The 72089-nt window shown below is 36.2% G+C and overlaps 1 protein-coding gene across 5 annotated transcripts; it reads right to left on the minus strand.

Moving 5' to 3' along the window:
- Nucleotides 1-8807: 8807 nt before the first annotated feature.
- On the minus strand, nt 8808-30340 carry MBIP (MAP3K12 binding inhibitory protein 1). Of its 5 annotated transcripts, none has more exons than XM_008052848.2 (9): nt 30114-30340; nt 26249-26368; nt 24207-24431; nt 24031-24127; nt 21474-21539; nt 21075-21227; nt 17048-17145; nt 10353-10391; nt 8808-9422 (listed from the first exon to the last, which is right to left on the minus strand). In XM_008052848.2, exons 1-9 carry the CDS (start codon nt 30240-30242, stop codon nt 9318-9320), a joined length of 1032 nt encoding a protein of 343 aa, XP_008051039.1. In that variant the 5' UTR covers nt 30243-30340; the 3' UTR covers nt 8808-9317. The 5 variants fall into 5 exon arrangements, with proteins under 5 accessions (XP_008051039.1, XP_008051038.1, XP_021565562.1 ...); XM_008052847.2 differs by having other exon boundaries at nt 8808-9425; XM_021709887.1 differs by lacking the exon at nt 21474-21539 and having other exon boundaries at nt 8808-9425.
- Nucleotides 30341-72089: the final 41749 nt, after the last annotated feature.

Below are 72089 nucleotides of genomic sequence, written 5' to 3' on the forward strand. Positions count from 1 at the left end.
AAAACAACTGGGAAATTCAATCAAAATGTTTTGAATATTTTAAATTTTGTCTTCCATTAGAATTCCCTATTTTGTCAGCTCTGGGTAAATATATTTTTGGGGAGGTATACTTCTTTTCTATGGTTCACAGTAAATGGTTAACCTTAAATGGAAATCGATTATATTAACTTATGTGCCTATGTATTAGATGTGGAACAATAGTAAGAGTAGAGAGATAGAAGTGCCTATGTTTCCCCAACTCCAAAACAGTGGGAAAACGTATGCTGGAAAAAAAAAAAGTATTTAACCACAAATTAAACCTTGCTTTCATGCTGAATCTGGTTACATGGAGACGACTTTCCAGAAAAGGGAAACAGATAATAAACATGATATTTAAGTAAATTATGTGGTTTGTTGGAAGAAACTGAATGTTATGAGGAGAGGAAAAAGAAAAAAAAAAAAACCTAGCAGGTGAGAGGAGTCTGGAATATGGGTGAAGGGGAGGCAGGATATGTCTGGGTCATGGTGGAATCCATGGTAGGGGTGCCAGATTTAGAAAAACAGCCAAAACAAAATAACAGGACACCCAGTTAAATGTGAGTTTCAGACAAACAACACACACTTTATTATTTTATTTTTTTTATTCACGTGTCCCATGCTATCTTTGGGACATACACTAAGACACTACTCATTGCTTATCTGAAATTCACGTTTAACTTGTAACCCTATCTCTTTGAAAGTGAGATTTGAGCCAAGAGGGGACATGAGCAGTAATCCAGGAGAGTGTCTGGCGAAAAGGCCAGTGTGGCAGGGGGTTCGGGAGTAAAGGGGCACTTGACAGAAGAGGAAGGGGGGGTCGTGGGGAGCGGGCAGATCGTGTGGGCCCTGTAGGCCTTTGGAAGGACTTTGTTTTTTCTCTTGAGTGAACTGAGAATCCATTGTAGGGTTTTCAGCAAAGAAGTGACGTGAACTGACTTCTGATTGTGAAGGATCACTCTGGCTGTTATGTTGAATATAGAAAGCCAAATGACAAGGGTAGAACAGGGGACCACAGGGGGCTTTTGCTGTGATCCAAGGGATTAGTATGATGGCAGCTCAAACAGGGGTGGTAGTAGTAAAGCAAGGAGAGAGGGTTAGGTTTTGAATATATCTTGAAGGTAGAGACAACAGCATTTTCTGACAGGTTGAATGTGGGGTATGAAAGATAGGCTTTAAAGATGGCCCCAAGGTTTTTGGACTCAGGTGCCTGAAAAGAAGGGAGATGCCATACCCTGAGATGGGCAAGCTGTGACCAGAGCAGTTCAAAGGAAAAGATCAGGAGTTTAATTTTGGAAGTGTGGAGCTGATATGACTCAAGACATCCAAGGGGAGATTTCCAGCGGGCCCCTGGACATGGGAGTCTGGTATGAGCAGGAGATAAAATTTTTGTGTTCTCTATAACATACAATTAAATATGTTGTTCCTCCCTTCTAGTTTTAAAATGTCCTTTTCTTTGAACCTGTTGCTTTGCTTAGTTTTCTATCACTCATCCATCACTTTTGAAAGATGGGGTAAAGTTTGACCCACTTTACAATATTCCTTTTTCCCCCCTGAAATCCAGGAAAGTGGGAAGTGTCATTTTTCCTACACAAGGCAGGCCTCTTCTAGTGAAATTTTTCTCAAATTTTTCTTGAAGGGGCCACTTTCAGGTAATCTTATTCATTTTGACTTTGACTTTTTGCTCTTTCCAAATCTTTTTGGAATCCTTTAAATAGGACTTAAAGTCACACAAGTGTCCAGAACAAAGCTTGCTGGATTCTGAATTTATGTGGAATATATAGCAATTGTTAATAGGAGAAGGGATAGAACATTCGGAAAAGGAACTAAGATACCAAAATTTCAGGACCTTAAAACCTGAGACTAGACTGGAGAAGGTAAAATTTTAAAGAAAATACCATATTTGAATTCATTTGGAGGTGAGATTCGGATTAATTTTAGTTTTAAAATAGCCTTGTACACAAAATTTTGTTAAATTGCTCCAAGATCATCGGATTCAGAATAAAGTAATTCAGGTTTTTTTGTTTTTGTTTTTTTGAATTGGAGTCTCACTCTGTTGCCCAGGTTGGAGTGCAGTGGCACGCTCACAGCCACCCCAGCATCCACCTGCTGGGCTCCGGTGATCTTTACGCCTCAACCTTCCAAGTAGCTGGAACTATAGGCATGTGCTACCATGCCCAGCTAATTTTTGATTTATTGTAGAGGCAGGTTTTGCCAAGTTGCCCAGCCTGGTCTCAAACCCACGTGCTCAGGCAATCCACTCGCCTTGGCCTCCTAAAGTGTTAGGAATACAGGGTGAGCCACCGAACCCAGCCGTAATTCAGTTTTAATCCTGATTCTTTAACTACTTAGCCACAAAGCCTGGGCAAATCTTTTAACTTTGATATGACCCAGTTCTTGCATTTAAAAAAATGAAAAATCAATGCTGCCGTAGACTTCTTCCAGAGTAAGAATGAGATGTAATTCAGATTATTGTGTGAGAAAGCACTTTGAAAACATAAAGCACACTATACATTCAAGGAATTATTTCCCTATTGTTAGCAGCATCATTTAATCCAAGAAGAAGTTCTACTCTAATAATTGGCATAAGACATACAATTTGACTCATTGGCAAAATATAAAGCAGTCAGGAACATACTTTGATTTCTTGAGGGAGAAGAGTGTTCTTTCAGTGATGGTATTTACTTGGGGAAAGGAACAAGAGTTTAACTACCCAATGATGCCTAATTTCTATTATTTACCATTTGAAGTTTCAGATTTGTAATTATTTTGCTGAGAACAAGAACATATCAGGAAGCTTTGTGGTTTGTGGATAATAGGCACCCCCAACATTTACCTTTATTGAAGATAACTACCATGTTCAGATAGAAATATTACAAACAAATTAGTTGATCAATTTATTTAACACAGGGGTTTTTAACTTCCCAGTCATGTTGATGTTTATCTACTTCTAAGTTTTATGCAAAGTTTACCCTGTAACTGGCTGGTTGGTTTGTACAGTTTTGTTTATCCAGTAATAGAGAAAATTTGACCTGGGGGGTGCTCATTTTTAGTTGAGCTAAATTAGTCTAAGCCTATCAGAGAAATTTAATTCCTCTCCCTGGTGATTGGTTTGGGAAGGAGCATGTGATATACTTATGGCCAATGAGATGTAAGAGGATGTCTGATACAGAAAGAGACAGCTGATTCTTACACTGTCCTACACTGTTTTATCTGATTGTGACACCTGGAAGTGTGGTTGCCATCTTGCCTCCATGAAGTGGTCTAGAGGTGACAGAGCAGAAACACAAGAACCTAGGTTTTCAGTGACAATATTATAGAGTTTGTGGATTAACCAACTCGGACTTTTCTTTACATGTAAAAATAAACCCTCTCACAGTTAACGCTAGTCAAATGGGAGTTTTCTGTAATTTGGGTACAAAACCTGCCTAACACATACATGCTGAGCATCCCTAATCCAAAAATCTGAAATCTGAAATGCTCCAAAATCCAAAACTTTGTGAGTGCCAACATGATGCCCTAAGAAGAAAATCCTACAACTGACCTCATGTCATGGGTCTCAACCAAAATGCAGTCAAAATGTTCTTTCATGCACAAAATTATCAAAAATATTGTGCAAAAAAGAAATCCCAAACTAAAATTTTGTCTACTAGACCTGGATGCTATCTCTAGGATCATAAAACCTTGTGTAAAAAATATTGTATAAAAAGGGTATACAAAACATAAATGAATTTCATGCTTAGACTTGGATCCTATCACTAAGCTATCTCATTATATATATACAAAAATTCCAAAATTTGGAAAAAAAATCTATAATTGGAAACTTCTGATTCCAAGCATTTAGGATAAGGGATACTCAACCTATATACAAACTCTAATAAGAGTTAACGTTTGTGGTGATTTTCATTCATGCATTCTTGTGATCATGTTAGTTATGGTTCTTGGGCATTTCCAGATCCCCTTAGTTTTCTTTGAAAAGCAGCAACTAGGGCTGTTATCAGTGCTATGAGAGAGGACATATACCCGACAAAGCTTAGGAGGGAGAAATTCCATCAGTGTATACACAGCCCCAGCATAGTGCTTATTGTTTCACATATTTTGAACGAGTAAATGAATTTTCCATCATTCCTTTTTTTTTAATCACAACAGTACACTGGGCTGATAGCCTCAGTCAAAAGACTAAGGTTAATAGAATGCTCTTTTGATTCCGTTTTCTAGATTTTGCCTAATAAAGGTAAATAAAGGTCTGGGGCCATGACCTTACAAGCATCAGTCATATTTTTTTCCCTCTTGATTTGTTAATTGGCATGAGAGTTCATCTACCCCTTGTTTTTCTATAGAGACAGAAAAATGAGATCAGGATTCTGAGAGCAAGAAAAAAAAAGCAGTGAATAGCTGCTATTAAATAGGCTCACATGCAAAGGCTAGAGTTCTTTAGCAATGTAGTGAATTTCAAAGCATAATTCCCAGCCTATTAAGGTCTAAACGTTTAAATTCACCGAGATGATACAGGAAAGAAACAGAATTGTCACAGTTAATCTATGAACATACATTTCATGCATGGCATGGCTATACTTTTCAACCTACCATTTGATATATGTGGTTTTACCTATACTATATAAATAACTTGTTAATTTACACCCCTCTTTTAAAAGTACATTCTGGTTGAGCTCTGGAGTAGTTTGTTTTACAAGGCTGGAAACTATATGCTTGGAAAGCTGCTTACTCCAGAGGTTACTGTACACAGGTCAGGATACCATGCAAGAAATACAAAGAATAAAACAACTATGCTGCCTTATTTGGGAAATGAACAAATAAACTCTGGCTTATTAATCCATGTGAAATATTAAATAGCAGTTAAAATAGGTGCAGGAGATCTATATAAACCATTGTGGTTAAAACTCAGAAACAATGTTCAGTGAAAAGTATCAAGTTTCAAATATAGTTAATAGAACATTAAAAATAAAACAATAGTAAAAATGAATGAGAATGATGCACATGAGTTTCAAGATTGTGATTCTCTCAGGGGAAGAAGGGTGGGGAGGGGAGAGAGAAAAAGAGACAAAGGTAAGATTTTATCTACATCTATACTTAGCCTAGTACTTTAAACATAAAAACTTGAAGCAAATATGGCAAATATTAGCATCTATTAAATCTAAGTGGTGAGACATGGTTGTCTGATATATTATTTTCTATATTTTTGTATGTTTGAAATAGTTTATATTTTTTTTAATGGGCTCCTAATTTCACAATTCTAGAATGGCAAAAAAAAGAAAATCTATTATTAACTTGGCCTCCTCTGTTTGACAGCCTGGAATTACATAATTATTAAAACTTTTAAGATAACTTGGAAAATATTTTATTTCTTAGTGATTTATAATGGTATAAAGACCATTCTAGAAAGGCCATTTAAAGACAAGAAAGTAGTACTTATAGTAAATTGAATTTCTCAGATAGAGCTGTGCTTAACCAAAGTTGCAAGATATAAGATAAGTAAGAACATTTGAAGCATTCTGTCACAAGGATGAGTTGTTTTTGAAAGTGTCTGTTCTGTACTAAAAATTTAAAAAAGATTTGTTTCTTAAAAAGAGTTTTAAGTTCACAGCAAAATTGAGAAAGTGCAGAGATTTCCCATATACTCCCTGCCCCCATGCATGCCCCCATTGTCAATATCCCCCACCAGAATGGTACATGTTACAACTGACGAACTTATACTGACATGTCATTATCACCCAAAGTCCACAGTTTACATAAGGATTCACTCTTGGTGTTACACATTCTATGGGTCTGAGCACATGTATAATGACACGTATCATCTATCAGTATGATATCATAGAGTATTTTCACTGCCCTGAAAATTCTCTGTGCTCTGCCCATTCATCCCTACTCCTCCCCCTTACCCCCACCCAGTAATCTGGTAACAGTTGATCTTTATCTTTTCCAACATGTCATATTTTTACCTTTTCTGGAACGTCATATCATTAGAATCATACAGTATTCCAGAATGTTAAATCATTAGAATCATACAGTAGCGTAGCCTTTTCAGATTGGCTTCTTTCACTTAGCAATATGCATTTCGGTTTCCTTCATCTCTCTTCATGGTTTGACAGCTTTTTTTCAGGGCCAAATAAATGTCCCTACTTTTTTCACAGGGATAGCAGTTTGCCAGCTACTTAAACATTTACTTTTCTAAAAGGCAGAAGCATGTTAACATTTCACATACAGATTTTCTCATACTTTTTAATTCATTCCTCTTGACCAAGGTTTCCTAGAGAAAGTGTGTGTTGGGGAAGTGATAGCCCATATATTTAAATGTCTTGGAACCATTAAAAATAAATATTTCAAGGTGATTTTTATGTTGCCTATATACAGGATAGAGTTTTGTAAACTGTGGTACTATTTTTTTGGAGTTTCACTCTGTCCTCAAGGCTGTAGTGCGGTAGCACACTTACGGCCATCCCAGTGGTGACCTTGTGGGCTCCGGTGATCTTTCTACCTCAGCTTCCAAGTAGCTGGAACTACAGGTATGCGCTACCACGCCTGGCTAATTTTTGATTTTTGTTGCAGAGACGAGGTCTCGCCAAGTTGCCCAGGCTGGTCTCGAACTCGCAGGTTCAGGCAATCCACTCACCTCGGCCTCCCAAAGTGCTGGGATTACAGGCTGTGCCTGGTTATACTATTTTTTAAATTTAATGTTAGGCATATGGATTTTACAATGATCTTCAGATTTTAAAATTACGCTTTAACTCTCAATATGCCAGAAAAAATAGTCATTGGCATTTAATGAATATTTTAAAAATACATTTTAAGTCATTTTATAAACAATTCACAGAGTATAAAGGGATAGTTTTAAAAAGCAGCTTTATTAGAAATTTTAGTAAGAACTTATAGTAAGCACAAGTTTTATTTGTTTTCTTGGATTTGAAGATATATAGATACTTGAAATGGGCAACAAAGAGGATAAGAGCTGAAGAAAAATCCTGAAGGAACTGTCATTAGGGAGTGGTGGTTAAGGGCTCAAATGTACCCCCCCAGAGATTCCTGGCATCACATTTCAGTCAAAGATGCACTCAAGAAAGACAATGACTGAAAGCCCACTAAAGCTCTGGGGTAGTTATCACCAGAAGAACCTTAGTTTTGAACAAGTACCTATAGCAACTCATATCAACATGGTGTTGAGCCCTGACCTCTTCTGCAGGCTTCAGATTCAAGTAGAAAAGGATGCTGCCACCAGATAATAATTCCTTAAGTGGAAAGGACTCCTTTCTCATGTTCCTCAAAGAGCAGGCCTGAAGGACAATGGGAAAAGGAAATCCTTCTAATGGGCAGGACTGCCAGACATAACTTAGGAACTTATTCCATTACCAAAGAAGGCAGGAAACAGACTCATGGCATTTATTGGTCTGAAGTGACCAGTAGATGATCCTGTTTTCTAGGTTTCTTCCACACCGCCAAGTCAACCTCCTTTTTTAACTGATGATTTTTACTGTCATTTTCCCTACTGAATTGCTGATGTGCTGATAGTAAAACGTGTCACTAAGTCTGGAGGATGTCATTCTGGCAGAATGGTGAACACATGGACCAGAGGAGCACAAGGAACAGGCATCTGTAGTTGTACCTATAATGCTGGATCAAGTTAGGCAAGAATATCTTGAAGGATAAATTTGCTCTGCAAATGAAATATAGTGGCGAGACACTAGTGGAATCGACATAGTCCATAATTTCTTGAAAATGATCCAAAGCCCCCACTTTTTACCAGGTGACTACAATTTCAAGGCTGCCACAAATGGCTGAACAAGGTTATGTAAACACTGCATATTCCTATGAAGAAGTCCTGCTACATCACGCTGCAGGCCATAGCTGATTGAGGTGCCTGATCACCCTGAGGCAGATTTAATCTCTGAAGAATTTGAACTAAGATACACAAAGACTGAGGTAATCAGCAGTTGCTGAAGTTGTGAGGCTGCAGAGTTGGGTTCAGTTTGTACCACAGCAACTCAAAGGCATGATCAAGCTGAGGCTGAAGAGATAGGACTAACATGTCATCCTGTGTGAGGAAGCAGAAATGAAGAGGCCTTCAGAGAAACCAGTCTACAGAGAGAGAATAAAGCAGACGCACCGATGATTATGTCTAAGAGAAGAAAACAAAGGAGAGAGCAACACAGGGAGAGAGAGACACAGAGTGGAGAGCAGAAAGCAAGGAAAGTAGGCAGGGAACAGAGACAAACCTAGAGAGAGAGAGAGAGAAACAGAGTTGGGGAAGTCAGAGACACACAAAAGAGAGTAACCGGTGACTCTCTAGATCCTACAATGTATGACTATACTTCCTGCGATTAAATTCCATATTTCTGATTCTAACAACTCCTCTTTTACAAGCTATTTTAGGTAGATTTCTGATTTTTGCAACCATTCTTGACTTAAACAGCTGTTCCATGAAAGGTTTTAGACATAACTATAGCTGCATCTTCAAATGTTTAATTTCCAACTGTGGCAATATATATACTACTTCAGAAAGCTGGGTCATTGTAAAGATAAGGCTCTCAAGGAAGAGGCACTATAATTTCTTTTTAACATCTTAACTACTGTTTGAAGACAGACTTGGTTTATAGTAACAAAAGCTAATATTTACTGAGCAAGTCCCTTGGTAGACAGTTCCAAACATGCATGATCTCACCAATGCTTCACGACAATAAAAAAAAGTAGTTTCTATTATTATCAGTCCTATTTCACAGATTAGAAAATTAAGGCACAAAGAGAGATTAAGTAAGCTGTCCAAGGTCACACAGCCAATAAAGGGATAAAGTTAGATTTATTGTTTATTTACATTAATACTGACAGCTAAAAATAAAAAAGTTTATACATGCAATGCATTTAAAATTCATTTCAGTCAATAGATTTTTGCTGAATGCTATTATATGCAAAGTACTGATTTAAACTAATAAACTGGTCAACACTGATGCTATAAATATAAAGTCCTTTTAAATATTATTATCAAAATAAGTCTTCCTTTCTGTGGTCCAGAAAGGATAAAAGTTGTACTTTTAAATTAAGCTTTTCAATTTCCAAAATACCTCCTTTAAAACAGAAGGGAATACATTCCAACAACGCTATTTTGAATGCATTCATTATTTCAAAACTCACTGGAATATTTGAAGATTACTTGTTGCAAGCTGGACCCATGAAAATAAACTTGACTTTACAGAGAAGTCTATACTGATAAATACATATCTGTTTAATTAATTATGGTGTAAGTTACACACATGTATATAAAAAAGTAAAATGACAAGCACGAGAGGAGTTTTTCATGGAAGGTGGTGAGTTGCCATGGATTCTGCTTCTCTTGATTTTCTGAGGAGGGCTTGTTTGAGGGCACTAATTTTCTCATCAAGTTCAGCCAGTGAATAGTTCTGCTGTAAACAATAAGGACACAAATTGCTGAATAAGATTCTGAAGTATCTTAATGCAGATAAAGTGCTAAATGAACTATAAATATTTAAAATACTCAAAAGCATGATACATTTTTCTCATGAAAATAATTCTGAAACTAAACTATACATGTTGACTATATCATAAATTTAAAGGCCTAAAATAACAAATCTTGAATATTTTTTTCTTTTTTTTCTCTTTTCTAATGACTAGGCTCTTCTGAACCTTTTCTACTTTGAAAGAATACAAAATTGAAAAAACCTGATTATTCTCCTGATCAATAGTAGAAAAATTAAACTTTAGGATTAGCTTAACTGCCCAAAATACCTAGAAATTATCTTTTGAGGAGTAACTTTAATCAACTACTTTTCCTGGGGAAAAATAATGGCTACTCTCAAAAAAATCTACTCAAAATTTTACATTAAGGAAAAAAAGTGTTACTCTTAAATATTAAGTGTGCAAAAAATTTTTTTAAAGTTTTTCCCAACTTTAAATTTATACATCCATCATTAAAGGCTAGCAAAACCTTACTTTCTAAAATTCAACTAATTAGTAAAGTAGGACAGGAGTGGGCTGACGTCAACATCTGCCAAAAATTTTTTGATTTTCGTGCTGCTAATTAGTAGTGTCCACAAAAGGGGGAGTGGGAGGAGACAGAAGTCACTTGACACATTCCTCTAAAAGCAGGACAGGGACTTTTGTTTTATTTAAACCATCTGAGTCATTCCATGTCCATAAGAAATTTCTCTAATTCAAGTCTATTCGTTTATACGCTCTTTTCTTCAGTCCTAAATCTTACCAGGGCATGTCCTAAAAACCACCACAGGTAGAAACTTTTATTAATAACAAAAGTATAAAACTAATTAAACTATTTCAGAAGCCAAAATGAAGATGCAATAAACTTAACTTACTTGAGGTGGTTGAACCTTTCTTCTTTTTCCAGAAAAGTGCTAGATGAAAAGTTTTTTGAAAGGTAAGTAATCAATATGTAGAAAATCTAAGCATTACTTTTTCTTTACAGAATACTGTATAAACTAGGTAGAGTCTTTGAGAACTCTGACAAAAACAAAGTCCACCAACTCACCAAGCATTATTTGTAACTGTTATCTACCTTCTTATATTCTGGAAGTCACCCTTGGAAGATGATGATAATAAAAATATATGGTGGCAAAATGGCAGCAACATGCTTGTTCCCAGCAATTCGTAGTTTCTCATTAATTACCAGCTTCAAATGAGCTGGAGTGACTGTGGAGAGAGGTGCTCTGGGGATTTTCTACTTAGTTTCCTTTTCTAAAAAACTTTTTATCCCAGGATATTGAACAAGTAAAACAACAGTAGACAAAGGAAGGTGAAAGTCAGTATACTGTACCAGGCCAAGGGATGGAAACATACACACATACCCTGGACTGACTATAATGGACACTGTGATTGTGTATGCAAGCAGCTACCAAACCACTGCTTCTCTGTGTGATACCTGAGAGAATAGTCTTTTTGGTGACTGAAATGGGCATGGGTCCGATTCCAGCCAATGAATAGGAGAGGTCTGCTAGAGATTACGGGGCAAGCTTTGGAAGAAGCTTTCTCACTTCTTTTGAGAGGAAGCTCTAAAAAAAAAATTCTTCTGGATACTGATCTATCTGGACAAGACACCTCAGAGTGCTGTAGTCATCTTGCCATCTGCCTGGGAAATAAGCTACCACCCAGTAGAGTTAAGAGGGGAAAGAAACCAATACTTTTGACAATTATGATGTAGCCACTAAATCAATTAGCTCTAAAGACTATGGTATCATTAGACTTCTTATTTTATAATTTTCCATACTGTTTAAGCCGTTTTGAGTTCAAATTTCTTACTGTTGAAACTGACAATGTTTTCACTGACCCACTACTAGGCCTTTTAAACCTAGACCTAATTAGTTCTTTTTGACTTTGTCCTTAGTTTCACACACAAGCTTTTGAATGGCAAATTAGTAAATTAGTATACTTGACAAAGAAACTGAATGTAAGTAGCAACTTTTCTCATGAGTATTTTTGACCAGTGAGATTTAGAAGAGAAGGTTAAAACGCAGATCCTTTGTATCAAGTTGATTCAAAAAACATCTAGATATGCCTCTTATCAATAGTCATAATAAATGGGAAACCATTAAGTGTTGGAACAAGCAAATATGGAATAATAGAGCTCAGATAATTGTGCTCCTTCCTTTGCCAAACTGAGCTGGCTACCTGTGGTGGGGCCTATGGGCAGGTAAGGGCTTACTGTTTAATTGGGCCATTGCTCAGTCTCCTAACTTGCCAAGGGGTGGCTTTTTACACACCTGATGAAAATATACTTCCCCTTGTTTCCCTACAGTGTAACCTGTAGGATATTATAATTTCTATGTCATTAAGCAGTCAGATTATTACTACATGAAACCAAGTGAAAAATATAAGAATGGGGAGAATAAAGACATCAGTGGTTCAAAGACTTAAAAACACAGTAAAATGTGGTCTCTGGGGCTTATTTTAGGTCTAAGCAGAATATTGTGACAAATAGAACACTTAGAAACACCACAACTACTTGTGGGCACATTAGACTAGCTTTAAAATTTGTTTTAGGTATAAGGAAATCCCAGTACAGTCCCCAACTTGTGATGGTTATACTTAAGGAAACTCAAAAGTAAAGAGGCCTCTTTGATGAATGACTACCTTCTCTCCTTTTAATAAGTTGTAAAAGGCAATTGATTCTATACATGCAGTGTCTTAAATGTTTCTTCCCTTCTAGACCCAATGCCCTGATCAGCCCTTCATTTCTCTCTAGCTTGGACAATGACACTTTCCTTAAACTAGTTCCCTTGACTCCAATTTCTCTCCAACTCAACTTCATAATGCCACCAGACAGGAACCTAAATTACAGGTTGCTTTCTCAAAAACCTAAATGTACTCCAATGACACTGGAAGTGAAAATTCATTAGTGTGACCTTCAAGGCTCTCTAAAAAATTAGATTGCTTACAATCTAATTTTCCAGCTGAATTAGTTGTTCATCATGCTTTAGCCTCCCACTACCCTTCACTCACATATGGCCTGTGCACATGATGCTGACTTAGCTTTCAGTTTTCCCTTCCCCCAATACTTGCCTTTAGAACCAGAAGTACCATTACAGGCTAGAAATTATGCCTTGTCAGTGCTTTGGAACAATGTTAACACACCTTCAAAGCCCAATAATTAACTATCAGCCAAGTGCTATTCATTCATTCACACATCTACTCAATGTGTACTACATTCTGTGTGCTCAAAGATGAACAAGACAAAGTTCCTGCCCTTGAGAAGTTCAAAATATAACGTGAAAAACAGATATGTAAACAAATAATTATAAGTGATAAGTGCTATGAAATGAACAAAGTGCTGTAGAACTATACTTGTAAAGTATGTTATACTTACTATTTTCAAGTATCATAATTTAAAATCCCTAATCTTTGGAAATATTCAAGAAGATCATATCTTTTAAATAGTCTGTTAAGCTATGCCCTTAAAATTCTGAAGATGTTACATTAAAAAATCTTTCCATGTTTAATGTGAAATGGTAAAGATTTTTTTAGAACTATTACATTAAAAGGTACACCAAATATTAACCTTTGTCATAATTCCTGTATTACATACATCCTAACGTATTCTGAAGGTTTTATGTCTGTTTCACAAAAGAAAAAACTTTACATGATCTGATTTTGTTTTACACAGCAAATACAATTTACATATTTTTTCCAGTAATTCGTCCCTTTTCATATGCTATGCTTCCATGTTACCCATGGTAATCAACCATGATAATCAATCTCTATCCAATTGTAAGAAACTCCTCATGCTTAGAATTCATCTACATGTGAATCTGGATAAACACATTTCAATTAGAATTTTTTTTAGGAGTTCAGAAGTTCCAACGAAAGTTCAACCCTTAAGAATAATGAGGCCAAGCATGGAGGTTCACGTCTATAATTCCAACACTTTGGGAGGCTAAGGTGGAAGGATTTCTGGAGCCCAGGAGTTCAAGACCAGCCTAGGAAACATAGTGTGACTTTGTCACTAGCTGGGCAAGGTAGTGTGTACCTGTAGTCTCACCAACTTGGGAGGATGAGGTGGGAGGATCGGTTGAGCCTAAGAGTTTGATGCTGCAGTGAGCCATGATTGTGCCACTGCACTACAGCCTGGGCAATAGAGTGAGACTCTGATTCAATAAATAAAAATTAAATAAATAAAATTAATAGGCTCAACTTTCCCTTACTTTCTAAATTTAGACCTAGAGGACTGTGCTACGTTTATAATTTCTTCTATACACTTCTGAGGTCAATATGTAAAATTACGCAATTACAATTACCACATGTGTACTACCCGCATGAGGATGGTGAGAGTGATGAATAATGCACTATATCCTCTGCAGAGCGCATGCTCAACTCCTTGTGCAAGAACAATCCTAGAACTGGCTCTGGTGGTTCATTCATTCTAATATTATAAAAGGATAAGTATGACCTCTTCTTTCCCTTAGGGCCTGGGCCATATATGTTCATAGCACTGGAGGACAGAATCAGTCTGAATGTTTAAACCTTTTCAGTACTTTGTACTCCCTTGTAGCTCACTACTAATTTGATATGTCACTTCCAACACTAATCTAGAAGTGGTTCTTCTAATCAAAGATACATTGTTTTTAACAAATTTGGAAATACTTTTAAAAAGCACTAGTCTTATCACAGGCTGTCATCATCCATCCTTTTCTGAATGCCTAACACATCAAGGCCAATTCTGTTTACATTTACAATACTTGATGTTCCTGAAGTCAAGCAGTCGCCACGCCTCAGATTTCAGGCCTCAGATAGTCTATGGTCTTACCCATCAATGTTTTACCTATCTATCACTTCTGTGCAGACTTTCCCAATTGTCTCAAGTGTTAAGTGCTGAATCTCAAAAAGCTTATCTGATATTTTATCTTCATATCTTCCTATGACTTCATATTTGTATTTCCTACAAAAACAATTCCCTCTAGCTTTTCTTGTTTCTATCAATGATAGTATCATTTTTCCAACCAGAAACTTGACTCATTCTTGCTCTGTTTCTTTCCACATCCAATCATCAGTATTTGCCAACTTTTCTTTCCTATTTGCATTAACTTTTTTCTATTCTCACTCTTCCCTATTTCAGGATCTCACTTCACATGTAACATAGTATAACACTGTCTCCTTGTCCTCAGTTTTTCCCTTATCATTTATCTTCCCTAACTGTATTAGATAAATCTTTCTGAATATTGGGTTCACAAGTCACTTCCCTGCTCAAATGCTTTTAATAGATCTCCCTTGCTTAGAAAATAAAATGTAAACTTCTGGGCACAGCATTTAAGTTTCTCTACAATCTGGTTACTTCTGTCTCCTTAACCAAACACTCTAGCCTATGTACAACATCAGATCAAAACAAAACAAAAAGTTTACAATGGGTAATGCGTATTCTTTTGTTAACCAAGTCTATATGTTATGTTTTTATAAATCAGAATCAGAGAGGAGAGATAAATGATGTAGCAAGGTCTCACCAGAAACATCTGATATTACCACACTCTTGTAAGATCAGTTCTGTTGTCATAAATAATTATATTAATAAGGTATGAAATTGCTAGAAAAATACCCTTCATAGGGATTACTTAGTGAAGGCAGCTTGAATGGAAAAAACTTATGGTAGAGATTACTATTGGAAAAGTCATCAAATCTTTACAAAATTTCCTAGGAACATACATTCAAAGAATAATCCCAAATAGGAAAAGACTTTTATAATTCTCTAGTACCACCAACACATTTTCTAAAATTAGGCCAGATGAATAGAGTGCCTTTTCCACATTTATACAGCTACTTTACAGGTGGCTTTGGAATTAAATAAATGCTAATATTTACTGAGGTTTATACCATGTATTAGGCAGTGTGCTATGTAACTAGCATTATCTCATTTAATCCTTGCTTTGGCCCTTAGTATTTTTATAAAAGTCATTTTACATTTGAGAGCATTAAATAACTAAAATGTTCCTCTGAATTTTTGTCATGTAGGACTTGCTTCCCCTCTTTGTTATATAACCTGCCATCTTTTGGAAATACTTTTTTTCTGTACCTCACTCTAAGACATGAACTATAATGTCAGAAAGCTTGTTAGTATACCTAAAATGAAATACCTAAAATGAATTTTAAATGCATTTTCACCAGTGACTTATATTATCCATATTAAAATGAGTTATTTTATATCATTTTTCAGAAATAGTTTTAGTATGCTCTCTCACTTTTACCTTATTTTAGTTCTAAAGAGCTTTAAGATAAACCTCAGAAAAGCAGGTATTAAATAGCATAATCACCTCATAAAATTGAGGAAAATAACACAATGATCTCAAGATTATCTTTCTGAAAAAGGCTGATGTGCCAAAGAAAATACTTACCAACAGAGCACTGTTTTCTTAATGTTCTTGGAAAAAGAAGAATGAATGAATGAATACCACAGTTGAGGAATTAGACAAATATAGACAGTCTTGAAAAAAACCTGGTAATTAAGGTAAACATAGGGTGGCAGCTTGAAGTGTATGTTCTAGTATGGAGACATGCCACTGTATATGAGCTGAGGGAAAAAGTCAGTAGGGAGAGACTGAAGAGACAGAAAGGATAATAGAGCAAGGTCCCAGAGGAAGCCTTTGTTTTATAAGAAAGCAAGTTCAGAGTGACAGGCTCAACCACTATTCAGACTGATTTATTATGCCATGAAAACTGCCTAAGTTTGAGAACCTGAGTAGTGTATAATAAAAGTATCCCCCTTTTGGGGGGGGGGTTGGAGTCTCACTCTGTCACCCAGTCTGGAGTGCAGTGGCCGCTCCTGGCCACCTCAGGCTTGACCCACTGGGCTCCGGCGATCCTTCCATCTCAGCCTTCCAAGTTGCTGGAAGTACAGGCGCGCACTACCACGCCCGGCTAATTTTTGATTTATTGTAAAGATGAGGTCTTGCCAAGTTGCCCAGGCAGGTCTTAAACCCGCGGGCTCAAGCAATCCACTCACCTCAGCCTCCCAAAGTGCGGGATTACAGGCTGAGCCACCGAGCCTGGCTTAAAAGTATCCCTTTTTAAAAATTCTGAATTTGCAAAATATTCAGAATCATACTTTTTAAATAACTAGATACGGCCCTACACAGGACTGTGTTCATATATCTTTGAATTTTTTTTTTTTTTTTGAGTTGGACCCTCACTCTGTCGCCCAGACTGGAGTGCAGTGGCTGCTCCCGGCCACCACAGCCTCGACCTGCTGGGCTCCGGCGATCCTTCCGCCTCAGCCTTCCAAGTAGCTGGAACTACAGGCACGCACTACACACCTGGCTAATTTTTTTGATTTATTGTAGAGATGAGGTCTCACCACAAGTTGCCCAGGCGGGTCTCGAACCTGCAGGTTCAGGCAATCCACTCACCTCAGCCTCCCAAAGCGCGGGATTACAGGCTGAGCCACCGAGCCCGGCCATCTTTGAATTTTTTTTAAGTGCTTTGCATATAGATCACTGAGTGAACTGTTACACCACAAAGAACTTTAAAATAAAATAACATTTTTATTTATTTTTAAAAGACATGTAATACTCACTACAGATTGAAAATATTCAGGAGAGATGCCTTCCAATTCAAGGATTTTATCCTCAAGTTTTTTAATTCTCTGATAAATGTCTCTTGGCACCGGACCACCTAAATACATTAAAAAAAATCCTGAAACACCATTGAATAATTATTTTTTCTTACAATTTTTATTCTTAAAATACCATGCAAAGACACTTATGCAAAAAATGGGAAATATTTAAACTTAAGAAAATAAAAAACAGAAGTAAAACAATGAAATTCTTAGCCCATATTTTCATTTTATATACTATGGAACATATTATACTCCACTTCCCTCGTCAAATCCCATTTATGCCTCCTTTATTGTTAGGAGTTTTATGTTAAATTCACTTTACAAGACACTGAACAGCTTCCATATAGAACAATATGTATGTCTAATAGGCTTTGTAATTAGATGGGAGAAGAAAAAGGCATAGTGGCAAATGATAATTCTACTCAGTGGTTGCAATGTCAAATCATTATTGTCTTCAATTTATAATTCTCCCTACATGTTATATTTTTTCCTTTGACCCAGAAGAATGTTCAAAAGGGGCCTTACCATAATTCTAAATGAACAAACTTTCTGGGGTAAGTTGGTAAGTCAAGGTCAACCAAATTTCAAGTTCATAATTATATCCAGAGTCCTTCTACTTCTTACCACCTCTACCCTATGACCAATTCTGGTTCAGACCACCACCATCTCTTTTTGCATTATCACAACCCCCAAATTGGTCTCCCTGTTTCTGTCTTGCTTCCAGACGGTGTATTCTCAACACAGAAGCCAGCAATTCTTTTAAAATTTAAGTCAGATCATGTCACCTCCCTGCTCAAACCATTCCAATATTTTACCATTTCACTCAGATTAAAAATCAAAGCCCTTACGATGGCCTACAAGGCTCTTCACAAGTTGGACATTCTCCACATGCCCATCTGGTTCTAGCCACTTGATTCCTTTTTTTCTGTTATTCAACTAGGCCAAGCACCCTGTCAGCTTTAGCAACTATGGTTCCCTCTACCTCCAAAATCTCAAGGTTTATTTACTCTTGCCAACTTCAGATCTTAGCTCAAAAGTTACCTCATCAATAAGGTCTTCTCTGGTCATCTATCACCTCTTCCTATCCAGGGCTATCCATCCTCCATACTTCATTTTCTCTATACCATTACTGTGACCCAGTATCTTGTACATTTGTTTATTTATTGTCTGTTTCCCCATTCTAATGTAAACTCTAAGAGGACAGAGAGTTTTTATCTGTTTTGTTCATTGGATATGGCTGTGCAGCTTGTGCACTGCACAAACCTAGGAAGCATCAGTTCAAAGGTCACAATGCCTGGCACAGAGCAGATGCTCAATATTTAGTGACTGAATGAATATATGATTAGACAATCATTATGCAATTTAAATTTTTATATCAAAAGCATGAACATGTTAAATATAAAAACTACAATTTCTTTTTTTTTTTTTTTTTGGAGAATGTGTTTTTATCTTAGGACCTTGACTTTTCTTGCTCTTGAATTAGGTAAAATAAATTACTTTGACTTTGCGCTTGCTGCTCCCTTTACCTACAATGTCCTCTACCTAACCCCTGTACTTTTTGAGAGCCAATTCAAGGTTCACTACTGGGTCAGTGAGGCATTGCCTGAACCTCTTCACATAGATGCTCCAAGTGCTCCCACCATTACCTTCTACACTGGCCATTTTTGAGATAGGGTTCTTGCCGTGTTGTCCAGGCTGGCCTCAAGCTGTCTTCCCACCTCAGCCTTCCAAGGAGCTGGGATTATAGGTGCACACTGCTATGCCCAGCGTTTACTGACCCTTGAAAATTCCATCACTATTAATCTTTCTCCCACCTAAATTATAAAGTTCTTGAAGCTAGGGACTATGACTATATCATTTCAATATTCCTTGTGCTTGGTGCATAGGAAGCATCCAACAGATATTTTTCAATACTAGAGATTTAACCAGTCAACTCTTTTCTATAGTTGACATTTAAATCTATCCACTTCTGAGGAAGGGGATTAATTCTTAATGCTAATATCTTATTACCCTCAGAGACTCATTCATTCTCTTATTTTCTTCTGCCTCCATCCAGCAATACTTTAGCCAGACTGGATTCAGAAATTTTGTGCCCTGTCCTTTCTTGCAAATGCTGTTTTCTATTCTTGAAATGCTATGATTGGGGAAAATTCCTACTAACCTTCAAGGGCTCACATGTCACTTCATCAGGATGCCATCCCATGACCTCCCGAGAGAGTTGAACACTAACTTTGTGCCCCACTGTACTGCGCACATATCTGAAAAGGTGAAATGAGTAATTGTTCACTCAATAAGCATTTGAGCACTTGCTTTGTGCCAGGCACTGTACTATTTAATGTAATAATCTAGCAAAGGAAACAGACATTAAAGAAACAGAACCATGAAAACTGCTCTATTTTTTAATTTTTTTAAGTTTTAAAAAGTTTCTTAGAGAAAGAGAGGAAACAAAAGACAGGCAAAAGCTTTGTATCAGAAAGGCCTGGCATGGGTAAGTCTTGAAAAGAAAAAAGAGTTATCTGGTTTAAAGGTGGGCAGGGAATATACGTTCTATGAGGCTATACAAAAGAGAACCTACACTGGTCTGGGATCAGGAAGGAACAGCATGGACAGAAGGACAAGCATGAGTATAAAGGCCCTGGGGCAGCAAAATAAATGGGAAATAGGAAGCCCAGAGATGTGGCTGGAACTACACCTGTGGACCATACCAATTAAAATTATAAACCCCTCAGATCCCAATATCCAAATTTTTAGCCGAGTTGAGAAGCAAGACTTAATTTGAGCTTTAGAAAAAGCAATCTGGGGTCAGACATGGTGGCTCATGCCTGTAATCCCAGCACTTTGGGAGGCTGAGGTGAGAGGACTGCTTGAGCCCAGGAATTCAAGGCCAGCTAGGCAACATAGTAAGACTCTGTAACTAAAAAAAAAAAAAAAAAATTAGCTGGGCATGATGGCATGTGCCTGTAGTCCCACCTACTCAGGAGGCTGAGGCTGAAGGATTGTCTGAGCTAGGAGGTTGGGGCTATGGTGAGCTGTGACCATGTCACTGCACTCCAGCCTGGGCAACAAAGTAAGACCCCAACTCAGGGGATTAAAAAAAAAAAAAAAGCAAAAAAAAAAAATCTGGCCAAGGGTGGAGAATGATCTAGAAGAGAAAGTGTAGTGGCAAACAGACTATTTCATTTCTTTTCATCAGTCCAAAGTAGAGAGCAAAGTAGCTTCAACTATAGTAGTAGCTGTAGAGATGGACAGAAGTGGACAGATTTGGGAGATATTTAGAAGGCAGAGTCAACAGGACGTGGAGACTAAATGGGAAGGGAGACTAAGGTTCTGAAGCCAATGAAGATTTGGGTTTGATTTCCAGTTGTCAATTGTTATCCTGGGCATGTTGCTTGAGCCTTTTAAACTTTAGTTTCTTTGTACGACAATAACACCACCAACACCTCAAAAGATACTGTTAAGTATTAAGTGAGTTGACATATACATAATACTTTGATGGGCATTTACTATTGTCCAATAAATGTTATTTCACTTTCCCTATGGCATTTATTTTTATATATGCTTATACTCACTGAGAGATCCTTAAAGACTAGGACCACATTTATCAACACTTTTGTACCTAGCACAGTGGGTGATAGAATTGAAAGATGGTCATAATAAGTTATGAAATTGGAGATAGGCAAAGACTACCTTCGTTTTCAGCTGTGACTTCAATAAAGTGAGGCTATCAGAATCTATTCGGTGTCTATTATCATTCTACCTCTACTCTCAGTTTTAGAAAGTGGCAAGAAGTGTGAGGGGAGAAAAAGCCAAAATTTTAATAAGAATTATAAATTTCTAAAGACAAGAGACCACGCTTTATTCAATTTTTGTACCAACCAGAACAATATTTTATGCAGGTGCTCAATGAAAATTTGGTAACTAAATAAATTGGGATGTTTAAGCCACTCAAAGGTACATAAGGGGCACCACCTACCATTTTGCTTACCTGTCTGTAATCGCAAGTGGGCCTCAATATTTTGTAGTCGTTCTTCTACAGCCTGATTACCACAATCTCGAAGCATGCTGTTAGGTTTATGACCTGACCCTTGAATTCCTTCAGTTCTAGTCTGTGGTCCATATGTATTCACAACTCTAGAAACTAAATTAAGAAACTTTTGAGTCTATATAAATTTATATTTCAAGAATCAGAAATTTTTTCTACTAGTGTTCTATATTCTTTTCACAAAGACCATCTAACCACAAACCCAAGTACATATGAAGAAAGGCAAAATTTTTTATTTTAAAATTTAAAAAATTTAGATGGGAAGTTATTTCTATCTCATTTTGCTAGTAATCTAGAATAAGCTTCCATTGGTGACTCAGATATTAAGTGCTGGTTACTTACCCTTCACGTGACTTTTGAATCCAGGATAAGGGGTAAAAACGGCATCAGTTCTTGCACAACTATTTTCTAAGAAGAATTTAGATGAATATAAATTTAAATATATTCTTCACTTCAAATGTATGAAATTTTGATGAACTTCCAATAATTCATATTAATATATTACAGTAGAATTTTAAATAATAGATACTAGAAATAATAATTAAATTATCATCACACACTGAACAGATTTTAGTGACCTTCTTTACCCTCGAAAATGTATCATGATATCTAATGTTCAGATTTACATACAGAAAACCCATTAAGTGGCATAATTTAATATAATTTTAAATGAAAACCAATATTCCTAAAACTATTTGGGCCTCTGGAGAAAATAATCTGTATGTTATTTTAATTCAACTTCATCATAGAAATAAAACTCATCATTTTTACCAAAAATCTTTTTTTAAAAGTCCAGCATTTTTTATATTACTGACCAAATTAGTAAACACCTAATAAAAAGTTTAATTATACATTTAATATCTTTATATTTCATAATTTCACAAACAAGACTTTGAAACCTCAAGTGCACATACTTTTTCACTTTACCTAGATTTTCAGTGCCCATCATTTAAGAAAACCCTAATCACAAAAGTTATCTGCTTTTTCCCTTCCTATCGTTTTCAAAAAGTGCAATTTTAGAAAAGATATACTGTGAAAAATTGTTCCTATTTTTTTCTAAGCTGAAGTATAGTTTCTTTTGAATTAGATAGCAGCAAATAAATTACAAAGGGAGAAAACTGGAAAGATGTTATATGTAATACTACTATTACATGAAGCAATTATGTTACTACTAACATGCATATTAACATGTACTAAATAGTAATAATATATTTGATCTTTGAAGTAACAATGTGTTGGAAAATTTCCTGCAAAATTCCCTTGATTCTTGTGTGAAAAATGGCTGGTAAATGAGATACCAAAAGAAAATTCTTTTTGATTTTTTTTTAAAAAAATCATTGTTTATATTTAGGTTAACTTGATAGGTATTAAAGGAAACACACTAGCCCATTAAAATCCATTTGTATTTCTTTTAGTCAACATTTCCTTAGTAGTTTTGCTATATCAAACTGTATGATTAAATTCTAAATCTATGTATCTTTTATACCTAGAGACTAAACAGAGAGTCATCTTTTCTTTTTTTTTTTGAAACACCTCAAAATATGCTCTAAGGGGCCATCCCTTCTCTTTTCTCTTTCTACCATTTCATGAGGCTAAGGGTTAAAAAAAGGAGCTATCATCCATTCCAGAGCTATATTCCAAACATACAGATTAACTGACCAATCAGTGAAATATTCAGCATGGTGTGAAGATAGTGAATGTATGAGTGCTAGTCACTCTCCACAGCAATTCTTGCTAGCACTGTTTGGAGCCAGCAAGGGATTGAATGGGCCAAGGAATCCTGCTGAGCATTTCAATTCTTGTCAATTTCTATCCCCTGGTGGTTTATAATAATAGAGTTAGCAGGGAGAACAGAGAATAACATTAGTGACACATGTGCTTGCTCCCTCAACAAACCCTTTCTCATGGGTTGCTTGTCGCTGGATTGTAGTACCTGAGATTTTGCCAGTTGCACCTGTTCTGACAAGCTAACAGGAAAGTATACCAAATTTAGAGAAACACATGTAAAGTGGTAATAGGAGGACCCAGCTGAACTTAGGACCCAACATAAAGTCTGTATCATTTCATTATTAGGAGAATCAGTGTACCAATGTGATACGAATCACTTCGAGATGATATAACAATTCTGTGTTCATAATAATTAGCCATGAGAAAGTAGAGGCCACAAGAAAAATGTTCATTCCAATTATGAACTCTTTGCATAATTTTTTAAAGAACTACTTGTTTTGATTATTACTATGATGCCTGAGTATGATTTATGGCAGTGCTTTGCAATATTTTGTATTCTGCTGCATACCTGCAGATCTGTAAACATACTATAGCATCAAGTGGAGAGGGAAAGGAGAATTTGATGAAAAACAGCAAATGTATGCACTATGAGAGAAAGGAAAAAAGCTTAAGACACCATGGTCTTCATGACAAATTAGTTCTATCGTGACATAAAACATTTCAAACAGCTCAGGAGTAGTGAGAAAACTGCTCCCTCTGGAGGAATATTAACTTTACTAAGTTCACTTTATGTATTAACATCATAACTTCACAAGTACATTTTCAGGCTTGACATTTATACAACTCAATTCCTTTCACTAGTGGGACTGATCAACCCTGCCTCTCACATTTTACTTCCTAAAGGAACTTTAATTTTTTCACCTGTGGTAAACATCAGCCTCTTTATTGTTAGCATTTATTTAATTTCTGTGTAACCAAAATGAAAACCAGTTTTGCAATGTAGTCTACTATTAAACAGAAGGAAATTCCACTGCCTTAGTTATTAACTAAAGCTGTTAAATAAATTAAATTGTGTTCTTAGTGTTAGTCATTAAAAAAAACAAACGAAAGGTTAGAGCAACTGCAAAAATTGTGATTAAAATCCTATGAAAATTAACTTCTAGGTGGTTACCTTGATTACAATCAATAACATTGCAAAATTCCCTGACGTTGTTTTCATTGATTTCAGCTTGCTTTCTTTCAATAAATGCAGAGATTCTTCTGTCAATCTACAAACAACAAATACGTTTTAGCAACATAAACACAGTAAGATTTTTAAAAGTATACCCCCTCCCCCAAAAAACTTACTTCTGCTTTTCCAGCCTTTATTTGAACTACTTCTGGATCAAAATGGATCTGTGTCTTTTTCACATCTCCTAAATCACAATCTTTGTGCTTTTCTTCCTCTTGTAGGTCGCCAGTGGAAAAGTTGGCATTTGCTTCATTCTGGTCCTCTGCTTCTGTTTTTCCTATCTCTTCAACAGAAGTTGTATTCTCCTCTTTAATGAGAGGCTGAAGTTTTGCTAAAAAAGGCTGTGAACAACACAATTCTATCTGTTGGAGTTCAAACTAACCAAAATTAATTACACATTTAATATATTTACATAACTTTCTTCTAAGTAAATATTTAATATTAATTACTAAACATAAAAAGTTGCTACACCAGGATACATAGATATGACCACATATAAGTGTTTACAATTCTCTGCTATTGTGATCATTATCATTTGCTGTAAATTTATTTTAAAAAAGGAAAGAGAGAAAAAAGAAAGAAAACCTGAGGAAATTCAAAATTTTCTTTGAGGGAATCATTCTGTCACTCATCTTTTATTTTGTGCCAAATCAAAGCCTTCAGCCTCTGGCACCAATGCCACTTAATTAACATGTCATTCAAATGCCTCCTCAGAACACTAAGGCTTAGTATTTTTCTTCCTTAACATGAGAGCCCAGTGCTCTCACTCAGCAAAGCCCTGCATTATCACTATATCACTGGAGATTCTCTACTTGAAACTGCAGTTGGCCAATGTGAATGAGAGAGCATAGACATGGAATATATAGGTGTTATGCTAAGTGAACACTCACTTTTCCTGACATGGCAAAATATCATCTCGAGTTACAAAATTAAATTTTAAAAAATAAAACAAATTAGGAAAAAAACACAACACCCTACTGAGATCCATAAAGCTCTGTAGCTGAAAACAGATAGATGGCTATCACTGTACTGGAGTGGGGGGAAAACCTTGTTGTACAATATAAATTATATTATCCATTTACTGTCCCCTCCCCCCCTCCACACAATTACCCTCCCTCCCTCCACACAATTAGGCTCATTTGAGTTCTTCAGCTCACTGCTCTGCCCTTTAAAAATAGGGTTAACTATTAGTTTTAACATGGAACATAGCGTTAAATTTTCCTACAAAGTCATTGAATAGAGGGCTAAAAATTAATGCCTATTACATTAGGCAAAACACAAAAACACTTATCAATGTTCCAATTATATTTTTCATACCTACAATTTTGCTTCCATTGTCTGCTATACTAAATATTCTTCTGAAACCTTATACACCTTAATCACAGTAAACTGACCAATCCAAACAGTTCTTCCACTCATCTTTTTGACATTTCACATTTTACACTTTGATTAGAGATAAACTGCAAACTTATACCGATTATAATTGCAGAAATATTCAATTAGAAATCAGCAAAGTCATAATACTGTTCAGTTACTGAACTAAATATTAAAAAACATAACAATACTATTATAAATAACAAATCAGAAGTCACTTCTAATATACAGAATGAATTATTTCAAACTGTTAAGAAAAGATAAAATAGTGACTGGTTACTTACTAAGATGAGACATTAATGTCACAGAAATTACTTTCTTTTTAAAAACTATGCTGAAACTGTTTAATTGCAATAGACACTCCAGGATATGTCATGCTGGGATAATGCCACTTCTTGAACCACTGAAAGCACTCCATGAGCCTCCAAACTCACCCAAGGCATGGAATCATTATCATAGCATGACACACACCTGCCGTGTCTTATTGCTTAATTATAACCCACCATAGATGGAACTGTATTGAATTTTCAGTGCAAGTCTAAAATTGAATAGAATTGCATTCGTTCAATCTCATACCTACATCAGCCTAGTGGACTGTATTCCCTTAACTGTCCTGATCACTGTTGAAATTAACAGATTTACATCCAATCTAGACGTAAGTAAACTTTTATTAGTAAAACTATTAATATAGTGTTAAGACAGAACTGACAAATAGGCCAGCTAATTTAACCACAATTAATTTCTATGTTCAATATCGAGTTAACATTTCTAACAAGAAATTTACCTGTAAAAACAAAACGTGTTGCTCAAGTGCACTAAAGAGCAGTGCAGGCTGGAATGCCGAGAGGCTCTGGAGCTTGTTCCAATCGATTGTAATTTTCACCACATCATCTCTGAGGTTAAGCTTCAAAGGGGCAAACCAGCAACATCACAAAAATGACATTATTAAGCTGTATATACGGGGCTGTCGCACAAAAAAAAAGATATCTATAGAGTAACGTGATTATTTTGCTCAAAATTATAAAGTTTTTAAAGATACATTAAAATGCTCTACCTAGTTACCATTTTAAAAGTCCAAGAAAAGTGATTCTCTCTCTCTCTCTCTCACACTCACACACACACAAAATGATATCTAATATTATTCTTAGATCTGTGTAATGGGATCAATTTAGAGGTGAAACCATCCATAAAAGATGAAAAGATGAAAGCTCTTTTGGTATGTCAATATCTAAAAACCTTTGGATGGGGTCCAAAATAGACTTGCCCTAATTCAGAATCCAACTACTACTAGGCTCAGAGCATTAAGCAGAGGAGGCACACTGGTTTATGAAAGTTCTAATATTTGTTAAATATGTTCACTAATATGTATCAGAAATAATCTGATGTCACATTAAATCACATTCTTATTGTTATCAACTTTAACCAATTTTTAAAATAACTTAAAAATCAATACTATTCATATATATAGTCTAGGGATAAATGGCAACATGTTTATCTACTTCAAATAAAAAAATATTATTTAGCTATGAAGTTTGAAACTAACTGAAAAACAAATACTTCTCCACAACAGTGAAATAAATTGCCAGAAACGAGATGAAATGTCTGTATCTTTTGTTAAATACTATCTTCTAATAAAATGTGAGAGCTCATTATATAACAATTTCTTACCAGTTAGTGATATAATAGAATAAAATAATTCCCAGAAAACTAACCAAGACCCTGAATATAAAATTAATAACAAAATCTGTCAAAATTATAGAGTGAGAGCATCCATCAGTCTTTTGAGTAAATAAAAGTGAACCACCATAAACTTTTCTAGGGACGTATTTATAACAAAATGTAAGGATATATTCCATAGTAGAATTAAGTTAACTAAATTTATTTTTCAGAAATAATTTATAAAAAAAGTCAATCGTTTTCTATGAAATAAAGATATGTGTTATATGAGTTCAAATACAGATTTTATGAGGTGTAATTATAATAAAAAGATAAATCACTGTAGTAAGGATCAAAGAGATTCAAGGTTACTAATAAAAAGGTAATATATTGAAATAAATACTATGTGACAGAAATTTACTGCTCTTGGAACATGAGACCAGAAGTGTAAAGAAATATGAAATTTTATGTAGGCTACACTGGCAAAAATTAGTTTATAATAATTAAGATTTCACATTAAGATTAATGCATTAAGATTAATTTAATTTATATTCCTTTAATGCCTATCATTTGTTAGACCATAACTTATTATGGAAGTAACCCATTATTATATTTTTATAGTCCTCAGAAAAACCTATAATTGATTGTAGCAAATTTATGAATATGATTTGAGGATAAAGCAGGAAAAACCAAAAGTAAAGCATCACAATTTCTAGAGAAAATAATTTATAGAGAACAGGTCTTAATGTTTGGATCATATTTTCATTTCAATTCAGCAGAATTATGTAAGCCTTCAAGTGCAATTAAAGTAATTGGTCTTTTAAGAAAACTACATAATAATGTCATAAATTAATTCTAAAATTATCCCAATACATCTAACCATTCATTCAACAGATTCCTTATATGTAATATGAATGCTATGCATTTTTATCCTATAGAACTTGGAAACTACTCACTTAAAAAAAAAATCTCTGTAAGTCTGCTATTACCATAAACTTTAAATATGCATTTTCAGTAAAAACTTTATCAAATTACTTCAAAAATCCAAGCTACAAATAAGTAATCCTTTGGCTTGGTAAACGGGTCATGCAGAGGCAAGCAAAAAATGTTACATTCAGTAAATGTTGAGATCTAAAGTAGAAAATTCTTCTTAACATGTTTCCTACTGGGAAACAGTAATAATAATACAATGATGCTTAGAATGATACAGGATGAACTTAGGCATATTACAAACACATTTTAGAAATCCTTTAAACTTATTGCAAAGAATACACTGATTACCCTGGGGGCAATTTTATAAGTATGGTACTTTAGTTTTCATAATTCTTAAACGGCACTTCTCAAAATATAAAGGATTACCAAAATGGCTAGCATTTAAAAGATGAGACAATCTTACTCTGGATACTTTTATAGAAGGTCCCTTTACTCTGTCAGGGTAAACTCACCAAATATTTACTCTAAACATTTTTGACCCGTGACACAGTAAATTTTAATCATTTCTCTACTTGTAATTTTAGAATATCTGAATGTTTAAAAATTTTATATTAGTTTGAAAAATTCACTATGCAAAATATTTCAAAAGAAATGTTTAAATCATTGCTTAATATTTTTTAAAAATATTACATCATTGACAAAAACCTTCTGTAAATAATAAGTGAACAAAAGCTTTTTTCATCTTGATCTCAGAATATGAATAAACTTTACAAGTCCCAATGTCACCACAGAAAGTTTGCTAACTTTTAAACCATTTAAAGGTCTTGGGCCTTAAGACTGAAATGTTAATAACCAAAGCCCCCAAGTCTTAAAAAAATTTTTTTTTCGGTGGGGGGGTAAGTCCTTGGCAAACAACTGAGTGTGAGAGTTATTATCTCTTAGGAAATTATTTTAGTGATTGCTTCATTACAAAACTGCTTCATTACAAAACAGAATATTTAATTTACAGTAATGTCTTTGTCAGTCACAACAAACATGCCAAGAATTTTTAAAATATTGAAATAACTTTTTAAAACAGTGAATTGCCATCTATTCGAGGCTTTTAAAAAGGATTTTCACAAATCAGACAAATGCTCTATTTTCATAGGAATTTACCATTATCTTTGATACAAATGCCTGCTGTGCCTACTACATGGACTAGTATCAGTACCCAAACAAGCTTTTACAGCTAGAAAATAGACCATGTAAGATACAAAAGAATATTATCCTTTAAAAAGCAGGTAAGCAAACATGCTTTTAAGTTGTTTCTCATTTAAAATTTGCTTTGAATTTCACACCATGAAACAATATGGTGAACTTGATTGAATAGAGTGTAAGGAGCCCACATTTTAAAACTCAGTTTGACTCTGACATTTCTGCAAAAGCGATTAGTCGGTTAAACTAGTTAACAGTTAAACAACAGTTCTAATGCAAAAGCATCAACCATGAATAACTCATTTAACTTTACACGAGAAATATTTTAGATGAATTCCCAGTACTTTCCTCCCCGTTTGAAAAGGTAATAGATGCACACAACGGCCAGAAGGAAAAAATAAAACCAAGTGACCCATAAGAGCAAATCAAACCCCCCCTCCCCCAAAGAAGGAAGAAAGCGCGCTTTTCCAAAAATCTCAGGCCGTACTGACCAACCAATTCCTACAATGAATAAGTTGGAGGAAAAAGGACCCTGAGCGTCAGACGCCTCCTAAACTCTTAGTGAAGCTTTTCCGCAGGGATCCTCCCCAAGCCTGCTCCTCTCAGAGCTGGGTTTCTACTTAGACCATCCTCACTCTTGGGGAGGACAGCTGCAAGGCAACCTAGTTTGAACTAGTACTGAACTAAGCCGCTACTGCCGTCCTCCTCTCTCCGACTGGGGACTGCAGAGCCCGGGATTCTCCCCAAGCCTCAGCTACTTTGGCCGCACCCCACACCTCGGCTGCCCCCAGCCGCCACTAGATGAAAAAAAACGGGGGGGAGGGGCCGGTGGTTCCCATTCCCCCACCACTCGGGCCACCTCTCACCTGTCCAGTCAGAGTGTGCAGGGAGCGAAAGATTTCGAAGAGCACCTCTTGGGTGAGGCTGGGGCTGCAGCTTCTCTCCAGGCTCCTGTCACCGCTACTCGGACGATTAAGCTCCGAGGCAGCGGCCATGATACCTCCGCAGGCCGCCCCGCCACCGACAGCACCACAGCCGCCAAGGCTCGCTCGCAACCCCACCCCCTCCCGCTCCTAATTTCGTCGCTCGGCGATGACGTAAACACAGCGTCTGGTTTAGATCGGGTCTTTGAGGCCCCACCCTCTCTATGTGACTGACACGCACATATACCAATCAGGTGCTCTGCGCCGAGGCTCTGGCGCGAGTAATTACCGACCAATGCGAGGCTGCATGCTAAATTTGGGAATGGTGACTGGAGTCGTTATCAACGTTGTGAAGGGTTAGTGTCAAGAAGCCGACCTCGACTCTTAGATGTTCCTTTTGAATGTTGGTAAGAGGCGTTACATGTTAGAGGGTGAGTCCCAAAATTAAAAGTTGAAGTCTTAACATGGCGGTGTGGAGTGGGTCTGGAGAAAAGATTGTTGGTCCGGGCTGGAGCGGTGCCCACACGTGTTTCTGAACACTGGAAAACTCATAAGAATGTTCACAATTGTATAGAACATTTTCATCTCTTCAAGGTTGCTTAAAACTTCGGCAAATCAACACTGCTAATTTTTCACGCGGGGAAGGAGAGGTTGTAAAAGAACAATAAAAGAGTTCCATTAATGCCTCATTTTACTATTGAGGGAGACATTGATGACTTTAAATCAAAAGTTATGTCAACGTTTAAAATATCCATTAGTTGTCATTCTCTAACTGTAAGAGTTGCTCAACCCTAAAATTGTTTCAAAGAAGTGAAACACTGTCAATATGATTCCAACAGGAATTTAATCTAAATAATGTCATGCAACCACAGTCTTTGAAATTAGTACATAAACTGAATTGAAATTTGAAAAAGTGTTGTTTTTCACATATCTTTATCATAAAGTTGTTCAAAGGACTTCATAATCTTTTAGTGAGACTCAGACTTTTTAAAAAGTGTTATCCAGCCTCCCCAAAACAAGCACGTTTCAGAAAAATTTTTTAGTATTAAGCTCTGCTCAAAAACGCTTTTAAAAAATAAACATCAGTTTAGAGATAAGGGTCAAAGGCTTTAAAACTCTTAATTCTAATAGTCTAATGCAATTACAGTAGAGGAAGACAAGGTGGAAAATTGTACAATGTGTATTATTTAGTTTTAGAGTAGACTGAAAGGGAAGGAATAAGGTATCAGGGAACTGGGATAAAAGAACTCCTTTGACCTTCCCCTAGGGAGTCTTTTAATTGGGTTTTTATTTCCAAAGACATGTGATTGTGATATCACTAGGTTTAACAGGATCTTGAGAAATCTTGTCTTTTCCCTTGTTAGCAACAAGATATACAACTGATAGTCCAGCCTATGTCTAGAGGCAGAAAGACTTCACAATATCAATTCTAAATTGAGCAACCCTCTCTTCAAGCCTCTCATCCCCAGATCTAAGTTCATGATTCTTTGCAATCTTAGCATATTTTCTTTGCCTACAGTTCTCTTGTTAATAGAGAGTAATTGTAATAGAGTAACTAGATGTTTTGTTTTGCACCACATTAGCATTCAGTTTCAGATGATTTGTTTTCATTGAGGTGTGAAGTATTTTTTCAAATATGCTGGGTATTGCTATGCAGCACATTTGGGAATATGCTTGGTACATTAAAAGAACACCATGTTTAACAAGGTGCTACTCAGTCCTTTCTTTGCCATCACTGATTTTGAAATTCCAAGTTTTTCTTGTTCCCTTGAACCCCTAATATAGAACTAGCTGATAGCCATTTGATTTGTGTGTTGGTTCTCTATGTAATTCTGTGATTCAGTGTTCAGATTTGCACTTGTATCTTAGTATACAGGTTGAGTATCCCTAATCTGAAAATTTGAAATCCAAAATGCTCCAAAATTTGAAGCTTTTTGAGCACTGATGCCACAAGTGGAAAATTCCATACCTGACCCCATGTGACAGGTTGCAGTCAAAATATTAATACAGTCAAATCATTTCATGCACCAAGTTATTTAAAGTATCATATAAAATTACCTTCAGGCTATGTGTGTAAGATGTATACGAAACATAAATGAATTTTGTGTTTGAGCCTGAACCCCATCCCCAAGGTAGCTTATTATGTGTCTGCAAATATTTCAAAGTCCAAAAAAATCCGAAATCTGAAACACCTTTGGTCCCAAACATTTAGATAAGGGATACTCAACCTGTAATACTCAGAATTTGTTAGCTCTTTTGTGCATTATTTCTTTCTGAGGACCATTCTTACTCCTTCTTGATGCCTATTGCCTTCATTTTTATTTTTTTCTCATTTTCCTCTCTTATAGTAGAAAATTCTAGTTTAAATAGAAGAATTTGTAGGCTGAAAAAATGTGAATTCCTTTGGACTAATTCTAAGTAGAAATTTATAGATATTGTATGAATATATATATAACAAAAGTATAATAAAAGCTATGAAATATAGAGAGGGAATAAAGGAAATAATTTGCTCTTTATAGAAAACTAATTACAGTTTATGAAGTGGGTTGCTGAAAAATCTGCTGCCTGGCAGAAATGATTCAAAGTGTTGATGCTGGCGTTAGCGACAGAGTTAGAAATACTGTCCTGCAAGCTTATGCCAAGAATCAGTTGGGAGGATGGAAGCTATGAAAGAAATCTAGGCTATCTACCTTATCAACAGAAATGTTTTCTATAATGATCTTTAGTGGTACAACTCTATTAAATGATGCCAGCAAAATACCCGAGGTATTATACGTGCTCAACTGATGTTCATTGCATGTATGATAATACAAATTCTTCCCAATGCAGAAAAGGAAAAATACATATTTCTCATCTCTGGTTCACCATTATCTGCTATATAAGTCCAGGTTCCTTAGAATGATAATTAAGGATCGTCTTATGAACTGTCCTTTGCCTAAATTTCCAGTCTCATTTTCTGCCACAAACTATCTGGTGGTTAATGCTCCTGAAACTGCCTTTACTTCTTCAGAACTTTATTATTTCCTGCCTTTGTGCTTTTATTTCTGCCTTCTGCTTTATGTCTGTATGGAAAATTCCTTTTTCATCTTCAAACTCCAATTAGAAAGTCTTCTCTGGAAAGTCTTTCCTCATATCCCTCCTCATAAAGAGTGTCTTTGTTCCTCTGCTAAACTGTTCCTATAACTTGAATATACTTCCATAATTGTATTTATCATATTGGCATTCAAATTTATCTGAATGCTTCTGTCTCCCTGTTGAATTATAAGCATTTATATATAACATTTTGCTGTACTTAAGACTTAGCATAGTTTCTGGCACAGAATAATTGCTCAGTATATGGTTGTTGAGCTGAATTTGTCTGCCAATCTAAAGTGAACAGATTTGTAAAATGGAAAAAAAAGGAAACAAGTTTCTATTTTTGAGGAAAGATTGTAATGCATAGTAAAAATGCTATAAACAATTCATTTCAAATAATAAAGCATGTCTGTTTATTCTCTTTTGGGTCAGCAAACTCAGTGTTCACATTTTTCTTAAGTGAAAAAGTATAGCTACCCTCCACAACCATTTTCATGAATGATACCCATACAAATTAGTTATATCAACTGTATGCCAGGCACTCTGATTGACATTGAAGGCACAAAGATAAATCAGACAAGGACCCTCCCTCAAAGGGCTTCAATTCTAGTTGGATAGGCAGATATGTAAACAAACTATTCGTGTAATGTAACAATGACCATATTAGAGGTATGAATAAAGTAATAAGACCGATCAGTTCCTTTGGAGAGGGGGTTGGGTTCAGTGTCAGGAAAAATTATAAATATTTAAGGTAAAATATGGATTGAGCTTCAAATGATCAATAAAAATTCTCCATTTAGATAAAACATGCACAGCAACTTGAATGTGATTGATGCGTTTAAGGAGGATATACTGAATAGAGAAGTATGGCTAAGCTAGCATTTCCTAAAGTTTGTTCTTCTGAGTGTTAGTCCTATAAGATGTTCCTTTTAACCAAATGTTCCATGATCAAATAAGTTGGGATTATAATTGACAAATCATATTGCTGTTTCATGTAATGGATCACAACATTCCACTTACTACTTTCTAGGAGCTTAGCAGTAAATTCAAGCCTAAGGGCATAACTAAACCAATCTCATACTCTCATTTTTGAGGATTTATTTACTGAGATTCCCCATACCAGTTTCTGGTTTAGTCAGAAAATAGAAACCATACCTCATATTTGAAGAGAGAAAATTTAATATAAACATTATTAATTGGGTTAAGTTCTTAATTAAATGAAAAGACAATAAGAAAACAATAAGATATCACAGAGGTAGGAAATTCAGGAAGCAGCCAACCCCTCTAGAACTGGAATAACAAAAAGAAGAGTTTTGGAATTATTAAAATTTAGGAGTTTTGAGAAACAGCTCTGTGAAGTATCTCAGGAAAAGAGAATGCTGCCCTGCTAGGGTTGGTTTCTTTAAGGTGGAGATGATGAGATTGATCTGGCTAGTACTGAAAACTGCAAACAGAGATCTAATCACTGTAGGACATTATTCAGTCTGAGATACATGTAATTAGAATCCTAAAAGAATAGAGAGAGAATGGAGCAAAGAAATATTTCAAGAGATGGTGACAGGAATCTTTTAAAATAATGATCATCAAACCACAGATCCCAATAGCTTAGAGAGTCTCAATATTAGTTATCTACTGCTGTGTAATAAATTACCTTAAAATTTAGTGACTAAAAGCAACATACTTTTCTTGTGGTTTCTGTGGGTCAGAAATTGTTTGTTTGTTTCTGTTTTGTTTTTGGCTTGGTTGTTCTATCAAGCACTCTAGAGAAATCCTACAAGATATAAGCCACAATACCTTTTAGGACCTAGTCTCTCAAGTCACACACTGTCATTTTCATTTTATTCTTTTTGCCAGAAGCAAGTAACTGTGTTTAGCTGATATTCAAGGGAGGAGAAATTTAGATTCCATATCTTTATTTCAAAAATGAAGAAGAAATAAAGATTTTTTAAAAGAGCTAACATAATTCATTACTAGTGGAACTGCACTATAGGGAGTACTAAAGACTATTCTTCAGGCAAAAGGAATCTGATACCAGGAAGAAACTCATATCTACACAATGAAATGAAGAGCTTAAGAAATGGTTAAGATAACCGGGTGTGGTGGCTCAAGCCTGTAATCCCAGCACTTTGGAAGACTGAGGCGAGAAGATTGCCTGAGCCCAGGAGTTTGAGACCAGCCTGGGCAACTTGGCGAGAACTCATCTCTATAATAAATAAAAAAATAAGCTGAGCATGGTAGTGCTCGCTTGTAATTACAGCTACTTGGAAGGCTGAGGTCAAACGATTGCCTGAGCCCAGCGGGTTGAAGCTATGGTGGCTGTAAGCAAGCCACTGCACTCTAGCCTGGGCAACAGAGTGAGACTCTTGACTCCAAAAAAAAAAAAAAAAAAAAAAATTAAGATAAAGTGACATTTAAAAGGTATTTTAAAAATTTTTATTTGTTATAAAGATAATTGACTACAGCAAAGTGACAACTTATTGTGGATTTATAGCGTATATAAAAAGAATGTATAGCCGGGCTCGGTTGCTCAGCCTGTAATCCCGCGCCTTGAGAGGCTGAGGTAAGTGGATTGCTTGAGCCCGAGGGTTCGAGACCCGCCTGGGCAGGCGAGACCTCATCTCTACAATAAAATAAAAAAATTAGCCGGGCATGGTAGCGTGCGCCTGTAATTCCGGCTACTTGGAAGGCTGAGGCAGAAGGATCGCTGGAGCTCAGCAGGTTGAGGCTGCGGTGGCCGGGAGCGGCCACTGCACTCCAGTCTGGGTGACCGAGTGAGATTCCAACTCAAAAAAAAAAAAAAAAAAAAAAGAATGTGTGACAACGTAGTGCATAAGTTGGGAGAGAGGAATTGTAAGTATACATTTGTAAGGTTTCTACAATATAACAATATAGTATTATTTGAAACTAGCCTGTAATAAAGATATATATTGTTGTCTGGGCATGGTGGCTTATGCCCATACCGGTGCTTTGGGAGGCTGAGGCAGGGAGATTGAGGACAGGAGTTCAATACCAACCTGGTCAACAAAGAAAGACACTGTTCTTATGAAAAACAAAAGGAAAGGAAAATAAAAGAATGAATGAATTAGCTCAGCCCAGTGGCATGCACCTGTAGTCCCAGCTACTCAGGAGGTAACATCCCTTGAGCCCAGGAGTTTGAAGCTGCAGTGAACTATGATTGCACCACTGCACTTCAGCCTGGGCAACAGAGTGAGGCCCTGCCTTTTAAAAAAGCTATATAAAGTAAGATCTAGGGTAACTAAAAAATATTTTAAAAGAGATATATATTAGTAATGAATATAAGAAGGAATCATAAAAATAGTTTTAAAAAGTCACAAAAGGAAGTAGAAACCAAAAAAGGAATGAAGCAGACCTGAAAAGGTTGTAGGTTGTAGTCCAATCACATTGATAGTTAATTTGTTGCAAGTTATTTAAACAGAGATTGCTGGATTGCATTAAAATTAAGATCTAACTATATGCTGACTCAATGAAGTCCACTTTAAAGACAGAGATAAGTAAAAAGGTAGAAAAATATATACTATGAAACTATGCAAACACCAATAAAAATAAAGCTGGAAAGATTATTTTAATATCAAACAATGTAGATGTGAGAAAAAAATTATGTAATATTAAAGGGTCAGTTCATGAAGAAGACTTAATACTAAATGTGCATCAACAACAGATCTTCAAAATGCTTGAGGCAAAAAATAATAGAACTGAAATGGTAGAAATATAAAAATCACATTTTTATCTAGAGACCTTTAACACACCTCTCATCGTAATTGGTAGAAAGAGCCAAAAGACAATACATGGATTGCTAATTTTAGCACAAGATAGGCCAACTACAATAAAGTAACAAATTCAAGGGAAAAGATACTTTTAGAATTTCTTTCATTTTATTATAGTTATTAGTTACCTCATTTATTTTTATAAATGCTTACCCTTACATTACAGATTGTTTTCCCCTTTGGAAAATCATGTGAATCAAGCTTTACAAATTCAATCTCATGTTTCCCATTTGACTTGTATTTTAATTTCAGTGGTAGGTAGTCTTTATTTCTTCATCTTCAGAAATCAGTAGTTTCTAATATTTAAGATTTAAGTTTCTCAATAAGTATGCAAAATCTGTGTGAAGAAAACTAAAACATTTCTAAGAAATATAAAGTAGACTTGAACAAATGGGAAGACCTCTCATATTCTTGACTAGGAACTAAATACCCTAAGAGTGACAAACCCATGTTAACATATAAATTTAATGCAATTCCAATAAAATACCAGTTTTTTTCTGGAGTTTCAAAAGTTAACTTTAAAGTTAATATGGAAAAATAATAGGATAATCTGTATAAAATTATAAATTATTATTTTGCCTTCTACAATTAGCTTTTAAATAAGCCAAAAAAAAAAAAAAAATTTTTTTTTTTTTGAGTTGGAGTCTCACTCTGTCTCCCAGACTGAAGTGCAGTGGCCGCTCCCGGCCACCGCAGCCTCAACCTGCTGGGCTCCGGCGACCCGTCCGCCGCAGCCTTCCCAGTAGCCGGAATTACAGGTGCACGCTACCACACCCGGCTAATTTTTTGATTTATTGTAGAGATGAGGTCTCGCCAGCCCAGGCAGGTTTCTAACCCGCAGGCTCAGGCAATCCACTCACCTCAGCCTCCCGAAGCCGCGGGATTATCGGCTGAGCCACCGAGCCTGGCTGAAAAATAAATTTTATATTACCCACATATTCATATTTTCTGGTGCTCTTCATTTCTCTGAGTAGATCCAAATTTCCATCTGTCGTCATTTCCCCATTGTTAATTATGTTCTCTTAAGATATGGCCCACGCACCATTCTCTCTAGAATTTTCTTTAACTTTTCTTGTAATGTTGATCTGCTGGAAATGATTTTCTTTACTTAGATTTTGCTTTTCTGAAAATTATTTTTCTTTTAATATTTTATATATCTGCTGGGCAAGGAAATATTTGCTGAGTCTTCTTTCTTTCAATCCACTAAAGATTTTCAGAGCGCTCCTTCTCTGCAGAGCTCCCTTTTTTTCTTGTATTCTACCCCACAGATTTGAGCTGCATTGTCTTTCCAAACTCTAACACTGTCTCCTCAACCCAGTGATATGACCAGACTTCATTTGCATTCCACCTCCCCGAGTTGCAGACAGGAAGCTGTCTATAGGCAGCAAACTTGTGCTCATCTTGGTTGTTTCCCTTCTTTTTGGGACCACAGTACTGTGCTTTCTGTTGTCCAATGTCTGCAAACAGTTGCTTCCTTTTTCTGTTTTTGTTTGTTTGTTTGTCCCTAGTTGTTCAAGAGAGAAGATAAATCTGGACCCTGTTACTCCATCTTGGTCAGAAGTGGAAGTCTAACATGAATCTTATTAGACTTTTTTATTTCCTTATGGTACATGCAGGGGTTGTGACACTCTGTATGGGTAACAACCTTCCAGAATTGAGAAAGCCAAATTCTTGCTAAACTGCTGTATACCTGAAGTGCCACACTTTGTGGAGTTGGGGGAGTGGGTATTGAGCAAAACACAGACAGTTCTCAGATGTCCTTGACAATTTCCTCACCTCTGATATTCTACTGTTGTGAAAAGTTCATCCCCTGATTCTGATTAAAATCATTTAAAAGGGCAGTTCTAAACTGTAGGCATCACATTATCTGAATTCAAATTATACTGCAAGGCTATAGTAACCAAAGCAGCATGGTACTGGTCCAAAAATAGACACACAGATCAATGGAACATAATAGAGAACCCGGAAATAAAGCCACATATCTACAACCAACTGATCTTTGACAAAATCAACAATGACGAAAACACACTGCATTCAATAAATGGTGCTGGGAAGATTGGCTAGCCATATGCAGAAGAGTGAAACCGAACCTTTTTCACCATATGCAAACATTAACTCAAATAGATTAAAGATGTAAATGTGAGAAGTGAAACTATTAAAATCCTAGAAGAAAACCTAGAAAAATAACTCTTCTAGACATTAGCCTAGGTAAAGAGCTTATGACTAAAACCTCAAAAGTAAATGTAACAAAAACAAAATTAAATGGGATTAAAATTAAACTAAAAAGCTTCTGCACAGAAAAATAAATAATAGAATAAACAGACAATCTACAAAATGTGAGAAAATATTTGCAAATTATGTCTTTTACAAAAAGACTAATACCCAGAATGTGCAAGGAACTCAAGCAGCTCAACAAGAAAAAAAAACCAAACTAAACTAATAACTTCATTAAAAAGTGAACAAAGGACATGAACAGACATTTTTCAAAAGAACGTACAAATGGCCAACAGACATGAAAAAAATGCTCAACAGAACTAACCATCGGATAAATGTAAATTAAACCTAAGCAAGATACCATCTTATATGAGTTAGAATGGACATTATTAAAAAGTAAAAAAACAGCAGATGCTGACTTGGATGTGGATGTGGAGAAAAGGGAATGCTCATACACTGTTGGTGGGAATGTAAATTAATTTAATTTCTGTGGAAAACAGTATGGAGATTTCTCAAATAACTAAAAATAGAACTACCATTTGACCCAGCAATTCCACCATTGGGTATCTACCCAAAGGAAATCATTATATTAAAAAGCCATCTGTACTGATATGTTTATCACAGCACTATTCACAATAGCAAAGTCGTGGACTCAACCTAGGTGTCTATCAACAAAATGACTGTATAAAGAGAATGTGGTATATATATATATACCATGGGTTACTTTGCAGCCATAAACAATAATGAAGCCATGTCTTTTGCAGCAACATGGATGGAGCTGAAGGTCATTATCCTAAGTAAAATAGAACACAGAGACAGAAAATCAAATGCTGCATGTTCTCACTTAGAAGTGGGAGCTAAACAAAGGGTACACATGGACTTAAAGAAGAAGATAATCAATGGAGGACAGGAGGAAGGAGAGAGTTGAAAAATTGCTGATTTGGTATAATGTTCATCATTTGGGTGATGAGTACACTGGAAGCCCAAACCTCACGGTTATGCAATATATCCATGTAACTAACCTGCACATGCATCCCTGAATCTAAAATAATAAAACCTAAAAGGGTGGTTCTGATACCAAATTCTCTTCAAAAACTACAATCACAAATCCACTTCTCTAAATATATGTATATATATAGAGAGAGAGAGTCAGGCTCTCATTATGTCTCCCAGGCTAGAATTTGGTAGCAAGATTACAGCACACTACAGCCTCCACCTCCTGGGCTCGGGCAATCCTCCAACTGAATAGTGGGACTGCAGGCGCACACCACCACACCTGGCTAACTTTTTATTTTTTGTAAAGGTGAGGTCTTGCTATGTTGCTCTGGCTGGCATTGAACTCCTGGGCTCAAGCAATCCACCTACGTTGGCCTCCCAAAGTGCTGTGATTACAGGTGTGAGCCTCTGTGCCCGGCCCACTTCTCCAAGTACCTTAAAGCGAGAATCTGTGAGTGTTAAATTTTCTGTATTCATTTATGTCTGAAAATTTATTTTTGTTGTTATTCTTGAGTGATAGTTGCACTTCGAAAAGATGTCTAGGTTTGAAGCTTTTTTCGTTATTCTTCTTTAGTGCTTTGAAGGTATTTTTCTGTTGTTTCTAGAACTTGTTTCTGATGAGAAATCTGATGGCAGTATTTTCTCATTCCTTATAGTATTCTGTGTTTTGCCTATGGAAATTTGATGATTTACTTTATTTTTCATAAGTTTCATTATGGGTTTGGATATGGAATTGAGTTTTTAAAAATATTATCAGTTTAATAAATCCAATTGCCTATTGTTGGGAAGCAAGGAACATATTTCACTCCCTGCAAAAGTCTTTGGAGTGAAGTGGGGTTTTTTTGTCGTTGTTGTTGTTGTTTGTTTGTTTTAATTAAAGACTTAATTTTGTTGGAGCAGTTTTAGATTCACTGCAAAATTGAGAGAAAGTTACAAAGAGTTCCCATACATCCCCTGCCTCAACACATGCGCAGCCTTTCCCATTATTAGCATTCCCTACAAAAGAACATTTGTTGCAGTTATCAGCCTACGTTGACACATCATAATTAATGAAAGCCTATAGTTTATGTTGGGGTTCATTTTTGGCATTGCAGGTTCTGTGGGTTTGGACAAATGTGTAAAGATATACTATCATATGGAGTATTTTCACTGCTCTAAAAATCCTCTGTGCTCTACCCATTTGCTCTTCCCTCCTCTCCATATGCAGATTTTTAAAATTAATTTGGCTCAGCAGTTAGTGAACGTTTAAAATATGAAGGTTAGGTTTTTTTTTTATTCCTGGGAAATTGTTCATCATTCTCACTTAAGATATACCCACGTATCATTCTCTCTGTTCTTTCCTTCTGAAAAGATGTTTCCTAAATGTCTTAAAACATTTCTTTTATATTTTATGTGTTCATGTTGGAATCTTTCCTATTTCCATCTTCCAACTCACTAATTTGCTTTTTAATCTATATTTAGTTTTCTATTTAGTTCTTCTGAGTTGTTTTAAAATTTTAAATATATTTTTAAAGTGGGGAGGGAAGAGGAGGGGGAAGGATTGAAAAACCACTCATTGGGTACCATGCTCCACCGATCATGGGTGACAAGCTCAACAGAAGCCCAAGTCTCACCAGCATACAATATACCTAAGTAACAAACCTGCACATGTACCCCTTGAATAAAACATATATATATGGGTTTTATTTTTAGGTTATCTAATTGGTTATTTGTCTTAACTGCCTTTCCTGTTTCATTATCTTCTATTTTTGCTTGTTTGTTGATTTCCTCCTTTATCTCTCTCTGAAGATATTCAAAGTATTTATTTAAAAGTCCTTTCCACTCTTTATTTAGCCTGTAGTAAATTATTCTGCTTACTAAATGTGTTTGTTTTTTGTTGTATTAGTCTTCTGTTGTTTATTGTGAATTCATCTCTGACTGTGAATTTTCTTATTTAAGAGATTTTTTTCCCCAAAAGAGTTGTGAGAACTCACAGTTGTCTCTCAGTAGATTTAGCCACATCTTGCGGGAAAAAAAGTGGAGGCTTCTTATTAGACCTTGGTCATATGGACTTTTGCCAGTATTGGTGATTTAGTTTCAACTTTTCTTAGTTAGGTGGGGATATATGACTGAGTTTTGACCAGTGGAATGTGGGCAGAAGTGATGTGCACTATTTCCAGGCTCAGGCCCTAGACCCATAGCATGGTTCTCTGTGTTCTCTCTGTTCTCTGCTGACAAGATGTAAAGAATCCATGGGAGGACATTGAGGTATAAGGAATGCCAGAGCCATGAGATTAGAAGTTTCTGTTCCAAGACACTTCTCAAAAGAAGACATATGAGCAGCCAACAGATACGTGAAAAAATGTTCAGCTTCACTAGTCATCAAGGAGATGCAAATTAAAACTACACTGAGATACCACCTAACTCCAGTCAGAATGGCCATCATCAATAACTCAAAAAATAACAGATGCTGAAGAGGATGTGGTGAAAAGGTAACACTTCTGCACTGTTGGTAGGATTGTAAACTAGTACAGCCTTTCTGGAAAACAGTGTGGCAATTCCTAAAATTCTAAAAATCTACCTTGCATATGACTCTGCAGTCTCCCTACTGGGAATATACCCAGAAGAACTCACATCACTCCATAAAAAAGATACATGCACACATATGTTTATCGCAGCATTGTTCACAATAGCAAGAACATGGAATCAACCGTGCTGCCTATCAAAAGAGGACTGGATTTTAAAAATGTGGTACAAGCCGGGCTGGGTGGCTCAGCCTGTAATCCCGCACCTTTGGGAGGCTGAGGTGAGTGGATTGCCTGAGCCCACGGGTTCGAGACCTGCCTGGACAGGCGAGACCTCATCCCTACAATAAATCAAAACAGCAGCTGGGTGTGGTAGCGCGCGCCTGTAATTCTGGCTACTCGGAAGGCTGAGGCGGAAGGATCACCGGAGCCCAGCAGGTCGAGGCTGCGGTGGCTGGGAGTGGCCACTGCACTCCAGTCTGGGTGACAGAGTGAGACTCCAACTCAAAAAATAAAATAAAAAAATAAAAATAAAAAATGTGATACATATACACTATGGAATATTACGCAGCCATAAAGAAGAACAAAATCATGAACTTCACAGCAACCTGGATGGAATTAGAGTTTATAATACTGAGTGATCTTTCATAGAAACAAAACTGAGTATCACATGTTCTCACTCATAAATGGACCATGAACAATTACCGTAATACTATAACAAAAGGATTGATAGTAGCAGGAAACTGCGGTGGAGAGGAGGGCAGAGAGATGGGATTGACAGTAGTCAAGATCTGCCTGGTGGGGGGCACACCTCATCAACAAGGGTACCTGCACAATGAATATTTGTATACCTAACCCTGAATTGTACCCCACAATTTAAAAAAATAAATTAATTAAATTAAATTAAATGAAGAAGTTTCTATTCTAGGACCCATAAATCCCTGAAAGAATTTATGGATGGAAATCAGGGAGTCCATAAACCTGGACATGGTGCAAAATCACACAATTATTTCCAGGAACTTTTATCTTAAATTTAGCATTATCTTCAGTTATGATTGAAGGAAAACCCCCATCAAATTAGTACCTGTGGCTTTGATACCAAAAGAATTCACAGATATTTTCTTATCACTGGGTAGTTTAGATTGTTTGCCTTTGTTACTACTTTGGAATTATCCTAATGATTAGGCTCATTTCTAGGTTTTCTCTCAATACCTTTAATGTTTTGGTAACTATATCTCAGTGTAATTGTTTTTATTTGTAATCTTATACATTTTATTTATTGTAATCCTATGTATCTTGTTTATTATCTTACATATTGTTTGTATTTTATATTTTATTTATGTATCTAAAAACATTATTCTGAGAACAGGTCCAAATGACTCACCCAGTTGCCAAAGGGCCCAAGGCACTCATGTTGATCTATGATGTAACAAAAAATAAATCTCTGTTGGTTAAGCATCTGAGATTGTTAGATAGCAGAGCTGTGTGTGACCACAGCTAAACGATGGTGAATAATATGATAGTGGGTTGAATTATGTCCCCCAAAGGACATGTTTACCCAGAACCTCAGAATGTGACCTTATTTGAAATAAGGGTCTTCATAGATAGAATTCAAGTGAAGCTCTTGAGATGAGATCATCCTGGATTAGGGTGGGCCTAAATCCAATGGCAAGTATCTTTAGGAGGAACAGGAAAATAGACACACAGAGAGAGGGTAGTGTGAAGATGGAGGCAGAGATTGGAGTTTCGCAGCTACGGACCAAGGAATGCCTGATTGATAACAACTAGGGAAATTGCATGGGACAGTTACTCTTATAGCCTCCAGAAGGAACCAACCCTACTAACATCTTCACTTTACACTTCTGGCCTCTAGAAATGTGAATAATAAATTTATGTTGTTTCAAGCCACCAGTTTGTGGTAACTTGTTACAACAGACCTAAAACTAATGTACTAGCAATATCTTTAAACCTATCAACTCAGCATCATTTTTCCAGATATGAATATTTACCTTTGGTCTATCTATTCTTTTCTATTGATTTTTCCTGCCTCTTCTTTTGCTAGTTCTGACACTTAAGAGCTGTATGATTTTGAATATGTTAGTTAACCTCTCTGTGCCTGCTTCCTTACCTGTGTGATGGGAATAGTAATAATAGTCCCGTCTATATGGTTGTTATAAGGAGTAGCTATTTTAGTAATGTTCTTAGAGAAGACAGTGACACATAGTAAACACTCAATAAGGTCAGTTATTACTTTTTCATTATTGTGTCTTTCAGCATATGACATTTTAACTACTTGCACAAAAATCATCAATAAAAGCTATGATTTTCATTTCCTTCTTGGAGGACTTAAAATATGTGGCTAATATTAATTAAGGTGGGGAGAAATTTTTCTATTAGAAGAGTAAAATATGTTGGTAGCTAGACTAGCCATCACAAATCCCTGTGGCAGGGAGTATGGGATTAAAAATTATTCAGGTCAAACAAAGAAAGAGGTTGTACAGGTTAAGCATGGAAATGAGAAATAGCAGCAGAAACTGTTTACCCATTAGTCAATCAGAGAGTTCAGTGGGCAGAATGTATTGAATGATGTTCAGCCTTCAAGGCAATGATCATCTTGAGAAAACCTTACCTGGAATATTAACAGTGATTAAATATTTGTAAAGGGAGTGTGCTCATGATGGGATGTGTTTACTGTAACAGTTGTATGACTGGGACTAGGGTAGGCTTGCTATGTCAGCAAAAGAACATAGGACAAAAGCACCCTCCTATATCTTGAAGCCACAATGTGTTTCTGTGGGCATGTCCTAGTGGTGAACAAAATCACCTGATTGTTCCTTCAAATATCTTGTTCCAAATCACTGTTATAATCCTGGATAATAGTAACACATTGTGGTTTTGATTTGCTTTTTCTGATGATTATTGATGTTGAGCATTTTTTCATATTTGTTTGCCACTGTATGTCTTTTTTTAAGAGGTGTCTGTTCATGTCCTTTGCCCACTTTTTTTTTTCTGCTTCCTTCTAATTTTATTTTTCAAATTTGGTTGGAAAACCTTTCTTTTTTTAATTTTTAAGATGTGGGGTACAATTCAGGATTAGGTATACAAATTTTCATCATGCAAGTACCCTTGTTGATGAGGTGTGCCCCTCCCCCTGACTCCTGGCAGTTTCCCACTACTGCCAATCCTAGCACCCCACTCCTAGCAGTTTCCCACTACTGCTAATCTTTTTTTCTTGTTGATTTATTTAAGTTCCTTATAGATTCTTAGTCAGAATACCTGTTTTTAATAAGTCGAAAAGCAGCACATGGTGAGGTAGCAGAGAAAAGGGAATGCTCATACACTGTTGGTGGGAATGTAAGTTGGTTCAGCCCTTGTGGAAAGCACTTTGGCAATTTTTAAAAAAAACTGAAACTATATTTACCATTTGACCCAGCAATCCTACTGCTGGGTATATACTCAAAGAAATATAAATTGTTCTACCAAAAGACACTTGTACTTGTATGTTTATCACAGCACTATTCACAATATCAGACATGAAACCAACCTAGGTGCCCATCAGTGGTGGATTGCATAAAGAAAATGTGGTGCATATACATCACGGAATACTACATGGCCATAAAAAGAATGAAATCATGTCCTTTGCAGCAACATGGATACAGCCGGAGGCCATTTTTTAAAGCAAATTAACACAAAAACAGAAAACCAAATACTGCATGTTCTCACTTATAAGTGGGAGCTAAACACTGTGTACATATGGACATAAAGATGGGAACAACAGACACTAAGGACTCCTAAGGATGGGGGAAGGTTGAAAACTATCTGTTGGGTACCATTCTCACTGTTTGGGTGGCAGTTTTAATAGAAGATCAAGCCTTACTATCATGCAGTACACCCATGTAACAATCCTGCACATGTACCCCCTGAATCTAAAATAAAAAAGCTGGGCATAGTGGCTGAAGTCTGTAATCCCAGTGCTTTGGTAAGGTGAGGTGAGTGGATTGTCTGAGCTTGTGGGTTCAAGACCAGCCTGGCAAAGCCGGGCTCGGTGACTCAGCCTGTAATCCCAGCAATTTGGGAGGCTGAGGTGAGTGGATTGCCTGAGCCCGCTGGTTCGAGACCCGCCTGGGCAACTTGGCAAGACCTCATCTCTACAATAAAAAAAAAAAAAAAATTAGCTGGGCATGGTACTGTGCACCTGTAGTTCCAGCTATTTGGAAGGCTGAGGCAGAAGGATCGCCGGAGCCCAGCAGGTCGAGGCTGCAGTGGCCACGAGCGGACACTGCACTCCAGTCTGGGTGACAGAGTGAGACTCCAACTCAAAAAAAAAAGACCAGCCTGGCAACGTGGCGAGACCTCGTCTCTACAATAAATAAAAAACATTGGCTGGGCATGGTGGCACACGCATGTAGTCCCAGCTACTTGGAAAGCTGAGGTGGAAGGATCGCTTGAGCCCAGCAGGTCGAGGCTGTGGTAGCCATAAGTGTGCCATTATACTCCAGCCTGGACGACAAAGTGAGATTCAGACTCATACACGCATAAAAAATAAACATAAAACATAAAGTAACATTTATTAAGCACTATGTGCTTAGTCTATTTGAGTCATAACCCAATCTGTGCATTATCTCTTTTAATGCATGTAAATGACCACGTAGGGGAAAAGTCTGGCTATCAGGTAGTAAAAGTGATATTTTCTCTGCCCTGCCATTCTCTCTCCTGCAACCATTGACTGAGGCTTAAGATATCACAGAGAATATACATAAGGTATTTGAGTGGCCTGAATAGGTTTTTTTAAAAAATGAGAAACCTACATTGCCAACATAGTGCATCTAAATGTGACCATAGGATGTATCTCCTTTATTGACATTCAGGAGACAGGCTCAGTTTCAGATCTGGTGGTTTTCTTTGTACTAATTTTTCCTCAGATCTCTAGCTAGCTCCTTTCTGGCACAGGCAAATGTTACCTCAAGACAGTCCCCATTTGCCATACACAAGGGGAGATGCCAAAAACCCCAGAATTTTTTAATTAAAAAATTGTATATTCTTATGTGTTTAAACTTGTCACCTTCAAAACACTCTCCATTTGATGCAATACACCTATTGAGATGCTTTTTTCACTGTTCAAAACAGTTTTTGAACTTGTCAATTTTGATGCCTTTTAGTGGTTCTGCCGTTTTTTGTCTCACCTCTTCCAAATCAGCAGAACATTTACCTTTGAGGACTTTTTTTCATCCAGGGAAACAAAAAAAGAAAGCCACTGGGATGAAGACTGGGTGAACAGGGAGGGTGAGGCATGGGGGTCATGCTGTTTGGTCAAAAATGGCTGAACACGCCGGGCCGGTGGCTCAGCCTGTAATCCCGAGCTTTGGGAGGCTGAGGTGAGTGGATTGCCTGAGCCCGCGAGTTTGAGACCCGCCTGGGCAACTTGGCGAGACCTCATCTCTACAATAAACAAAAAATTAGCCGGGCGTGGTAACTCGCACCTGTAGTTCCAGCTACTTGGAAGGCTGAGGCGGAAGGATCCCCGGAGCCCAGCAGGTCAAGGCTGCGGTGGCCAGGACCGGCCACTGCACTCCAGTCTGGGTGACAGAGTAAGACTCCAACTCCAAAAAAAAAAAAAAAAAAAAATGGCTGAACACTCAGCGTGGTATTGGCAAGTGCATTCGTAATTCGCTCACCATGAAATGGGCAAATGCTTAAAAGAACCTCAAAAAAAAAAAAAAAAAAAAATTCACTGAAGCTGAATGCGTCCACTCAGAACGATGCTGACTAGTACACTGATGCCGATGTACACTTACCTAGTGGAGAAAGCCTGTAGTACAAGGGGCCCAGCCTCCAAAAGATAATTCCAGGGATTTTTTTGGGGCCCCCTCTTATCTTACTGTAACAACACATGGTACATAGTGGGTATCTTCATTCCTACTGGATGTGTTTTCTTGTCCTTTTCTTGAATATAGCCTAGAAAGTCAGCATACTTTATCTGTCACCCACTAAATTGATTGTCTCCCTCATTGCTGAAACTCCTAATGGTGCACATCAGTGAGGGCAGAGCACTGACACAGAGGAAATGACTAGCAATTCAATTAAGAGAATGTAGGAGTAAAAAATAAATAAATAAAAAGCGTAGATTGATTTTTCTAGTTTAGGTTATCTTTGATTTACCTTTGCATATTTGAGTCTGCAGATTATTTAAATATGTACATTTTAATCTTCACATTTTTATGCACATCTTTTTTGTGGCATGAAAATAAATTCATGTTTTAGAAGAATCTGACAAAGTCTTATGTTGACATGACACTCAATTAAATAAATACTTTTAAAAAAGCAGGCACTTGTCAGGTCAAATAAATACTTATTTTCAAATCCACTGACTTAACTACTTATTCCAAAATATTTTTGTTCTCAGACCATCTTTTTGAGTAAAATATATCACCTTCTACAGACTGGTAATTCCATTAGCAAACCGTGGATATCATACACTTAGTTTCTCAGCTTACCCCAGACAAGTGTAGCTTCTGGCATTTTTGACATCTCATTATTGCCATCCTGACCTGATCGTCAAGCACCCTCCTATAAATATATTATCTCCTAATATATTTACAAGCCCAACTTGATTGAACTCCTTGTGGTTCCTTTATTTTCTACTGTCTTGGGGACTTTCTTTTTGCTGTGCCCTGAAGTCTCAAGCATTCTCCTACTGTTCTCCAACCATCCAAGACCTGCAGTCATTTTAAAGTTTACAGTCATTTAAAGTTTAAAGTCATTTTAAAGTTTCTCTCAAGGTCCATATATGACAAGAAATTCATTCTTACATGTTTTTCTAGTGTACCAAATACCTTTTTATTTTATTGTTTATTTTGTCATGTCAAATTGCATGCAGAACAAAACAGTATAAATGAATACAATGCTGTTTGTGTTCTACTTTATGGTTAATTTGTTTCATTTCTAAATATTTCATATTCCAAAGTCTTCTAAACACCAATTAGTAGTGTTTAAGAACTTTAGAATTGCCGGGCTCAGTGGCTCAGCCTGTAATCCCGCGCCTTTGGGAGGCTGAGGTGAGTGGATTGCCTGAGCTCGCAGGTTCGAGACCCGCCTGGGCAGCGAGACCTCATCTCTACAATAAATCAAAAAAATCAGCTGGGCATGGTAGCGCATGCCTGTAATTCCGGCTACTTGGAAGGCTGAGGCAGAAGGATCGCCGGAGCCCAGCAGACGAGGCTGAGGTGGCCGGGAGCGACCACTTCGCTCCAGTCTGGGTGACAGAGTGAGACTCCAACTCAAAAAACAAAAAAAAGAACTTTAGAATTAGAATCCTGGCTCTTGCATTAACTTTCCATATGACTTTGGGAAGTTTACTGAGCACCTTTAAATAAGTGTCCCCATTAGCAGGATTGCAGCAATAAGACCTGCCTCACAGGGATATTTTAAGGATTTAGTGAGTATTTGTGTGTAGCACTCAGCTCAGTGGCAGACAAATAAATAAATAATCGCTGTTATTATTTCTCTGAAAGACTATAGGCTGATGAGATCAGGGATCATGTCAGTTTTTTTGGTTGTTGTTTTCCCATAGTGCCTGATGTTAGATAAAGATGCTTGCACAATAAAGTATTGAATAAGGTGTTGAATAAGCTCAAACAATTTTCATGACTTTATGTATTTTATTCAGTTATTAAAGAGAGGCTTATTTTTGATAGTTTATCTTTTTAGTGCTCATGTTGTCTCCCCAAATTTTTTAAATCCAAATACTATATATTTGTTTATCTCACTTTTAACCAGCAATCTTTTCCCTTTCTTAACCCAGACTCCTATATGCTGTGATGCATTTATTGGTCAATGTCGTCCCTGAGTTGTGTGGGAATAATTCTACTTACTTCATATGGTTGTTGTGAATATGAAATTAGATAATATAAAGAACTTCTCATCACAGTGATTAGCATATGTTATAAGCCTACTATTTTGTTGTTGTTTTGTTGTTGTTGAGTTGGAGTCTCACTCTGTCACCCAGACTGGAGTGCAGTGGCCACTGCTGGCCACTGCAACCTCGACCTGCTGGGTTCCAGAGATTCTTCCGCCTCAGCCTTCCAAGTAGCTGGAACTACAGGCACGTGCTACCACACCTGGTTAATTGCCCAGGTGGGTCTCGAACCCTCGGGCTCAGGCAATTCCCTCACCTCAGTCTCCCAAAGCGCGGGATTACAGGCTGAGCCACTGAGCCCGGCATAAGCCTACTATTTTTAAATCACTTTTCTTAAGACATTTGAGTGTTTTCCTTTCTTTAATCCTTATTCATATTCCCAACCTTACCTCTTCTGTTTTCAGACATCTGTAAGTTTAAAAAGAAAGAAAGGAAAAGTGTACTCGATAGTCTTGTTCCTTTTCCCAATTGTTTTCCTGTCTTATTTTTAATGGTCTCTAAGTATACACCCTATAACACCCCTCAAGATCAGAAAATCTTTTTGTGCATTTTCTGGTTGACTAGCAGAAGTTTTTCTTAATATTCTACATACATTTAAGGGAAGGCTAACCCTACTTCCTGTGTTGATAAATTAGCTCACCACTCCTAGATATTGAGGTAGTCTTCATTTCTTTTCTCAATCATGTGGTTATCTTTATTGAGCTAACGCATATCAAATACTAGCACTTCTGCCAGGCACATAATGAATTCTCAGTAGAGTTGGGTGCTATCACTACTAATATCATCTTCATCTATAGCTCTAATATTCAAATTTTACTGTTTTTAAAATTCTTCAATGTTTAAAATTACTATTTGTAATTTTTATTTTTAAATAATAAAATCATAATATTATAGTTTGGGTATTAATGTGTCCTATGTCATAAATAATTCAAGAGTGGGTGCAAAGGAAAATCACAAAAAACAATGGGGAGAAACATTTGGAGAAAGATTTAAGAAAACCACATTATTTTGAACAGATTATTAACAAAGATTGATGATATTCTTTAACTATTTTTTGACACTAAGATAGCAACGAGATGTTTTCTTTCTTTAGTGGAGAACATAATTAGTTGAGAGAATAGAAACTGTGATATGAGGGCTTCTGTCTTTAACATTTAAGAGAGATGGAAGGAAAAAATTCTATAGACTTTTAAGGGAGGCAAAGTAGTATTATTCTCAAAGGCAGTATTAATAACCAAAAGTCAAATCTTTTCTGATCCCATGATTGATTCTAGTATTTGGTAAATGTAATCTTGTAATTTATCCTAAAGCAAAATTTAACCTAATTTATCCTTTGTGCATTTATTCTGAAACACACAAAGTGCCAACCATAAAAATATCCAAGATTTCTATTTATGCATGTTTAAAAGCTTCAAGTATCTTACACAGTTATCCAAATGATATTTGAAGACTCAAACAAAATGGGAAAATCTTTGTTATAATTTCAAAAGAAAAGGGTGAATAAGAAACTGTACATAGACTGTTAACTCAATGTAGTAATAGTGCATAGAAAAAAGACTGAAAGGAAATTCACCAAAATATTAACTGTGATTGGCTTACAATCGTCTTTTTCTGTATATTTCCCTGTATTCTAACCCTGTATTTTAATTTTCTACAATGACTATGATTGCTTGAATAATCAAGGAAATAGAAAAAAAGTCAAGGGACTATTATTAGCTGTATGACTTAAAAGTTATTCAAATCAATTGAGATAAAGTATGTGAAAGCATGTTGTAAACTATAAATTGAAATCGTAAGGTAAATTATTGTTATTATCAATAACAAGGGCAATACAATTCATCTTTTGAACTCTTGTATAGAGAGCTCTCTTCTCGGTCAATTTCATCTAATTTATTTTTGTTCATACAAACGAGTTTCCAAAATACTTGGAAAATCTCTCTGAAGTCAGTAAACTGTATTATCTGCTTTGTTATTGTTTTGAACCGTTCAGTGATGATAGTAAACAAAGCCCTTTACACTGACTTTACTTCCCTTATGCCCAGGCAGCAACATCATCCCCCTCAAAAAATAAAAAAGAAAAAGAAAAGAAGAAAACCACTGAGATTTAAAATATAGTTTTGCCACAACTTCCTTGAAAAGATGACACGTTAGTTACAAAATTTACACGAACAAATGTGTGCCTATTAAGTAACACATTAACCGCCAGTGATTTCATATGTAAATTGCCTATAATTTGAATGCAATTTTCTAAATTTTTTTAATGTGAGTAGTTCCGAAAGGTATTTGGTGTTTAATAACATGTGCTATTATTAAGACAGTTGTTAATGTGCAGATGTTTTGCTCAGAGTCTGACCCTTTCAACATCCTGCCTCAGAGAATATTGTTACTTAGAACTGAAACTGTCTTGGGCCTTTTGGATTCTTTTCTCCTCAACATTAATTACGTGTCTGATGCTTTGGTAGGCAATGAACATTCAACTGTGATCAGGTCAGATATAGACCCTTCCTTAAAAATCTGTAGAAATTTTTCTTTGGGTTGTATGGAGTCCAGTCACATAGTGTTTAGGTGTCTGGAGTGAGTCCAGCCCTGTCTATTTAGACATCCAAAGGAAAGGATACTTCACATGCTTGAAGAGCTTCTGAGTTCTTACCCTCTTGAATGGTAATTTACAGATGACTGCACAACATTTTATATTGACCACCTATCTGACTTCCTAAAAGAGAAGAATTGAGAACAACCAAGAGTCAGGTTCTTTCCATTTAAAACTAGGAATCCATATAAATTGAGGAAAATTCAGGTGTCAGAAAATTGTTTAAGATAAAATATGCTAATTCTTCTATAAAAAGTTTTAGCAGAATTATTATGTATTAAATAATATAATTTTTGAATAAGCTAATGTCATATTGCCATATATTTTAGAGTCATTTCAAATATACAGAAATATGGAATGTGTAAATTCTGACTAGATGATGAACAGTATAAATGAAAATGATACTATCTAAATAACTGGAAGCTGTTTTTTAATTTATGTAAATTTAATGTCCTCTAAAAGGATCTCATTTATTCAAACAAGAATTTATAGTACGGAATTTCCAAAATCTCATAATGAGTAAGGTATTATTTATTACTTTAGTGTTAATTTATAGCATCTTGCATTTAATTTTGGTATAGTTTTTGAAAGTTTAAGATAAGAGTTTATTACAAGAAGACGTTTCTGTGGGCATTCTAATACAAATAAGTGTTCTAAAACAGGTTTATGAATGGTACATCAATTTTGGAAGTCATGTTGAAATGTAGTTTTAGAATAAAACAGTTTGGAAGACAGTAATTCATTTTTTGAGGGCTAGGAATATGAGGAAAATATTTCATAACACCAAGTTTATTGAGGGGGCGTGGACTCGCTGTTAGCAAAATGTGAAACTCCACTTGGCATCCCTATCTTATCTCCATGCCAATTCTCACCTTCAATCACTACCCTTCCAATGTGTTTCCCCTGATCTTTTTCTAGTACTACAGAGAATGCTGTTAAAATAGTATTCTTGAGTGGATTGCCTGAGCCCGTGAGTTCGAGACCTGCCTGGGCAGGAAAACAACAACAACAAAAAGAAAATAGTATTCTTGGGAAAAGTCATACCACCATGTGTACCCTGGCCCTATTGTAAAATCTATCTATCCTCCAACTGGTTTGCATTGCTGCTTGCCAATCTTGATATCAATCTCCCATTTATTCCCCAGCACACTTCCCTTAGCAGATGCTTCAAATCTCTTTCTGCTCACACATTTAATTCACCGCTTACCCTTTCCATTCTCACCAGATAATAACCACCCTACTTTACTGAGAAAGTCACAGATAACTAATGTGTACATTCTCATTTTTCCTTATCTCTACCTTAAAGCAGCAAACTTTTATTGAATATCATCCATATGCTAGGCATGGTGCTAGGCAATGATATGCCAATAATGATATAACTGATTATTTTTGTACCCATTACATCCAGAGCAGTTCCTGGCACATAGTAGGTGCTCAATAAATGTTAAAATGATAGTATGTATTAGTGAAAAAATAGACCTAGACTGACATGCATTAGGTAGAGGAGAGGGAAAATAAGGAAGCACATAGTAGATATTGTGACCTCCTCAGATATTCTTTCTTAGTAAAGTAGAATAGTTTCTCTCTCAAAGGAAGAGGTGTTTTCCAAGGCTAAACTCTTCATACCATCTTTTGCTTCTTCCTCTGTGAACTTGGTTTGTCTCTGTCAAAGGAAGACATCTTCACTATTACTAAACACACACACACACACACACACACACACACACATACACACACACACACAAAACTCATCACCACCATCAACAATAACTAAAACTCTGTTATACCCTGCTGACTATAAGCATCCGCTTTTCATATAATTTGCATAAGTGGTCTGCAGTTACTACAGTAGACTCATTTCCTTGCCATCCATGTTGTCTTCCTGCATTTTTACCTCTATTTTATCATTGTCATTTATACTAATTGAAATATCACTGGTATTTTAAGTCTCAGCTTGAGGCCACTTTTTCACCAAGCTTTCTCTTGGCCCCATAACTAGCAGCACTGTCTGTGCTACTCCTAGGACATATACCATAACCAGCTGTCTTAGTCTGTTTTGTGTTGCTAAAAAGAATGTCACAGACTGGGTAATTTATAAAGAAAAGAAATGGATTTTCCTTATGGTTCTGGAAGCTGGAAAGTCCCAGGGCATAACACTGACATCTGCTCAGCATCTAGTAAGGACCTTACTCATCCCATGTTGGAAGGAAGGAGGGCAACAGAGTGTGAGAGCAAGAGCAAGCAGGAAAGGAGCCAGGCTTATCCTTTTTATAAGAAATCCACTCTTGTGATAACTAACCTACTTTTGTGATAATACCTAATCACTTTTTGAAGGTTCCATCTTTTAATACCATCATAATGACAATTAAATATTAACATGAGTTTTGGAGGGGACACTCAAATTATAGCATTTGCTTTCTATGTTCATGCACTGTCATGGATTTCATTTCCCTAATATAGTCAGGGTTCAGTAAGTATTGGTTGAATGAGTATTGATAAATTGAACACCTTAAATGAGGGTGGCAAGAGGAAAAAATGATTATAAAGTTTTACAAAATAAATATTTTAATGTAATAACTCAAACAATTTTCAATGTGATTTTATTAATGTTTTATCACTTGAATGAAGTCATTGGAAATTTGGCTAGCTTCAGTCTTCAACTAGAAAGACATTATTGGAAATGGTGATGATGATATAATCTTAGTTCCTTCTACTGGGAGAGCAAGATAATGTTGTAACATCATGTGTGATACTAAAGACTCAATTTCTCCAATAAAACCTCAAGAGAATGCAAGGGACCTGTGAAAGACTAGTTTTGAACCAATTCCAAGGTGTATTACTTAAGGCTACCATTGAGAATTTCTGGTTTGCTTTCAAATAGTTCTGATATTCCTCATTTTGTTATGTTTTCCAGCTGGTATTGGTGTCACTGCACTCTCTCAAATAGCTTCCCCATTTCAACTAAGAATGAAGAGGTTCTTAGACAAAGAACTTGTAAAAATCAGGTACAATAATAAAGTCATGAATGGTTCTTGGAATTTGTTAAAATGAAATGTTGTATCTAAGTGCAATGTAAGTGTAACATCTTAGCCATGTAAGATCATTATCATAAAGTAATCATCATGATTTTAAAAACTGTAATTGAATCATTATTCTTTCCAAAAGATGGGAATTCTAAGAATACTTCTCAGAAGCTCTCAAACTTAATATGGAGCAGGAAATATTGCAATGAGTCTTCAAGAGTGAGAAATTAAAAAAACAGTTGTGCCATTCTTTCATTATGCTTTTTAATAATTCCATTATTCATAACTATATAGTACTTGTGTGTGGTGAAGAATGTAGTCATAAGGGAATGCATCTGTCGGCATATTGATATATAAAAGAGAATAAAAACAAAATAAGCATAATTAAGCTCTCATTTCATATTTGAAAATTTAGTTATATGTTCCTTTTTTGAAATAAACACAAGAAAACAATGTATATGTGAGCCATAAATAGGTAAAAGCAACTTTTAAATCGATTAGTAAAGCCAGATCTGTGATTTCTTATCTTGACTCCCTGGACATACCAACAGCAAAATAAAACCATAAATAGACATATAATTTTGCAGCTGTGCCTGTAAGAACACAAATGATATTTTAACATTCAATCAGAAATATTATATATAGAAGTCATAGAAATCTACCACTAAACTTTTTTGTGATTAATATTTCAGTGGCGTCTGTGATCAGTATATCATTTCAAAATTTCAAAATAATGTGTGAAGTGTGAAGGGACAGTGAATACCAAAGAAGAGAAAGAAATGTAATTATGAACAACTTAGTAAGGAGGTGTTTGAAGGATCTGTTGAGCTTGATTCTTGACCCACCAGTTTAAGAAGTAAAATGCCCAATCTGATATACTTTTCTAATATTATATTTAAAGACGCTATAATTTAGCCATTCTGTTTTTTCAGTCTTCTCACATCTTGGCATACTGAATCCCACCTTGACATTATTTAGCTATTATATTAGTCGGAATGGGGTCGACTATACTGCAGTAATAAAACCTCTCATTTTCTTGAGAAAATGAATAAATTTATATCAACTTTAAGCATGGCAGCTTTAAAAAAGATCAGTTTGTTTTTTACTGCTGTTATGTGTCGGTCATAAGTTGGCTGGGACTCTGCTCTGCATTATCCTCATTTAAGGACCCTGGCTGAGGAGGGGGCTCCACATTTATTCTTCCACAATTAAATGCAGCAAAGAAATTGTAGAATGGCAAATAGTGCACAGACTATTAAAACTTCTCCCTAGAAGGAATATTTGTTACTTCTGATCACATTAATTGACTAAAGCAAAGCACATGGTCATGTTCACCTCAATTGGGGTCCAGAAGGGTAATCCCCTCCTGTGCCCAGGAGACAAACCAGAAATATTTAGTGCACTAATGATCTCCACAACCACCTAGAAAAGAGTAGAGATGGAAATTCTTGTACCTCATTCTTAGTTCAAGCCAGATTTGAATGTGAATTCCTTCCTTTTCTAGTTTAACTCTGGAAGAATATCAGTGGATGATAACTTTCTTCATATTATATGAAGCATTAGGATCAATTATTTTACTATTTATTCATTTAATTATAGATTCATGGTCTTTCTTTTGCCTCCAAAGGAGCTATAATTTGGTGGAAAATATAGGTCTAGATGCTATGAATCAGTTGGAGGATGAAGCCAGTCATATCAAGCAAGTGAATGGTGATAGACCACATAATGAAATAATAAGAACAGATGAAATTAAGTGAAAGATCAGTGTGGGGTGGAGTGAGTTAAGAACATTTGCTTTACAAATTATACCATTATTAGATGGATATGAAATGTCAGATCAATAGAAAGAAGGAAATATAGTTCAGAAATGGAAATAAACGAGGAAGAAGAAGAAATTAAATTTGTTCAGTTGAAGTAAGGGTCAGATTAGAATTGAAGTGGCATATCAGTTCAGATCAAGTTTTCTATGAATTTAAAAATGAAGCTGAAAATTTCCAATTTTTAGAGGAGATTAGATTTGGTGGGCAACAGTGACAAAATCTGGATTCAATCAAAGCCAGAATAAAAAATAATGTTTTAAGTTGGAGGAGTTTCATAAGATATACCTAAAGAAGAAATTCCTGAGAGCTTATGTTTTATTACAAAGAAATCTCAGACTAGGCTCGGTGGCTCAGCCTGTAATCCCGCGCTTTGGGAGGCTGAGGTGAGTGACGTGAGTTGCCTGAGCCCGCTGGTTCAAGACCCGCCCGGGCAAATTGGCGAGAACTCATCTCTACAATAAATCAAAAAAATTAGCCAGACGTGGTAGCACATGCCTGTAGTTCCAGCTACTTGGAAGACTGAGGTGGAAGGATCTCCAGAGCCCAGCAGGTTGAGGCTGCAGTGGCCGGGAGCGTGCCAGTGCACTCCAGTCTGGACAACAGAGTGAGACTCCAACTCAAAAAAAAAAAAAAAGAAAGAAATTTCAAGAAAACTGAAGACAGAATTCCTAAGGAACTTAAATCTGGTTAGAGAGATAGTGGTTAAAATAGTCTAGAGAGAAAAATTTCAAGCGTAAATTTGATCATTGGTAGAAACTCTCCTTCCAGTTAAGAAAAACAAAACCCTAATTCAACTAGTTTTGATTGTTTTGTCTGGTGACAAGAAGTTGGTTTAACTTATGTCATAATGATAAAAATACACACATATATGATAAAATATAAAATGTACATATGCTCCCTAATAAAGAGCATGTTGTGTTTTCAAATCATGAATAAATAGATATTTATTTTGTTCTACTGATTAAAATATGAACGATGGCTTCATAAAACAAGCATGATCTTTAGAAGGAGACAGACCTGAAACAAATCTAAGCTCTACAACTTAGTAGAGGAGTAGAGAAGGTTAAATCATTCTAAATTCCACAGTCTCCATTTCCTACCTGTAAAATGGGGATAGTAATTGCACCTGTCTCAGATGGTTATTATGAGAATTAAATGATAAACAAAAAGTACCTAGTATAATAGGCAGACTAGCAGCAATGGCATGGATTTTGTATATAAACAGTTTCTAAATATTATTGAATTGGACTAAATTTAATAAAAGGTTTTTAATGTCTTTGTATTTATAAGGATTATCAAATTAATAAATCCTAATTTATTACCTATTCATTACCTATAGTCAACCTTATAATTTTATTAAAGAAATGAATAAAAAGAAGTAAAGAAGAAAACAAAGTTCAAGTTAGATAATGCAATGTTTTATTTGTAAGGTGTTCATGATCCTTGATTGGTTTTGTTCCACTTAGCAGATGTTCTACATAAGTACTGCTTATTTACAAAGTCAGTTGAAAAAGTAGTACTTTTAACTTTTGGCTCTGGTTTAGATTATTGTGTGGATTTTTTTGTTCCCCAGTAGTTTTATAGTACCTTGCCTTTTAGATTAAAAGCTATGATTTTGAATGTGTCAATATCCAAATTATATCCCAGGAGTGATAGTTTAGCCAGTCTGAGGTCCCTGAGGACTTCATCCCTTCCCCAAATTGCTTTTCTTATGTCTGCTCCACAATTTGAATATAAAAGAGCTGACAGCATAGTGATAAGTACAATAAATGAAGGAATAAAATAGAAGTTCTTATTTAACAACTTTCAAGCTAGTAATCACGAAATTTTAATTTGAAAATGTTCTCAGAACAGACATAAACCGGTATGCACATTACAATGTCATATATGGTAATGGGGCCATTAGCTTAATGGCGTAATGAGGTTGGATACATCCTCTGACTGGGTAGATGTCCATAATGTAGAAATAATGTTCTTAGTCTAAGTGCTTAGGAAGAAACAACAAAAAAAGATAATTATTTTTCTGAAGTACTTATTTTGGTGGTTCCTCAAGAGATGATCCAGATTTTCTGCTTTATTGGAGAATCGTCTACCTTATTACCACTTTGGCAATACTGACAAGGGATCGAGGGGGCGGGCGGAGAGAGAGAATAAAGAAAAAATGGCTTATGGTGATGAAATAAACTCCTTCTGACTCATTTGGACCAAGGTAGTGTTTATTTCGCCCTCAGTACGTGAAGGGGTCGTCTTTGGGTAAATACATTTGATAAGCCACCAAGGAAAACATGGTCTTTGTTCTTATACTTGGGCGCTGCTGTGCCATACAAACAAAACATTACACATCCCCTCCCCCCAATGAAGATAAAGGAAAAATATCCCACAGCTTAACTTAAAGGTTTTGTAAGTGTTTGACTGTTTTATGATTTCTCAGTTAAAACTACAGTTTTCTTTTTCCTCTTTCTACTTTTCCACACACAGCCCAGAAAATGGACATTTGGCAAGCCATAATAGACTGCTCCTTTCCCAGGTATCTCCTGCTTGTTTCCTTTCTCTGTGAATAGGAAATGGCTTAAAGGCACCTGTGTGATGAAGGTCCCAGGGGCAGCTGCCTGACTAGTGAATGCCTGATTATGTGTTAACATGCTTTGTCAGATATTGGCAGAATCTGTTCTCTTCTTTTGCCTTTTCAGCAAGGGTACCATTGACAGCCTGGCTACCCATTTATAGAAATGTTGTCCATCAAACTGTGAGGAAGGACAATAGTGTTTTTCTGTGGCCAGTGACTGTGGGAAACTTTTCTTTGGCTATTCAGGCAATTTTTGTAGCTTGCTCTGAAGAGGAGAGACTGATGAGTGCAAAAAGTACAATTAAGCAAAGCCAGACTTCAATTGAAGGCTGTAGTGTAGTCTGCTGTTCTCATTTTTTTTTTTTAAAGAAGGGAAAAAAAACCCTATGGGTTTTCACGTTGCTGTGTGGCATTCAGCAGGGGGCTATTACAATCCTAAATTTTTTTTCTAGACCACCTAATTCTAAGTTAAAATTAAATGTAATGAGAGCCACTTGGAGTTCTGAATATTTTAAAGCATAATTCCCACAGAAGGGATTCGACCTAAACTGCAGTGAGCATCAGTTGGCTAATTATAGCTGCATTTTATATTACAGCAGGTGTCAGATGCAGTCATCTCAATAAAGTCCACATAATACTCTGGGAAATAACAAAGACTTTTCTTTGAATGTGGGTACTAATTTCTGCTAGGTGTCATATGAGCCTTGATACTTCTTATTGGCATTAACAAGAGCACTGCAGCACTCAGAAATGCTTTTTGCTTGGGATGAATTGATACTGTAAAGCACTTACCAGTCAGAGTTGGCAGATGTCAGTAGTTAATACTAGTGTTGCAGAGGTTGGAATATAATGCAAAGAGTCTTATGTAAATACTCTTAGATGATGGGCTGGTTTTGAGAAGGCGCCTGAGCACTGCACCAACTCACTTAATGAAAGTTAAATAGATAGCAGTGGGGTATCTGCATTTACTTTGGCTCCTGCTTTATTGAAAGTCCTCCAGAAGTGAAGGGCAGATGGTAAGGCAGTAAACTAGGTGAACAAAATACCCTGGACTTGGATAAGGACTTGTCATGTTCACGTGCTTTCCTTGAACTTGTGTGAGTGGTTCAAATTACTGAAGTGATAGTGAGTGCAAAAGCACGCCTGAAGATAAGGACTCTTTATCAAATTAAAAAATAAATTTAATTTGAAATACATGTTTTTTGTTGAAATACAACTGGACAAAGGGCTAAGCATAAAAAATGTCACTTTAAAATCATGACATTTGTTCTGCACTGCTCCATTCTTCTAGGAGAGTGACAGTTTATCCCACTTATTGTCATGTTAGTTCACAGCAGATGAGATCAAAATGGAGAACCTATTAAAAATCGTATTATAAAATACCAACTAGGGACAAATGTGGACTCTTTACACACATTCCCCTCTGGGATCAACACTGGTTTGTTTGTTTTTTTTTCCTTTTAAATTGAATTCACACCAAAGCAAAGGCAGTTTGTCTTCAATTTTGATTCCCAGAAGCAGCACTGAGTTCTCATTTTGGAAGATTACAACTTATGTACATCTCACAGCAAACCTTGTAGGGTGTTGTCAGCAATTAGCTCTGTTATCCAGGAGTTTAACATTTATTCGACATTGATTCAGTGATTGAACACTGGTAGGCACACAGCACTGTTAAGCCCAGCAGTGAAATCTGAGATAGGAAAGACAACAGTGCCTGTCCCCAGAATACTGACTGTCTACTCACAAAAGTAATGTCCCAGAAGCACTTTTGAAGACTTCTGTTAATTTTTGTTTAGATCAGATATGTCTATGGATTTTGGTAAAGCCCAGGACGAAATTGTGGTATAGTGTGAAAAGTCATGGAGAAATCACTACGAAAGAGCACAGGTAGTCTGCTTATGGCGATTGTTTCCTTGTAGTACTCACTCACAGTAACCTTCAAGTATTTAAAATTTTAAATACCTAAACCTCAATTGTGAATTATTTTTATGTATTTTTTTCTTACATAAATGTAATATTTGTTTTTAATAGAAAATTTAGGAAACATAAAATACAAAAAAGAAAATCTTTGGTTCTACTACCTAGGCTCAGATAACATTATGCATATTTTGGTGTGTATCATGTTTATTTTCTCTCCATTTATATACATATAAATGTATGTGTACATTTTAAATAATGGGATTGTACTATTTTGTAATTATCTTTAAAACAGACCATATGACATAGTTAGAATATTTTTTTATTGTATATTCTTCCTCAACATAATTTTCAGTGATTACATAGTATTCTAGCATACACTTTATTTATTTATGTCATATTTTAGAATTTTCTAATAATGTACATTTAGTTTACTTCCAATTTTTGCTACTATTAAACCACACTGTAATGAACATGTGTGTAGCTAGAGTTTTTTGTAAGTTCATAATTATTTGCTTACTCCTAGCATTGAAACTGCTAGATCAAAGACTTGTGGAATTTTAATTAAATTAAATTTCAGGTGCTTTTCATGAAAAAGAAAAATACTTTTAGGATGGATTTTTTATACTTTTCATCTAGGTGTGAGATTTTGTTGGTAGACTTTACAGTCACGAATTTTGTTTAAAATACTAAATTGCTAATAAAACAAAATCAGTCTAACTAGGAAATAAATCAATATTATCTGATTGATAAACAGCTTCTATAGCCTTGAGATTTTTCAGTATAAACATGATCTATATACTACACTGTAAATATGCAGTGCTTGACAGCACAGTGTGAATATCCAAGGTTCTGAGGCCATTACTTAGACCATTATGTGGAAAGAGTTCTGGTATATATTTAAATATTATGAAGAGTTCTGATGTACATTTAAGTATTATGTGTATATTTTAAGACTAGTACTACTCTTTTAATATGGTGAATTAATTTTTTTAATTTTTTATGCTTTTGTAAACAACATTTATTTTGTTTTTTGAAAGCTTCATAAAGAGTATATAACTCTACACATGATTTGGGTCTTTTACCTAAATTGTTCCCTATACTTCAACATATTTACTTTTAATATGGTGAATTTATTTAAAAAGTGAAAAACCCTTAGTCTTGGACTGTTTCCCATTTAAACCATCCAATTTCCATTGACCTTCACTGTGACTTAGGAATCCTCTGGCACATAAATTCTTACCATGCTTTACACAATAATTATCCTTCAGGCTAATCCAAGAGGGTGCCTTAGAATCAGAGAGGGACTAAAGGCATGAATTTCTGTTTTTCATTGATAGCATAATATATTTTTGCTTTAATAGAAAATAAGGGATACCAAGTTGTGTTGGAAATATTCTTTGGCTTTACCTCCTTTCTTAGTATTGTAACCATAATAACTAATTTTAAGCAAGTGGGAGAGGTTAGCTGATCATACCAATCCTATATCTAATCCTCACAGAGTACTGAGACATTTCTGCTTTGGAATATTTTCAATTAAACATCTGTGTCCTTCCTTAGTAATGCATTCCACAATTTAATATAGTATCTCTTCCCCAATCATGTATTTCATATAGTAGAAACATATCACTTGACATTCCTATAGCAGCATGTCTAGGGTACCCGTCTACTTATTTTGGGGGAAACCACTTCTCCTCTACCTTTAGTCATTAGTGGAGTTTAATGTCTTAGTGTAGTTATGGAAAGCATGACTGTGGGAATACACTGAGGTATGCTCCCTGAAGAACAATATCTGAGGTTGAACACTGGGGTATAGGAGAAGGAAAAGTGACTCACTATAATGTCCCAACCAGTCCAAATGAAGAAGAAAGTCACGATAGTAGACCCTAGAATGGGGAGATTAGTACATATCTTAAGTGATCCTCCTTCCTAGACATAATGGAGGATCTAGAGATGGGCAAAATACCTAAGCAGGGCCCAAGAACGCTTTCCCTGGCATGTTTTATGGTGGGATATGTTGGGTAAGATTTCTCCTCTCTCTTTTTGAGAGGATCTAAGGATGTGAGCCTAGGGCTGCTGGCAACCATGTCCCCCACTCACACGGAAACTGCCAGCAGTGAAAGGAACAAAGCCAACATGCAAGAGAGAAATAGAACAACAGGCAAAGGGTGAGGAACGAGATCAAGAGAGAGAACGCATGTGAGAAATAGCTGGGCAGATAGACGGACCCACCTGATTCTAGTTAACCCAAAAACTAGCTTCAGCACCTCTCTTGTTGTGTTATAGATGTAGAAGTCAATCACATCTTTTTTATTTTGCGTGAACTAATTAGAATTAGGTTTCTGTTACTTTCATAGAGAGTCCTGGCTAATACACGTTCTAAGTCTATTTCTTGTTTGTCTAGCCTCCGAAAAATCTCTGGGGTTTACAGTAAAAAATTAGAAGTGGTTACCTGTTTCCTTAAGTCGGGAACCAAATAAAAAATACTCACAGAGAGTTCACATATGCCAGCCCACAAAACATTCTAATTTTTGTTTGAGTGACTATGTAATTCTCATTTTCATTTTAGTTCTCAGATTAATCCCATCATTCATCCTATAACCATTCACTGGTGTTTTTCTGTGTGCTAGGGACAGAACTCAATAAAATAGCTCCCCTTACCTTCAAGAGGCTTACAGATTAGTATAATCATGCTAGCAGACACATACCAGGGCATTGTTCTAAGTGTTTAATGCATCAGTGCCTTTAATCCTCACCACAGTCCTATGAAACAGGAATTATTATTTCCTTCTTTTTACAAGTGATGAGGCCAAACCACAGAGACTGTGAACAGCTTGCGCACTGTCCCACAGCTAGTGAATGGTGGAGCTGGGGTTTAGAATATGAGCTGTATGGCTCTGGAGCCCAAGCTCAGAACCTCTGCTCTGCTGCCTCTTTCAGTAACAGAGACTCAACTTTATAGCAAGGTGTCTTCATATAAGACAGTATTTGAGGAGATGCATATCCTAAATACCTTGATTTGATCATTACACATTGCATGCACATATCAAACTAGCACATGTACTCCATTCATATGCAAATTATTAAGTATTCATTTAAAAATCATCCATTATTAAGGATCATAGTTAATATATTACACTTACTTCTTTACATAGCAAGTTTCAGAAGTACCAGATCTTCTTAATTGTACCTGTTTAAATCTACAGGTTGTTAATGTATTTACAGGTACAGATCATCTATAATACAGAGACAAATAGACTTATTTACATGTTTAATCATTAAAGTTTCTTCTTGTGAACACAAGATTCCTTAGTGTTTTCTGACCTTTGACCACTATTTTTTCTGATTCCAAAAAGGATACATTTATTTGACATATATAAAAATTTAAATATCATCTGTAATTTCTACCATCCATATATATGCATTGATAATATTTATTATTCAGTTCATGTATAATCCTATAGTTTTTATTTATGTTAGGTAGAATAGTAATACCAGCAAGTCCTATTTCTCTATTTCGTTAAATATGGGAGTGTAGATTTTAATACATGTTATAGAGTTTCTATTCCAATTTAGATTCAGAGGGATGCTTTTCAGTATATTATTAGGTTTTTTTAAAAAAATGTATCTTAAAGATATGGGGTACAATTCAAGGTTAGGCATACAAATAGGTAAAGTTGGGACCTCACTTTAGTTCCTACTTCATTTGGTTTGAGATCAGGTATCCTTATTGATGAAGTGTGTCCTCCTCCCCTTCCCCCCACCAGCAGTTTCCTACTACTGCCGGTCCCTTTCTTTTAGTATTATGATAATTGTTCAGGGTCCACTTATGAGTGATATCATTGGGTTTTTTGATAATTTGCATTGCGATTAGTTGATGCAACACCCAACTACATTAACATAATTCCTAGAAACTAAGAGTGAGCACTAATTGTACAATTTACAGCTACTATACCTCATTTAATTCAGTGCATATTGCTAGATACCCATAGGCAGGGAAATGATGCTGCTTATTTAAGAAGCATCACATTTCTTCCAAAAATAATTCTCCTTATCTTCTGTCTGAAATATTGCTTAAGAAAAAAGATTTGTCTGATATTGAAAGGGGTTTGATTCTTTTTTTAAAAATTTATTTATTTATTATAAAGATGTGGGGTACAATTCAGGGTTAGGTATGCAAACATTGATTATGCAGCTACACTTGTTGATGAGTTATGCCCCTCCCTCTCCTAGCAGTTTCTCTCAACTGCCAGTCCCAACCCCACTCCCCTGATAGTTTTCCACTACTGCCAATCGCATTCTTGTAGCATTATAATTGTTCAAGGTCACCTTATGAGTGAGAACATATGGAACTCAGTTCTTTGTTTCTGTGATAAATCACTGAGTATGATAGACTCCAAATCCATCCAGTTTGTTGCAAAGTCCATATATTTGTCCTTCTTTATGATTGCATAATATTCATTGTTTATTTGTACCACATTTTTTTTTTTATCCAGTCCAGCTTCGATGGGCAACATGGTTGGTACCATGTTTTTGCTATTGTGAATAGCGCTGCAACAAACATACATGTCCAGGTATCTTTTTCATAGAATAATTTGAGTTCCTCTGTGTATATTTCCAATAGGGGAATTGCTGGGTCATATGGAAGGTCAATTTCTAGTTCTTTCAGAAATCTCCAGACTGTTTTCCAGAGAGGTTGTACAAGTTTGCATTCCCACCAGCAGTGTAGAAGTGTTCCTTTTTCTCCACATCCTTGCCAGCATCTGTTGTTTGTTTTATTAATGATGGCCATTCTTACAGGGATTAGGTAGTATCTCAATGTGGTTTTGATTTGCATTTCTCTGATGATGAGTGAGGCTGAGCACTTTTTCAAGTATCTTTTGGCTGCCCGTATAACTTTTTTTGAGAAGTGTCTATTCATGTCTTTTGCCCACTTTTTAAAGGGGCTGTTTGTTTTTTCCCCTTCGGTGCGTTTGAGTTCCTTGTAGATCCTAGATGTTAGGCCTTTGTCAGATATACGGTTGACAAATATTTCTTCCCATTCTGTGGGCTGTCTCCCTGCTCTCTTGATGGTTTCTTTTGCTTTGCAGAAGCTCATTAATTTGATGAGGTCCCTCTTGTCTATCTTATTTCTTAAGGTATTGGTGTTTAGGGTTCTGGATAGGAATTTGTTGCCAGCTCCAATTTCCATAAGGGTGTCTCCTGCGTTTTCTAAGGTTCTTATATCAACAAAACAAAAAGTTGGTTCTCTGAAAGAATTAACAAGATTGATGGGCCCCTAGCCAGATTGACCAAGAAAAAGAGAGAAAAAACCCAAATAAAAACAATCAGAAATACAAAAGATCAAATCACAACTGACCCTGAAGAAATACAAAAGATTATCAGAGATCACTATGTACACCCATATGGAAATAGACTTGATAACCTAGATGAAATGGAAGACTTTCTGACATCACACAAGCTACCCAAGTTGAAACAAGAAGACACTGAATAGACCAATAACAACCCAGGAAATTGACTCTGTCATACAAAAACTACCTGGACCCTGGACCAGATGGATTTCCAGCAGAATTCTACAAAACATACAAGGGAGAACTGATACCAATTCTATTGAAAGTATTCCAGGCAATTGAGAAAGATGGAATTCTCACCAAATCATTTTACAAAGCTAACATTACACTGATACCCAAACCAGGTAAAGATGCAACAAAGAAAGAGAACTACAGGCCGATATCACTGATACCCAAACCAGGTAAAGATGCAACACAGAAAGAACTACAGGCCAATATCCTTTATGAACCTAGATGCAAAAATCCTCAACAAAATTCTAGCAAATCAGATCCAAAAGCACATCTCAAAAATCATCTACCATGACCAAGTAGGCTTCATCCCCAGGATGCAGGGCTGGTTCAACATTCACAAGACCATAAATATAATTAAATACATCAACAGATGTAAAAACACGAACCACATGATTATCTCATTAGATGGGGTTTGATTCTTAAGACTGCATTATTAAAATGTGAGTACTCTGAAATTTTAATAACCTTACCTAGTGTCAAACAATGTCTTTTAACATGTAAAGTGAAAATAGTTGAGTTAGTACTTTGGAAGAAAAACCAGTTTCTGGGGGTGAGGAGAATAAGAAGGAATGGAAATTTAGTAGTCAAGTGACCTCGGCTTAAATCTTGCCTTCACCACAACTTGGTTGTATATAATTTCTCTGTACCTTAGTTTCCAAGTCTGAAGAATAGGAGACAGTATTAGTTTTTATTATTTTTATTCTTATTAATAATCATAGGTCAGTATTAGATGAGCTAATACATGTAAGATAGCGAGAATATTACTTACTGTACTCTTTTTGAGTAAATGTTTAGTGCCAACCATGCACAGGACATATAAAGGTGCTAAGGACTTAGTAGTGAACAAAAGAAGTTTTTAAAAATAGAGTTTGTATTCCACTGGAGTAAGAAGGGCAAAAACCAAATAAGTAAATATATGGTATCATAGATGGTGATGAATGTTGTGAAGGGGAGCAATAAAGCAAAAAGGAGCATAAGAGTGCCAGTTTAGAGGTGGAGAGTTCAATGTTAAAGTGGTGAGGGAAAGCGCCACTAAAAAGATGATTCTTGATCAATCGTGAAAAAGGGGAGGGAGTATGTCATGCAAATATCTGGGGAAAGGGAGTTCTAGGCAGAGAGGACAGTGCAAAGGTCCCCAGAAAAGCTGTAATTATGGATAATGCAAAAGAACTCTGATATGTAGAAACTCTGAAATGTGTATAGGGTATGGACCATGACTGCTCAAAAATAATGCAGCTAGTACAGAAGTTAAAAATTGAGTTAATGAGATCAGCTTCTGCCATGACAGCATAAGGAGTTTTGCTCCAGTGAAATTTGTCAAAAATTTAAAAACAAAACAAAGAATCAACCATTCAAATTCTCTCTGGAAATGGTCCTGAGGGCAAATGGCAAATGAAGAAACATCTATTCAATTAAATCTATGAAAAGTAGGTAAGAAAGGTGAGAGTCTATGGTATTTAAACCAAGACCACTCCTTCCCTCTCCTTTCTTAAATCAGAGAGGCAGAGACTACTCTAGCCAAGAGCACAAGGCTCTCTCTCCAACTGGCTCTCAGCTGGAGGGCTTTGTTTCTGAAAGGAACAGGGTTTTAGCATAGCTCATCCTTTCCCCAGCATCTGTTGCTGAGGCTAAGTCCCAGACATGCTGTTGAGAAATGAAGGCTCTACATCCCTGACAGAGACTATTCCTTGGGTGTGGTGTGTTGACAATGCTGAGTCCATGATAGCCCTTTTCCTGGTTCCTGAGGTGGTGGTTCCATGCCAGGACAAGGAAGTTGAGAGGACCTTAGGCTGACCCTCTGCACCAAGCACTCAGCTCCTAGGGGCTTGCTAGCCCCTCTATCCCCAGCTTCAGAGTCCTGACTCAGAGATATTGCCTGAGGGGCAATTCAGGCCATTAACCACATAGTTCCTAACTTTTTCCCAAAGGAGCCGACTTTATTTGCAAGAGAGTATGAAAACATTTAAGCCTAAGGGTGATCTCAAGACAGTAGAGACAGTAGTAAGAGGCAATAAAGAAGATATAGCAAGACCTTAGGCTGGCTAGCTTGTAAGAGAAAAGGGGAAATACTAGCTGGAAGGAACTTTCCTTGAATCAGAACAAATATAAAATTTGGACAGAAATATTTCAAAGTAACCATTATAAATATGTTCACAAGCCAGGCAGTGACTGTAATCCCTGCACTTTGGGAGGCAGAGGTAAGAAAATTCCCTGAATCCAGAGACTCGAGACCAGCCTGGGCAACTTGGTGAGACCTTGTCTCTACAATAAATCAAAAAATTAGCTGAGCATGGTGATGTGTGTCTGTGATTCATTTACTAGGAAGGCTGAATCAAAAGGATCACCTGAACCCAGCAGGTCGCGGCTGTGCTGCAACCCTGAACATGCCACTGCACTCCAGCCTGGGGGACAGAGTGAGATTCCTACTCAAAAACATTTCACAAAATTAAAGGAAAGCATGATTAAAGAATTAAAATAAGGTATATTGAATGTCACCTCGAATAGAAAATATCAACAAAAATAAATTATAAGAAAGAATTCAATAGGAATTCTGGAGTTGAAAAGTACAATGATAGAAATTTATTTTTTTGTTTTGTTTTGTTTTGTTTTTTGAGTTGGAGTCTCACTCTGTCGCCCAGACTGGAGTGCAGTGGCCGCTTCTGGCCACCGCAGCCTTGACCTGCTGGGCTCCGGTGATCCTTCTGCCTCAGCCTTCCAAGTAGCTGGAACTATAGGCGCATGCTACCACACCTGGCTAATTGTTTGGTTTATTGTAGAGATGAGGTCTCACCAAGTTGCCCAGGCAGGTCTCGAACCTGCGGACTCAGGCAATCCACTCACCTCAGCCTCCCAAAGTGCTGGGATTACAGGCTGAGCCACCGAGCCCGGCTAATGATAGAAATTTAAAGATTCACAGAGGAGCTCAATAGTAGATTTGAATTGTCAGAGGAAAGAATTAGAGAACTAGAATATAGATCAATAGAGATTATGCAAGCCAAAGAATAAGAGAAATAAGAAAAAAAATGAACAGAGCTTCAAAGAAATGACTCAGGATCATGTAGATGGAGCTAATTAAACATTGCTTCCTTCCACCTTTCTCCTAATGGCTAGGGAAATGATAGGAGAGGGATTTAATATTTGGTAATCAGTTACTATGTACCACAGCATACAAGTAATGGGACTATCAAAAGGAGAGGAAAAAAAAGAAGAAAAAAATATTCCAAAGACTCATAGCTGAAAACATCCTCAATGGAAAAATAATAATCCTTACCCAGGAAACTCAACAAGCTCCAAAGAAGATAAATGCAGAGAAATTCACAAACAGACCCATTGTAGTAAAAAATGCTGAAAGTTAAATACAAGGAGAAAATCTTGAAAACAGCAAGATTAAAAAAAAAATGAATGTTACAAGGGAACCTCGATACAATTGCCAGATTACTCTCCAGTGGAAACAACAGAGGCCAAAAGGCAGTGAGATAACATATTCACGGTACTCAAAGGAAAAAAAAACAAAACACCTGTCAACCAAGAATCCTATATCCAGCAATCCTATTGTTAAAACTCTCAAGATAAAGCAATTTCCAAGATGAGCAAAAATGGAATTTGTTGCTTGTAAGAAATACTATGAGAAGCTCTATTAAATTATGCCTGGACTCCTGATTCACAGAGACAAGATAATAAATGTGTGTTGCTAAATTTGTGGCAATCTGTTATGAAGTATAGACAACAAATACAGTTAAGAAAGTCAGTGAAAGACTGAGAAACTGTTCTGATTTAAGGAAACTAAAGTAATATAACAACTAAATGCATTCCCTAATTCTGAACTGGATCTATGGGACATTTGGAAAACTTTAATGGGGTCTGAGTTTTTTTTTTTTAAATTTTATTTTTTTTATATATATATATTTTTTGAGTTGGAGTCTCACTCTTGT

Source organism: Carlito syrichta, unplaced genomic scaffold (genome assembly GCF_000164805.1).
Source record: "Carlito syrichta isolate Samal-C Ts95f unplaced genomic scaffold, Tarsius_syrichta-2.0.1 Scaffold287579, whole genome shotgun sequence".
In the NCBI taxonomy this organism is placed as follows: Eukaryota; Metazoa; Chordata; class Mammalia; order Primates; family Tarsiidae; genus Carlito; species Carlito syrichta.

Bases quoted from the DNA above. Each gene is read 5' to 3' on its own strand.
- MBIP (XM_008052847.2), bottom strand. From the start codon at position 30,242: ATGGCCGCTGCCTCGGAGCTTAATCGTCCGAGTAGCGGTGACAGGAGC. The intron at 21,228-21,473 runs GTAAGTAACCAG...TTCTTAATTTAG, and splicing joins ATTCAAAAGTCACGTGAAGG to TTTCTAGAGTTGTGAATACA. The intron at 10,392-17,047 runs GTGAGTATTACA...CTTTTCATCTAG, and splicing joins CTGAATATTTTCAATCTGTA to CACTTTTCTGGAAAAAGAAG.